Source organism: Phyllobates terribilis, unplaced genomic scaffold (genome assembly GCF_046119375.1).
Source record: "Phyllobates terribilis strain yellow unplaced genomic scaffold, ASM4611937v1 Scaffold_68__1_contigs__length_7421828, whole genome shotgun sequence".
In the NCBI taxonomy this organism is placed as follows: domain Eukaryota; kingdom Metazoa; phylum Chordata; class Amphibia; order Anura; family Dendrobatidae; genus Phyllobates; species Phyllobates terribilis.
Window position 1 is genome coordinate 4,201,585 of NW_027362828.1, and position 72,089 is coordinate 4,273,673.

A 72,089-nucleotide genomic window follows, 5' to 3' on the forward strand; every position below is an offset into this window, starting at 1 on the left:
AACATAAATAAAATTTAATAAAGCATAGGATAAAACAACATAAATACAATTTAATAAAGCATAAGATAAAACAACATAAATGCAATTTAATAAAGCATGGGTTAAAACAACATAAATGCAATTTAATAAAGCATAGGACAAAACAACATAAATACAATTTAATAAAGCATAAGATAAAACAACATAAATACAATTTAATGAAGCATGGGTTAAAACAACATAAATACAATTTAATAAAGCATAGGACAAAACAACATAAATAAAATTTAATAAAGCATAGGATAAAACAACATAAATACAATTTAATAAAGCATAGGATAAAACAGCATGAATATAATTTAATAAAGCATGGGTTAAAACAACATAAACACAATTTAATAAAGCATAGGATAAAACAACATAAATACAATTTAATAAAGCATAGGATAAAACAACATAAATACAATTTAATAAAGCATAGGATAAAACCACATAAATACAATTTAATAAAGCATGGGTTAAAACGACATAAATACAATTTAATAAAGCATAGGATAAAACAGCATAAACATAATTTAATAAATCATAGGATAAAACAACATAAATACAATTTAATAAAGCATACGATAAAACAACATAATACAATTTAATAAAGCATAGGATAAAACAACATAAATACAATTTAATAAAGCATAGGATAAAACAACATAAATACAATTTAATAAAGCAAACGTTAAACCAACATAAATACAATTTAATAAAGCATAGGATAAAACAACATAAATACAACTTAATAAAGCATAGGTTAAAACAACATAAATACAATTTAATAAAGCATAGGATAAAACAACATAAATACAATTTAATAAAGCATAGGATAAAACAAAATAAATACAATTTAATAAAGCATAGGATAAAACAACATAAATACAATTTAATAAAGCATAGGATAAAACAACATAAATACAATTTAATAAAGCATAGGATAAAACAACATAAATTCAATTTAATAAAGCATAGGATAAAACAACATAAATACAATTTAATGAAGCATAGGATAAAACAACATAAAAACAAATTAATAAAGCATGGTTAAAACAACATAAATACAATTTAATAAAGCATAGGACAAAACAACATAAATACAATTTAATAAAGCATAGGATAAAACAACATAAATACTATTTAATAAAGCATAAGATAAAACAACATAAATGCAATTTAATAAAGCATGGGTTAAAACAACATAAATACAATTTAATAAAGCATAGGACAAAACAACATAAATACAATTTCATAAAGCATAGGATAAAACAACATAAATACAATTTCATAAAGCATAGGATAAAACAACATAAATACAATTTAATAAAGCATAAGATAAAACAACATAAATACAATTTAATGAAGCATGGGTTAAAACAACATAAATACAATTTAATAAAGCATAGGACAAAACAACATAAATACAATTTAATAAAGCATAGGATAAAACAACATAAATACAATTTAATAAAGCATAGGATAAAACAACATAAATACAATTTAATAAAGCATAGGATAAAACAACATAAATACAATTTAATAAAGCATAGGATAAAACAACATAAATACAATTTAATAAAGCATAGGATAAAACAACATAAATACAATTTAATAAAGCATAGCATAAAACAACATAAATGCAGTTTAATAAAGCATAGGATAAAGCAACATAAATACAATTTAATAAAGCATAGGATAAAACAACATAAGTCCAATTTAATAAAGCATAAGATAAAACAACATAAATACAATTTAATAAAGCATAGGATAAAACAACATAAATACAATTTAATAAAGCATAGGATAAAACCACATAAATACAATTTAATAAAGCATGGGTTAAAACGACATAAATACAATTTAATAAAGCATAGGATAAAACAGCATAAACATAATTTAATAAATCATAGGATAAAACAACATAAATACAATTTAATAAAGCATACGATAAAACAACATAATACAATTTAATAAAGCATAGGATAAAACAACATAAATACAATTTAATAAAGCATAGGATAAAACAACATAAATACAATTTAATAAAGCAAACGTTAAACCAACATAAATACAATTTAATAAAGCATAGGATAAAACAACATAAATACAACTTAATAAAGCATAGGTTAAAACAACATAAATACAATTTAATAAAGCATAGGATAAAACAACATAAATACAATTTAATAAAGCATAGGATAAAACAAAATAAATACAATTTAATAAAGCATAGGATAAAACAACATAAATACAATTTAATAAAGCATAGGATAAAACAACATAAATACAATTTAATAAAGCATAGGATAAAACAACATAAATTCAATTTAATAAAGCATAGGATAAAACAACATAAATACAATTTAATGAAGCATAGGATAAAACAACATAAAAACAAATTAATAAAGCATGGTTAAAACAACATAAATACAATTTAATAAAGCATAGGACAAAACAACATAAATACAATTTAATAAAGCATAGGATAAAACAACATAAATACTATTTAATAAAGCATAAGATAAAACAACATAAATGCAATTTAATAAAGCATGGGTTAAAACAACATAAATACAATTTAATAAAGCATAGGACAAAACAACATAAATACAATTTCATAAAGCATAGGATAAAACAACATAAATACAATTTCATAAAGCATAGGATAAAACAACATAAATACAATTTAATAAAGCATAAGATAAAACAACATAAATACAATTTAATGAAGCATGGGTTAAAACAACATAAATACAATTTAATAAAGCATAGGACAAAACAACATAAATACAATTTAATAAAGCATAGGATAAAACAACATAAATACAATTTAATAAAGCATAGGATAAAACAACATAAATACAATTTAATAAAGCATAGGATAAAACAACATAAATACAATTTAATAAAGCATAGGATAAAACAACATAAATACAATTTAATAAAGCATAGGATAAAACAACATAAATACAATTTAATAAAGCATAGCATAAAACAACATAAATGCAGTTTAATAAAGCATAGGATAAAGCAACATAAATACAATTTAATAAAGCATAGGATAAAACAACATAAGTCCAATTTAATAAAGCATAAGATAAAACAACATAAATACAATTTAATAAAGCATAGGATAAAACAACATAAATACAATTTAATAAAGCATAGGATAAAACAACATAAATACAATTTAATAAAGCATAGGATAAAACAACATAAATACAATTTAATAAAGCATGGATTAAAACAACATAAATACAATTTAATAAAGCATAGGACAAAACAACATAAATACAATTTAATAAAGCATAGGATAAAACAACATAAATACAATTTATTAAAGCATAGGATAAAACAACATAAATACAATTTAATAAAGCATAGGATAAAACCACATAAATACAATTTAATAAAGCATGGGTTAAAACAACATAAATACAATTTAATAAAGCATAGGATAAAACAACATAAACACAATTTAATAAAGCATAGGATAAAACAACATAAATACAATTTAATAAAGCATACGATAAAACAACATAATACAATTTAATAAAGCATAGGATAAAACAACATAAATACAATTTAATAAAGTATAGGATAAAACAACATAAATACAATTTAATAAAGCATAGGTTAAAGCAACATAAATACAATTTAATAAAGCATAGGATAAAACAACATAAATACAATTTAATAAAGCATAGGATAAAACCACATAAATACAATTTAATAAATCATAGGATAAAACAACATAAATACAATTTAATAAAGCATAGGATAAAGCAACATAAATACAATTTAATAAAGCATAGGATAAAACAACATAAATACAATTTAATAAAGCATAGGATAAAACAACATAAATACAATTTCATAAAGCATAGGATAAAACAACATAAATGCAATTTAATAAAGCATAGGTTAAAGCAACATAAATACAATTTAATAAAGCATAGGATAAAACAACATAAATACAATTTAATAAAGCATAAGATAAAACAACATAAATACAATTTAATAAAGCATAGGATAAAACAACATAAATACAGTTTAATGAAGCATAGGATAAAACAACATAAAAACAATTTAATAAAGCATAGGATAAAACAACATAAATACAATTTAATAAAGCATGGGTTAAAACAACATAAATACAATCTATTAAAGCATAGTACAAAACAACATAAATACAATCTATTAAAGCATAGTACAAAACAACATAAATAAAATTTAATAAAGCATAGGATAAAACAACATAAATACAATTTAATAAAGCATAAGATAAAACAACATAAATGCAATTTAATAAAGCATGGGTTAAAACAACATAAATGCAATTTAATAAAGCATAGGACAAAACAACATAAATACAATTTAATAAAGCATAAGATAAAACAACATAAATACAATTTAATGAAGCATGGGTTAAAACAACATAAATACAATTTAATAAAGCATAGGACAAAACAACATAAATAAAATTTAATAAAGCATAGGATAAAACAACATAAATACAATTTAATAAAGCATAGGATAAAACAGCATGAATACAATTTAATAAAGCATGGGTTAAAACAACATAAACACAATTTAATAAAGCATAGGATAAAACAACATAAATACAATTTAATAAAGCATAGGATAAAACAACATAAATACAATTTAATAAAGCATAAGATAAAACAACATAAATACAATTTAATGAAGCATGGGTTAAAACAACATAAATACAATTTAATAAAGCATAGGATAAAACAACATAAATACAATTTAATAAAGCATAGGATAAAACAACATAAATACAATTTAATAAAGCATAGGATAAAACAACATAAATACAATTTAATAAAGCATAGGATAAAACAAAATAAATACAATTTAATAAAGCATAGGATAAAACAACATAAATACAATTTAATAAAGCATAGGATAAAACAACATAAATGCAGTTTAATAAAGCATAGGATAAAACAACATAAATACAATTTAATAAAGCATAGCATAAAACAACATAAATGCAGTTTAATAAAGCATAGGATAAAGCAACATAAATACAATTTAATAAAGCATAGGATAAAACAACATAAGTCCAATTTAATAAAGCATAAGATAAAACAACATAAATACAATTTAATAAAGCATAGGATAAAACAACATAAATACAATTTAATAAAGCATAGGATAAAACAACATAAATACAATTTAATAAAGCATAGGATAAAACAACATAAATACAATTTAATAAAGCATGGATTAAAACAACATAAATACAATTTAATAAAGCATAGGACAAAACAACATAAATACAATTTAATAAAGCATAGGATAAAACAACATAAATACAATTTAATAAAGCATAGGATAAAACAACATAAATACAATTTAATAAAGCATAGGATAAAACCACATAAATACAATTTAATAAAGCATGGGTTAAAACAACATAAATACAATTTAATAAAGCATAGGATAAAACAAAATAAACACAATTTAATAAAGCATAGGATAAAACAACATAAATACAATTTAATAAAGCATACGATAAAACAACATAATACAATTTAATAAAGCATAGGATAAAACAACATAAATACAATTTAATAAAGTATAGGATAAAACAACATAAATACAATTTAATAAAGCATAGGTTAAAGCAACATAAATACAATTTAATAAAGCATATGATAAAACAACATAAATACAATTTAATAAAGCATAGGATAAAACCACATAAATACAATTTAATAAATCATAGGATAAAACAACATAAATACAATTTAATAAAGTATAGGATAAAGCAACATAAATACAATTTAATAAAGCATAGGATAAAACAACATAAATACAATTTAATAAAGCATAGGATAAAACAACATAAATACAATTTAATAAAGCATAGGATAAAACAACATAAATGCAATTTAATAAAGCATAGGTTAAAGCAACATAAATACAATTTAATAAAGCATAGGGTAAAACAACATAAATACAATTTAATAAAGCATAAGATAAAACAACATAAATACAATTTAATAAAGCATAGGATAAAACAACATAAATACAGTTTAATAAAGCATAGGATAAAACAACATAAATACAATTTAATAAAGCATAGGATAAAACAACATAAATACAATTTAATAAAGCATGGGTTAAAACAACATAAATACAATCTATTAAAGCATAGTACAAAACAACATAAATACAATTTAATAAAGCATAGGATAAAACAACATAAATACAATTTAATAAAGCATAAGATAAAACAACATAAATGCAATTTAATAAAGCATGGGTTAAAACAACATAAATGCAATTTAATAAAGCATAGGACAAAACAACATAAATACAATTTAATAAAGCATAAGATAAAATAACATAAATACAATTTAATGAAGCATGGGTTAAAACAACATAAATACAATTTAATAAAGCATAGGACAAAACAACATAAATAAAATTTAATAAAGCATAGGATAAAACAACATAAATACAATTTAATGAAGCATAGGATAAAACAACATGAATACAATTTAATAAAACATGGGTTAAAACAACATAAATACAATTTAATAAAGCATAGGATAAAACAACATAAACACAATTTAATAAAGCATAGGATAAAACAACATAAATACAATTTAATAAAGCATACGATAAAACAACATAATACAATTTAATAAAGCATAGGATAAAACAACATAAATACAATTTAATAAAGCATAGGATAAAACAACATAAATACAATTTAATAAAGCATAAGATAAAACAACATAAATACAATTTAATGAAGCATGGGTTAAAACAACATAAATACAATTTAATAAAGCATAGGATAAAACAACATAAATACAATTTAATAAAGCATAGGATAAAACAACATAAATACAATTTAATAAAGCATAGGATAAAACAACATAAATACAATTTAATAAAGCATAGGATAAAACAAAATAAATACAATTTAATAAAGCATAGGATAAAACAACATAAATACAATTTAATAAAGCATAGGATAAAACAACATAAATGCAGTTTAATAAAGCATAGGATAAAGCAACATAAATACAATTTAATAAAGCATAGGATAAAACAACATAAGTACAATTTAATAAAGCATAGGATAAAACAACATAAATACAATTTAATAAAGCATAGGATAAAACATCATCAATACAATTTAATAAAGCATAGGATAAAACAACATAAACACAATTTAATAAAGCATAGGTTAAAACAACATAAATACAATTTAATAAAGCATAGGACAAAACAACATAAATACAATTTAATAAAGCATAGGATAAAACAACATAAATACAATTTAATAAAGCATAGGATAAAACAACATAAATGCAATTTAATAAAGCATAGGATAAAACCACATAAATACAATTTAATAAAGCATGGGTTAAAACGACATGAATACAATTTAATAAAGCATAGGATAAAACAACATAAATACAATTTAATAAAGCATAGGATAAAACCACATAAATACAATTTAATAAAGCATGGGTTAAAACGACATAAATACAATTTAATAAATCATAGGATAAAACAACATAAATACAATTTAATAAAGCATACGATAAAACAACATAATACAATTTAATAAATCATAGGATAAAACAACATAAATACAATTTAATAAAGCATATGATAAAACAACATAAATACAATTTAATAAAGCAAACATTAAACCAACATAAATACAATTTAATAAAGCATAGGATAAAACAACATAAATACAACTTAATAAAGCATAGGTTAAAACAACATAAATACAATTTAATAAAGCATAGGATAAAACAACATAAATACAATTTAATAAAGCATAGGATAAAACAACATAAATACAATTTAATAAAGCATAGGATAAAACAACATAAATACAATTTAATAAAGCATAGGATAAAACAACATAAATACAATTTAATAAAGCATAGGATAAAACAACATAAATTCAATTTAATAAAGCATAGGATAAAACAACATAAATACAATTTAATGAAGCACAGGATAAAACAACATAAAAACAAATTAATAAAGCATGGTTAAAACAACATAAATACAATTTAATAAAGCATAGGACAAAACAACATAAATACAATTTAATAAAGCATAGGATAAAACAACATAAATACAATTTAATAAAGCATAAGATAAAACAACATAAATGCAATTTAATAAAGCATGGGTTAAAACAACATAAATACAATTTAATAAAGCATAGGACAAAACAACATAAATACAATTTAATAAAGCATAAGATAAAACAACATAAATACAATTTAATGAAGCATGGGTTAAAACAACATAAATACAATTTAATAAAGCATAGGACAAAACAACATAAATAAAATTTAATAAAGCATAGGATAAAACAACATAAACACAATTTAATAAAGCATAGGATAAAACAACATAAATACAATTTAATAAAACATGGGTTAAAACAACATAAATACAATTTAATAAAGCATACGATAAAACAACATAATACAATTTAATAAAGCATAGGATAAAACAACATAAATACAATTTAATAAAGCATAGGATAAAACAACATAAATACAATTTAATAAAGCATAAGATAAAACAACATAAATACAATTTAATGAAGCATGGGTTAAAACAACATAAATACAATTTAATAAAGCATAGGACAAAACAACATAAATACAATTTAATAAAGCATAGGATAAAACAACATAAATACAATTTAATAAAGCATAGGATAAAACAACATAAATACAATTTAATAAATCATAGGATAAAACAACATAAATACAATTTAATAAATCATAGGATAAAACAACATAAATACAATTTAATAAAGCATAGGATAAAACAACATAAATACAATTTAATAAAGCATAGGATAAAACAACATAAATACAAGTTAATGAAGCATGGGTTAAAACAACATAAATACAATTTAATAAAGCATAGGACAAAACAACATAAATACAATTTAATAAAGCATAGGATAAAACAACATAAATACAATTTAATAAAGCATAGGATAAAACAACATAAATACAATTTAATAAATCATAGGATAAAACAACATAAATACAATTTAATAAATCATAGGATAAAACAACATAAATACAATTTAATAAAGCATAGGATAAAACAACATAAATACAATTTAATGAAGCATGGGTTAAAACAACATAAATACAATTTAATATAGCTTAGGACAAAACAACATAAATACAATTTAATAAAGCATAGGATAAAACAACATAAATACAATTTAATAAAGCATAGGATAAAACAACATAAATACAATTTAATAAAGCATAAGTTAAAACAATATAAATACAATTTAATAAAGCATAGGATAAAACAACATAAATACAATTTAATAAAGCATAGGATAAAACAACATAAATACAATTTAATAAAGCATAGGTTAAAGCAACATAAATACAATTTAATAAAACATGGGTTAAAACAACATAAATACAATTTAATAAAGCATAGGATAAAACCACATAAATACAATTTAATAAAGCATAGGATAAAACAACATAAATACAATTTAATAAAGCATAGGATAAAACCACATAAATACAATTTAATAAAGCAGAGGAGAAAACAACATAAATACAATTTAATAAAGCATAGGATAAAACCACATAAATACAATTTAATAAATCATAGGATAAAACAACATAAATACAATTTAATAAAGCATAGGATAAAACAACATAAATACAATTTAATAAAGCATAGGATAAAACCACATAAATACAATTTAATAAAGCAGAGGATAAAACAACATAAATACAATTTAATAAAGCATAGGATAAAACAATATAAATACAATTTAATAAAGCATATTATAAAACCACATAAATACAATTTAATAAAGCATGGGTTAAAACGACATAAATACAATTTAATAAAGCATAGGATAAAACAACATAAACACAATTTAATAAATCATAGGATAAAACAACATAAATACAATTGAATAAAGCATACGATAAAACAACATAATGCAATTTAATAAAGCATAGGATAAAACAACATAAATACAATTTAATAAAGCATAGGATAAAACAACATAAATACAATTTAATAAAGCAAAGGTTAAAGCAACAGAAATACCATTTAGTAAAGCATAGGATAAAACAACATAAATACAAATAATAAAGCATAGGTTAAAACAACATAAATACAATTTAATAAAGCATAGGTTAAAACAACATAAATACAATTTAGTTAATCATAGGATAAAACAACATAAATAAAATTTAATAAAGCATAGGATAAAACAACATAAATACAATTTAATAAAGCATAGGATAAAACAACATAAATACAATTTAATAAAGCATAGGTTAAAACAACATAAATACAATTTAATAAAGCATAGGATAAAACACCATGAATGCAGTTTAATAAAGCCTAGGATAAAACAATATAAATACAATTTAATAAAGCATAGGATAAAACAACATAAATACAATTTAATAAAGCATAGGATAAAACAACATAAACACAATTTAATAAAGCATAGGATAAAACAACATAAATACAATTTAATAAAGCATAGGATAAAACAACATAAATACAATTTAATAAAGCATAGGATAAAACAACATAAATACAATTTAATAAAGCATAGGATAAACAACATAAATACAATTTAATAAAGCATAGGATAAAACAACATAAATACAATTTAATAAAGCATAGCATAAAACAACATAAATGCAGTTTAATAAAGCATAGGATAAAGCAACATAAATACAATTTAATAAAGCATAGGATAAAACAACATAAGTCCAATTTAATAAAGCATAAGATAAAACAACATAAATACAATTTAATAAAGCATAGGATAAAACAACATAAATACAATTTAATAAAGCATAGGATAAAACAACATAAATACAATTTAATAAAGCATAGAATAAAACAACATAAATACAATTTAATAAAGCATGGATTAAAACAACATAAATACAATTTAATAAAGCATAGGACAAAACAACATAAATACAATTTAATAAAGCATAGGATAAAACAACATAAATGCAATTTAATAAAGCATAGGTTAAAGCAACATAAATACAATTTAATAAAGCATAGGATAAAACAACATAAATACAATTTAATAAAGCATAAGATAAAACAACATAAATACAATTTAATAAAGCATAGGATAAAACAACATAAATACAGTTTAATAAAGCATAGGATAAAACAACATAAATACAATTTAATAAAGCATAGGATAAAACAACATAAATACAATTTAATAAAGCATAGGATAAAACCACATAAATACAATTTAATAAATCATAGGATAAAACAACATAAATACCATTTAATAAAGCATAGGATAAAGCAACATAAATACAATTTAATAAAGCATAGGATAAAACAACATAAATACAATTTAATAAAGCATAGGATAAAACAACATAAATACAATTTAATAAAGCATAGGATAAAACAACATAAATGCAATTTAATAAAGCATAGGTTAAAGCAACATAAATACAATTTAATAAAGCATAGGATAAAACAACATAAATACAATTTAATAAAGCATAAGATAAAACAACGAAAATACAATTTAATAAAGCATAGGATAAAACATCATAAATACAGTTTAATAAAGCATAGGATAAAACAACATAAATACAATTTAATAAAGCATAGGATAAAACAACATAAATACAATTTAATAAAGCATAGGTTAAAGCAACATAAATACAATTTAATAAAGCATAGGATAAAACAACATAAATACAATTTAATAAAGCATAGGTTAAAACAACATAAATACAAATTAATAAAGCATAGGATAAAACAACATAAATACAATTTAATAAAGCATAGGATAAAACAACATAAATACAATTTAATAAAGCATAGGACAAAACAACATAAATGCAATTTAATAAAGCATAGGTTAAAGCAACATAAATACAATTTAATAAAGTATAGGATAAAACAACATAAATACAATTTAATAAAGCATAAGATAAAACAACATAAATACAATTTAATAAAGTATAGGATAAAACAACATAAATACAGTTTAATAAAGCATAGGATAAAACAACATAAATACAATTTAATAAAGCATAGGATAAAACAACATAAATACAATTTAATAGAGCAAGGGTTAAAACAACATAAATACAATCTATTAAAGCATAGTACAAAACAACATAAATACAATTTAATAAAGCATAGGATAAAACAACATAAATACAATTTAATGAAGCATAAGATAAAACAACATAAATGCAATTTAATAAAGCATGGGTTAGAACAACATAAATGCAATTTAATAAAGCATAGGACAAAACAACATAAATAAAATTTAATAAAGCATAAGATAAAACAACATAAATACAATTTAATGAAGCATGGGTTAAAACAACATAAATACAATTTAATAAAGCATAGGATAAAACAACATAAATACAATTTAATAAAGCAAAGGTTAAAGCAACAGAAATATCATTTAATAAAGCATAGGATAAAACAACATAAATACAAATAATAAAGCATAGGTTAAAACAACATAAATACAATTTAATAAAGCATAGGTTAAAACAACATAAATACAATTTAATAAAGCATAGGATAAAACAACATAAATACAATTTAATAAAGCATAGGATAAAACAACATAAATACAATTTAATAAAGCATAAGTTAAAACAATATAAATACAATTTAATAAAGCATAGGATAAAACCACATAAATACAATTTAATGAAGCATGGGTTAAAACAACATAAATACAATTTAATAAAGCATAGGATAAAACAACATAAATACAATTTAATAAAGCAAAGGTTAAAGCAACAGAAATATCATTTAATAAAGCATAGGATAAAACAACATAAATACAAATAATAAAGCATAGGTTAAAACAACATAAATACAATTTAATAAAGCATAGGTTAAAACAACATAAATACAATTTAATAAAGCATAGGATAAAACAACATAAATACAATTTAATAAAGCATAGGATAAAACAACATAAATACAATTTAATAAAGCATAAGTTAAAACAATATAAATACAATTTAATAAAGCATAGGATAAAACCACATAAATACAATTTAATAAAGCATAGGATAAAACAACATAAATACAATTTAATAAAGCATAGGATAAAACCACATAAATACAATTTAATAAAGCAGAGGAGAAAACAACATAAATACAATTTAATAAAGCATAGGATAAAACAACATAAATACAATTTAATAAAGCATAGGATAAAACAACATAAATTCAATTTAATAAAGCATAGGATAAAACAACATAAATACAATTTAATGAAGCACAGGATAAAACAACATAAAAACAAATTAATAAAGCATGGTTAAAACAACATAAATACAATTTAATAAAGCATAGGACAAAACAACATAAATACAATTTAATAAAGCATAGGATAAAACAACATAAATACAATTTAATAAAGCATAAGATAAAACAACATAAATGCAATTTAATAAAGCATGGGTTAAAACAACATAAATACAATTTAATAAAGCATAGGACAAAACAACATAAATACAATTTAATAAAGCATAAGATAAAACAACATAAATACAATTTAATGAAGCATGGGTTAAAACAACATAAATACAATTTAATAAAGCATAGGACAAAACAACATAAATAAAATTTAATAAAGCATAGGATAAAACAACATAAACACAATTTAATAAAGCATAGGATAAAACAACATAAATACAATTTAATAAAACATGGGTTAAAACAACATAAATACAATTTAGTAAAGCATAGGATTAAACAACATAAACACAATTTAATAAAACATAGGATAAAACAACATAAATACAATTTAATAAAGCATACGATAAAACAACATAATGCAATTTAATAAAGCATAGGATAAAACAACATAAATACAATTTAATAAAGCATAGGATAAAACAACATAAATACAATTTAATAAAGCATAAGATAAAACAACATAAATACAATTTAATGAAGCATGGGTTAAAACAACATAAATACAATTTAATAAAGCATAGGACAAAACAACATAAATACAATTTAATAAAGCATAGGATAAAACAACATAAATACAATTTAATAAAGCATAGGATAAAACAACATAAATACAATTTAATAAATCATAGGATAAAACAACATAAATACAATTTAATAAATCATAGGATAAAACAACATAAATACAATTTAATAAAGCATAGGATAAAACAACATAAATACAATTTAATGAAGCATGGGTTAAAACAACATAAATACAATTTAATATAGCATAGGACAAAACAACATAAATACAATTTAATAAAGCATAGGATAAAACAACATAAATACAATTTAATAAAGCATAGGATAAAACAACATAAATACAATTTAATAAAGCATAAGTTAAAACAATATAAATACAATTTAATAAAGCATAGGATAAAACAACATAAATACAATTTAATAAAGCATAGGATAAAACAACATAAATACAATTTAATAAAGCATAGGTTAAAGCAACATAAATAAAATTTAATAAAACATGGGTTAAAACAACATAAATACAATTTAATAAAGCATAGGATAAAACCACATAAATACAATTTAATAAAGCATAGGATAAAACAACATAAATACAATTTAATAAAGCATAGGATAAAACCACATAAATACAATTTAATAAAGCAGAGGAGAAAACAACATAAATACAATTTAATAAAGCATAGGATAAAACCACATAAATACAATTTAATAAATCATAGGATAAAACAACATAAATACAATTTAATAAAGCATAGGATAAAACAACATAAATACAATTTAATAAAGCATAGGATAAAACCACATAAATACAATTTAATAAAGCAGAGGATAAAACAACATAAATACAATTTAATAAAGCATAGGATAAAACAACATAAATACAATTTAATAAAGCATATTATAAAACCACATAAATACAATTTAATAAAGCATGGGTTAAAACGACATAAATACAATTTAATAAAGCATAGGATAAAACAACATAAACACAATTTAATAAATCATAGGATAAAACAACATAAATACAATTGAATAAAGCATACGATAAAACAACATAATGCAATTTAATAAAGCATAGGATAAAACAACATAAATACAATTTAATAAAGCATAGGATAAAACAACATAAATACAATTTAATAAAGCAAAGGTTAAAGCAACAGAAATACCATTTAGTAAAGCATAGGATAAAACAACATAAATACAAATAATAAAGCATAGGTTAAAACAACATAAATACAATTTAATAAAGCATAGGTTAAAACAACATAAATACAATTTAGTTAATCATAGGATAAAACAACATAAATACAATTTAATAAAGCATAGGATAAAACAACATAAATACAATTTAATAAAGCATAGGATAAAACAACATAAATACAATTTAATAAAGCATAGGTTAAAACAACATAAATACAATTTAATAAAGCATAGGATAAAACACCATGAATGCAGTTTAATAAAGCCTAGGATAAAACAATATAAATACAATTTAATAAAGCATAGGATAAAACAACATAAATACAATTTAATAAAGCATAGGATAAAACAACATAAACACAATTTAATAAAGCATAGGATAAAACAACATAAATACAATTTAATAAAGCATAGGATAAAACAACATAAATACAATTTAATAAAGCATAGGATAAAACAACATAAATACAACTTAATAAAGCATAGGATAAAACAACATAAATACAATTTAATAAAGCATAGGATAAAACAACATAAATACAATTTAATAAAGCATAGCATAAAACAACATAAATACAATTTAATAAATCATAGGATAAAACAACATAAATACAATTTAATAAAGCATAGGATAAAACAACATAAATACAATTTAGTGAAGCATGGGTTAAAACAACATAAATACAATTTAATATAGCATAGGACAAAACAACATAAATACAATTTAATAAAGCATAGGATAAAACAACATAAATACAATTTAATAAAGCATAGGATAAAACAACATAAATACAATTTAATAAAGCATAAGTTAAAACAATATAAATACAATTTAATAAAGCATAGGATAAAACAACATAAATACAATTTAATAAAGCATAGGATAAAACAACATAAATACAATTTAATAAAGCATAGGTTAAAGCAACATAAATACAATTTAATAAAACATGGGTTAAAACAACATAAATACAATTTAATAAAGCATAGGATAAAACCACATAAATACAATTTAATAAAGCATAGGATAAAACAACATAAATACAATTTAATAAAGCATAGGATAAAACCACATAAATACAATTTAATAAAGCAGAGGAGAAAACAACATAAATACAATTTAATAAAGCATAGGATAAAACCACATAAATACAATTTAATAAATCATAGGATAAAACAACATAAATACAATTTAATAAAGCATAGGATAAAACAACATAAATACAATTTAATAAAGCATAGGATAAAACCACATAAATACAATTTAATAAAGCAGAGGATAAAACAACATAAATACAATTTAATAAAGCATAGGATAAAACAACATAAATACAATTTAATAAAGCATATTATAAAACCACATAAATATAATTTAATAAAGCATGGGTTAAAACGACATAAATACAATTTAATAAAGCATAGGATAAAACAACATAAACACAATTTAATAAATCATAGGATAAAACAACATAAATACAATTTAATAAAGCATAGGATAAAACCACATAAATACAATTTAATAAAGCATAGGATAAAACAACATAAATACAATTTAATAAAGCATAGGATAAAACCACATAAATACAATTTAATAAATCATAGGATAAAACAACATAAATACAATTTAATAAAGCATAGGATAAAACAACATAAATACAATTTAATAAAGCATAGGATAAAACCACATAAATACAATTTAATAAAGCAGAGGATAAAACAACATAAATACAATTTAATAAAGCATAGGATAAAACCACATAAATACAATTTAATAAATCATAGGATAAAACAACATAAATACAATTTAATAAAGCATAGGATAAAACAACATAAATACAATTTAATAAAGCATAGGATAAAACCACATAAATACAATTTAATAAAGCAGAGGATAAAACAACATAAATACAATTTAATAAAGCATAGGATAAAACAACATAAATACAATTTAATAAAGCATATTATAAAACCACATAAATACAATTTAATAAAGCATGGGTTAAAACGACATAAATACAATTTAATAAAGCATAGGATAAAACAACATAAACACAATTTAATAAATCATAGGATAAAACAACATAAATACAATTTAATAAAGCATAGGATAAAACCACATAAATACAATTTAATAAAGCATAGGATAAAACAACATAAATACAATTTAATAAAGCATAGGATAAAACCACATAAATACAATTTAATAAAGCAGAGGAGAAAACAACATAAATACAATTTAATAAAGCATAGGATAAAACCACATAAATACAATTTAATAAATCATAGGATAAAACAACATAAATACAATTTAATAAAGCATAGGATAAAACAACATAAATACAATTTAATAAAGCATAGGATAAAACCACATAAATACAATTTAATAAAGCAGAGGATAAAACAACATAAATACAATTTAATAAAGCATAGGATAAAACAACATAAATACAATTTAATAAAGCATATTATAAAACCACATAAATACAATTTAATAAAGCATGGGTTAAAACGACATAAATACAATTTAATAAAGCATAGGATAAAACAACATAAACACAATTTAATAAATCATAGGATAAAACAACATAAATACAATTGAATAAAGCATACGATAAAACAACATAATGCAATTTAATAAAGCATAGGATAAAACAACATAAATACAATTTAATAAAGCAAAGGTTAAAGCAACAGAAATACCATTTAGTAAAGCATAGGATAAAACAACATAAATACAAATAATAAAGCATAGGTTAAAACAACATAAATACAATTTAATAAAGCATAGGTTAAAACAACATAAATACAATTTAGTTAATCATAGGATAAAACAACATAAATACAATTTAATAAAGCATAGGATAAAACAACATAAATACAATTTAATAAAGCATAGGATAAAACAACATAAATACAATTTAATAAAGCATAGGTTAAAACAACATAAATACAATTTAATAAAGCATAGGATAAAACACCATGAATGCAGTTTAATAAAGCCTAGGATAAAACAATATAAATACAATTTAATAAAGCATAGGATAAAACAACATAAATACAATTTAATAAAGCATAGGATAAAACAACATAAACACAATTTAATAAAGCATAGGATAAAACAACATAAATACAATTTAATAAAGCATAGGATAAAACAACATAAATACAATTTAATAAAGCATAGGATAAAACAACATAAATACAATTTAATAAAGCATAGGATAAAACAACATAAATACAATTTAATAAAGCATAGGATAAAACAACATAAATACAATTTAATAAAGCATAGCATAAAACAACATAAATGCAGTTTAATAAAGCATAGGATAAAGCAACATAAATACAATTTAATAAAGCATAGGATAAAACAACATAAGTCCAATTTAATAAAGCATAAGATAAAACAACATAAATACAATTTAATAAAGCATAGGATAAAACAACATAAATACAATTTAATAAAGCATAGGATAAAACAACATAAATACAATTTAATAAAGCATAGAATAAAACAACATAAATACAATTTAATAAAGCATGGATTAAAACAACATAAATACAATTTAATAAAGCATAGGACAAAACAACATAAATACAATTTAATAAAGCATAGGATAAAACAACATAAATGCAATTTAATAAAGCATAGGTTAAAGCAACATAAATACAATTTAATAAAGCATAGGATAAAACAACATAAATACAATTTAATAAAGCATAAGATAAAACAACATAAATACAATTTAATAAAGCATAGGATAAAACAACATAAATACAGTTTAATAAAGCATAGGATAAAACAACATAAATACAATTTAATAAAGCATAGGATAAAACAACATAAATACAATTTAATAAAGCATAGGATAAAACCACATAAATACAATTTAATAAATCATAGGATAAAACAACATAAATACCATTTAATAAAGCATAGGATAAAGCAACATAAATACAATTTAATAAAGCATAGGATAAAACAACATAAATACAATTTAATAAAGCATAGGATAAAACAACATAAATACAATTTAATAAAGCATAGGATAAAACAACATAAATGCAATTTAATAAAGCATAGGTTAAAGCAACATAAATACAATTTAATAAAGCATAGGATAAAACAACATAAATACAATTTAATAAAGCATAAGATAAAACAACGAAAATACAATTTAATAAAGCATAGGATAAAACATCATAAATACAGTTTAATAAAGCATAGGATAAAACAACATAAATACAATTTAATAAAGCATAGGATAAAACAACATAAATACAATTTAATAAAGCATAGGATAAAACAACATAAATACAATTTAATAAAGCATAGGTTAAAGCAACATAAATACAATTTAATAAAGCATAGGATAAAACAACATAAATACAATTTAATAAAGCATAGGTTAAAACAACATAAATACAAATTAATAAAGCATAGGATAAAACAACATAAATACAATTTAATAAAGCATAGGATAAAACAACATAAATACAATTTAATAAAGCATAGGACAAAACAACATAAATGCAATTTAATAAAGCATAGGTTAAAGCAACATAAATACAATTTAATAAAGCATAGGATAAAACAACATAAATACAATTTAATAAAGCATAAGATAAAACAACATAAATACAATTTAATAAAGTATAGGATAAAACAACATAAATACAGTTTAATAAAGCATAGGATAAAACAACATAAATACAATTTAATAAAGCATAGGATAAAACAACATAAATACAATTTAATAGAGCATGGGTTAAAACAACATAAATACAATCTATTAAAGCATAGTACAAAACAACATAAATACAATTTAATAAAGCATAGGATAAAACAACATAAATACAATTTAATGAAGCATAAGATAAAACAACATAAATGCAATGTAATAAAGCATGGGTTAAAACAACATAAATGCAATTTAATAAAGCATAGGACAAAACAACATAAATAAAATTTAATAAAGCATAAGATAAAACAACATAAATACAATTTAATGAAGCATGGGTTAAAACAACATAAATACAATTTAATAAAGCATAGGATAAAACAACATAAATACAATTTAATAAAGCAAAGGTTAAAGCAACAGAAATACCATTTAATAAAGCATAGGATAAAACAACATAAATACAAATAATAAAGCATAGGTTAAAACAACATAAATACAATTTAATAAAGCATAGGTTAAAACAACATAAATACAATTTAATAAAGCATAGGATAAAACAACATAAATACAATTTAATAAAGCATAGGATAAAACAACATAAATACAATTTAATAAAGCATAAGTTAAAACAATATAAATACAATTTAATAAAGCATAGGATAAAACAACATAAATACAATTTAATAAAGCATAGGATAAAACAACATAAATACAATTTAATAAAGCATAGGTTAAAGCAACATAAATACAATTTAATAAAACATGGGTTAAAACAACATAAATACAATTTAATAAAGCATAGGATAAAACCACATAAATACAATTTAATAAAGCATAGGATAAAACAACATAAATACAATTTAATAAAGCATAGGATAAAACCACATAAATACAATTTAATAAAGCAGAGGAGAAAACAACATAAATACAATTTAATAAAGCATAGGATAAAACCACATAAATACAATTTAATAAATCATAGGATAAAACAACATAAATACAATTTAATAAAGCATAGGATAAAACAACATAAATACAATTTAATAAAGCATAGGATAAAACCACATAAATACAATTTAATAAAGCAGAGGATAAAACAACATAAATATAATTTAATAAAGCATAGGATAAAACAACATAAATACAATTTAATAAAGCATATTATAAAACCACATAAATACAATTTAATAAAGCATGGGTTAAAACGACATAAATACAATTTAATAAAGCATAGGATAAAAGAACATAAACACAATTTAATAAATCATAGGATAAAACAACATAAATACAATTGAATAAAGCATACGATAAAACAACATAATACAATTTAATAAAGCATAGGATAAAACAACATAAATACAATTTAATAAAGCATAGGATAAAACAACATAAATACAATTTAATAAAGCAAAGGTTAAAGCAACAGAAATACCATTTAGTAAAGCATAGGATAAAACAACATAAATACAAATAATAAAGCATAGGTTAAAACAACATAAATACAATTTAATAAAGCATAGGTTAAAACAACATAAATACAATTTAATTAATCATAGGATAAAACAACATAAATAGAATTTAATAAAGCATAGGATAAAACAACATAAATACAATTTAATAAAGCATAGGATAAAACAACATAAATACAATTTAATAAAGCATAGGTTAAAACAACATAAATACAATTTAATAAAGCATAGGATAAAACACCATGAATGCAGTTTAATAAAGCCTAGGATAAAACAATATAAATACAATTTAATAAAGCATAGGATAAAACAACATAAATACAATTTAATAAAGCATAGGATAAAACAACATAAACACAATTTAATAAAGCATAGGATAAAACAACATAAATACAATTTAATAAAGCATAGGATAAAACAACATAAATACAATTTAATAAAGCATAGGATAAAACAACATAAATACAATTTAATAAAGCATAGGATAAAACAACATAAATACAATTTAATAAAGCATAGGATAAAACAACATAAATACAATTTAATAAAGCATAGCATAAAACAACATAAATGCAGTTTAATAAAGCATAGGATAAAGCAACATAAATACAATTTAATAAAGCATAGGATAAAACAACATAAGTCCAATTTAATAAAGCATAGGATAAAACAACATAAATACAATTTAATAAAGCATAGGATAAAACAACATAAATACAATTTAATAAAGCATAGGATAAAACAACATAAATACAATTTAATAAAGCATAGGATAAAACAACATAAATACAATTTAATAAAGCATGGATTAAAACAACATAAATACAATTTAATAAAGCATGGATTAAAACAACATAAATACAATTTAATAAAGCATAGGACAAAACAACATAAATACAATTTAATAAAGCATAGGATAAAACAACATAAATGCAATTTAATAAAGCATAGGTTAAAGCAACATAAATACAATTTAATAAAGCATAGGATAAAACAACATAAATACAATTTAATAAAGCATAAGATAAAACAACATAAATACAATTTAATAAAGCATAGGATAAAACAACATAAATACAGTTTAATAAAGCATAGGATAAAACAACATAAATACAATTTAAAAAAAGCATAAGATAAAACAACATAAATACAATTTAATAAAGCATAGGATAAAACAACATAAATACAGTTTAATAAAGCATAGGATAAAACAACATAAATACAATTTAATAAAGCATAGGATAAAACAACATAAATACAATTTAATAAAGCATAGGATAAAACAACATAAATACAATTTAATAAAGCATAGGTTAAAGCAACATAAATACAATTTAATAAAGCATAGGATAAAACAACATAAATACAATTTAATAAAGCATAGGTTAAAACAACATAAATACAAATTAATAAAGCATAGGATAAAACAACATAAATACAATTTAATAAAGCATAGGATAAAACAACATAAATACAATTTAATAAAGCATAGGATAAAACAACATAAATGCAATTTAATAAAGCATAGGTTAAAGCAACATAAATACAATTTAATAAAGCATAGGATAAAACAACATAAATACAATTTAATAAAGCATAAGATAAAACAACATAAATACAATTTAATAAAGTATAGGATAAAACAACATAAATACAGTTTAATAAAGCATAGGATAAAACAACATAAATACAATTTAATAAAGCATAGGATAAAACAACATAAATACAATTTAATAGAGCATGGGTTAAAACAACATAAATACAATCTATTAAAGCATAGTACAAAACAACATAAATACAATTTAATAAAGCATAGGATAAAACAACATAAATACAATTTAATGAAGCATAAGATAAAACAACATAAATGCAATTTAATAAAGCATGGGTTAAAACAACATAAATGCAATTTAATAAAGCATAGGACAAAACAACATAAATAAAATTTAATAAAGCATAAGATAAAACAACATAAATACAATTTAATGAAGCATGGGTTAAAACAACATAAATACAATTTAATAAAGCATAGGATAAAACAACATAAATACAATTTAATAAAGCAAAGTTTAAAGCAACAGAAATACCATTTAATAAAGCATAGGATAAAACAACATAAATACAAATAATAAAGCATAGGTTAAAACAACATAAATACAAATAATAAAGCATAGGTTAAAACAACATAAATACAATTTAATAAAGCATAGGACAAAACAACATAAATACAATTTAATAAAGTATAGGATAAAACAACATAAATACAATTTAATAAAGCATAGGATAAAACAACATAAATACAATTTAATAAAGCATAGGATAAAACAACATAAATACAATTTAATAAAGCATAGGTTAAAGCAACATAAATACAATTTAATAAAGCATAGGATAAAACAACATAAATACAATTTAATAAAGCATAGGTTAAAACAACATAAATACAAATTAATAAAGCATAGGATAAAACAACATAAATACAATTTAATAAAGCATAGGATAAAACAACATAAATACAATTTAATAAAGCATAGGATAAAACAACATAAGTACAATTTAATAAGGTATAGGTTAAAAAAACATAAATACAAATTAATAAAGCATAGGTTAAAACAACATAAATACAATTTAATAAAGCATAGGATAAAACAACATAAATACAATTTAATAAAGCATAGGATAAAACAACATAAATACAATTTATTAAAGCATAGGATAAAACAACATCAATACAATTGAATAAAGCATAGGTTAAAACAACATAAATATAATTTAATAAAGCATAGGATAAAATAACATATATACAATTTAATAAAGCATAGGATAAAACAACATAAATACAATTTAATAAAACATGGGTTAAAACAACATAAATACAATTTAATAAAGCATAGGATAAAACAACATAAACACAATTTAATAAAGCATAGGATAAAACAACATAAATACAATTTAATAAAGCATACGATAAAACAACATAAATACAATTTAATAAAGCATAGGATAAAACAACATAAATACAATTTAATAAAGCATAGGATAAAACAAAATAAATACAATTTAATAAAGCATAGGATAAAACAACATAAATACAATTTAATAAAGCATAGGATAAAACAACATAAATGCAGTTTAATAAAGCATAGGATAAAACAACATGAATACAATTTAATAAAGCATAGGATAAAACAACATAAATACAATTTAATAAAACATAGGATAAAACAACATAAACACAATTTAATAAAGCAAAGGATAAAACAACATAAATACAATTTAATAAAGCATATGATTAAACAACATAAATACAATTCAATAAAGCATAAGATAAAACAACATAAATACAATTTAATAAAGCATAGGATAAAACAACATGAATGCAATTTAATAAAGCATAGGATAAAACCACATAAATACAATTTAATAAATCATAGGATAAAACAACATAAATACAATTTAATAAAGCATAGGATAAAACAACATAGATGCAATTTAATAAAGCATAGGACAAAACAAGATAAATACAATTTAATAAAGCATAGGATAAAACAACATAAATACAATTTAATAAAACATGGGTTAAAACAACATAAATACAATTTAATAAAGCATAGGATAAAACAACATAAACACAATTTAATAAAGCATAGGATAAAACAACATAAATACAATTTAATAAAGCATAGGATAAAACAACATAAATACAATTTAATAAAGCATAGGATAAAACAACATAAATACAATTTAATAAAGCATAGGATAAAACAACATAAATACAATTTAATAAAGCATAGGATAAAACAACATGAATACAATTTAATAAAGCATAGCATAAAACAACATAAATGCAGTTTAATAAAGCATAGGATAAAGCAACATAAATACAATTTAATAAAGCATAGGATAAAACAACATAAGTACAATTTAATAAAGCATAGGATAAAACAACATAAATACAATTTAATAAAGCATAGGATAAAACATTATAAATACAATTTAATAAAGCATAGGATAAAACAACATAAATACAATTTAATAAAGCATGGGTTAAAACAACATAAATACAATTTAATAAAGCATAGGACAAAACAACATAAATACAATTTAATAAAGCATAGGATTAAACAACATAAATACAATTTAATAAAGCATAGGATAAAACAACATAAATACAATTTAATAAAGCATAGGATAAAACCACATAAATACAATTTAATAAAGCATGGGTTAAAACGACATGAATACAATTTAATAAAGCATAGGATAAAACAACATAAACACAATTTAATAAATCATAGGATAAAACAACATAAATACAATTTAATAAAGCATACGATAAAACAACATAATACAATTTAATAAAGCATAGGATAAAACAACATAAATACAATTTAATAAAGCTTAGGATAAAACAACATAAATACAATTTAATAAAGCAAAGGTTAAAGCAAAATAAATACAATTAAATAAAGCATAGTATAAAACAACATAAATACAATTTAATAAAGTATAGGTTAAAACAACATAAATACAATTTAATAAAGCATAGGTTAAAACAACATACATACAATTTAATAAAGCATAGGATAAAACAACATGAATACAATTTAATAAAGCATAGGATAAAACAACATAAATACAATTTAATAAAGCATAGGATAAAACAACATAAATACAATTTAATAAAGCATAGGATAAAACAACATAAATACAATTTAATAAAGCATAGGATAAAACAACATAAATACAATTTAATAAAGCATAGGATAAAACAACATAAATACAATTTAATAAAGCATAGGATAAAACAACATAAATACAATTTAATAAAGCATAAGATAAAACAACATAAATACAATTTAATAAATTATAGGATAAAACAACATAAATACAGTTTAATAAAGCATAGGATAAAACAACATAAATACAATTTAATAAAGCATAGGATAAAACAACATAAATACAATTTAATAGAGCATGGGTTAAAACAACATAAATACAATCTATTAAAGCATAGTACAAAACAACATAAATACAATTTAATAAAGCATAGGATAAAACAACATATATACAATTTAATAAAGCATAGGATAAAACAACATAAATACAATTTAATAAAACATGGGTTAAAACAACATAAATACAATGTAATTAAGCATAGGATAAAACAACATAAACACAATTTAATAAAGCATAGGATAAAACAACATACATACAATTTAATAAAGCATAGGATAAAACATCATAAATACAATTTAATAAAGCATAGGATAAAACAACATAAATACAATTTAATAAAGCATGGGTTAAAACAACATAAATACAATTTAATAAAGCATAGGACAAAACAACATAAATACAATTTAATAAAGCATAGGATAAAACTACATAAATACAATTTAATAAAGCATAGGATAAAACAACATAAATACAATTTCATAAAGCATAGGATAAAACAACATAAATACAATTTCATAAAGCATAGGATAAAACAACATAAATACAATTTAATAAAGCATAGGATAAAACAACATGAACAAAATATAATAAAGCATAGAATAAAACAACATAAATACAATTTAATAAAGCATACGATTAAACAACATAAATACAATTTAATAAAGCATAGGATAAAACAACATAAATACAATTTAATAAAGCATAGGATAAAACAACATAAATACATTTTAATAAAGCATAGGATAAAACAACATAAATACAATTTAATAAAGCATAGGATAAAACAACATAAATACAATTTAATAAATCATAGGATAAAACAACATAAGTACAATTTAATAAAGCATAGGATAAAACAACATAAATACAATTTAATAAAGCATAGGATAAAACAACATAAATACAATTTAATAAAGCATAGGATAAAACCACATAAATACAATTTAATAAAGCATGGGTTCAAACGACATAAATACAATTTAATAAAGCATAGGATAAAACAACATAAACACAATTTAATAAATCATAGGATAAAACAACATAAATACAATTTAATAAAGCATACGATAAAACAACATAATACAATTTAATAAAGCATAGGATAAAGCAACATAAATACAATTTAATAAAGCATAGGATAAAACAACATGAACAAAATTTAATAAAGCATAGGATAAAACAACATAAATACAATTTAATAAAGCATATGATTAAACAATATAAATACAATTTAATAAAGCATAGGATAAAACAACATAAATACAATTTAATAAAGCATAGGATAAAACAACATAAATACATTTTAATAAAGCATAGGATAAAACAACATAAATACAATTTAATAAAGCATAGGATAAAACAACATAAATACAATTTAATAAAGCATAGGATAAAACAACATAAGTACAATATAATAAAGCATAGGATAAAACAACATAAATACAATTTAATAAAGCATGGGTTAAAACAACATAAATACAATTTAATAAAGCATAGGACAAAACAACATAAATACAATTTATTAAAGCATAGGATAAAACAAAATAAATACATTTTAATAAAGCATAGGATAAAACAAGATAAATACAATTTAATAAAGCATAGGATCAAACAACATAAATACAATTTAATAAAGCACAGGATAAAACAACATAAATATAATTTAATAAAGCATGGGTTAAAACAACATAAATACAATTTAATAAAGCATAGGACAAAACAACATAAATACAATTTATTAAAGCATAGGATAAAACAAAATAAATACAATTTAATAAAGCATAGGATAAAACAACATAAATACAATTTAATAAAGCATGGGTTAAAACAACATAAATACAATTTAATAAAGCATACGACAAAACAACATAAATACAATTTAATAAAGCATAGGATAAAACAACATAAATACAATTTAATAAAGCATAGGATAAAACAACATAAATACAGTTTAATAAAGCATAGGATAAAACAACATAAATACAATTTAATAAAGCATAGGATAAAACAACATAAATACAATTTAATAAATCATAGGATAAAACAACATAAATACAATTTAATAAAGCATACGATAAAACAGCATGAATACAATTTAATAAAGCATAGCATAAAACAACATAAATGCAGTTTAATAAAGCATAGGATAAAACAACATAAGTACAATTTAATAAAGCATAGGATAAAACAACATAAATACAATTTAATAAAGCATAGGATAAAACATCATAAATACAATTTAATAAAGCATAGGATAAAACAACATAAATACAATTTAATAAAGCATGGGTTAAAACAACATAAATACAATTTAATAAAGCATAGGACAAAACAACATAAATACAATTTAATAAAGCATAGGATAAAACAACATAAATACAATTTAATAAAGCATAGGATAAAACAACATAAAAACAATTTAATAAAGCATAGGATAAAACCACATAAATACAATTTAATAAAGCATGGGTTAAAACGACATAAATACAATTTAATAAAGCATAGGATAAAACAACATAAACACAATTTAATAAATCATAGGATAAAACAACATAAATACAATTTAATAAAGCATACGATAAAACAACATAATACAATTTAATAAAGCATAGGATAAAACAACATAAATACAATTTAATAAAACATGGGTTAAAACAACATAAATACAATTTAATAAAGCATAGGATAAAACAACATAAATACAATTTCATAAAGCATAGGATAAAACAACATAAATACAATTTCATAAAGCATAGGATAAAACAACATAAATACAATTTAATAAAGCATAGGATAAATCAACATGAACAAAATTTAATAAAGCAAAGGTTAAAGCAAGATAAATACAATTAAATAAAGCATAGGATAAAACAACATAAATACAATTTAATAAAGTATAGGTTAAAACAACATAAATACAATTTAATAAAGCATAGGTTAAAACAACATAAATACAATTTAATAAAGCATAGGATAAAACAACATGAATACAATTTAATAAAGCATAGGATAAAACAACATAAATACAATTTAATAAAGCATAGGATAAAACAACATAAATACAATTTAATAAAGCATAGGATAAAACAACATAAATACAATTTAATAAAGCATAGGATAAAACAACATAAATACAATTTAATAAAGCATAGGATAAAACAACATAAATACAATTTAATAAAGCATAGGATAAAACAACATAAATACAATTTAATAAAGCATAGGTTAAAACAACATAAATATAATTTAATAAAGCATAGTACAAAACAAGATAAATACAATTTAATAAAGCATAGGATAAAACAACATATATACAATTTAATAAAGCAAAGGATAAAACAACATAAATACAATTTAATAAAACATGGGTTAAAACAACATAAATACAATTTAATAAAGCATAGGATAAAACAACATAAACACAATTTAATAAAGCATAGGATAAAACAACATAAATACAATTTAATAAAGCATAGGATAAAACAACATAAATACAATTTAATAAAGCATAGGATAAAACAACATAAATACAATTTAATAAATCATAGGATAAACAACATAAATACAATTTAATAAAGCATACGATAAAACAACATGAATACAATTTAATAAAGCATAGCATACAACAACATAAATGCAGTTTAATAAAGCATAGGATAAAACAACATAAGTACAATTTAATAAAGCATAGGATAAAACAACATAAATACAATTTAATAAAGCATAGGATAAAACATCATAAATACAATTTAATAAAGCATAGGATAAAACAACATAAATAAAATTTAATAAAGCATGGGTTAAAACAACATAAATACAATTTAATAAAGCATAGGACAAAACAACATAAATACAATTTAATAAAGCATAGGATAAACCAACATAAATACAATATAATAAAGCATAGGATAAAACAACATAAATACAATTTAATAAAGCATAGGATAAAACCACATAAATACAATTTAATAAAGCATGGGTTAAAACGACATAAATACAATTTAATAAAGCATAGGATAAAACAACATAAACACAATTTAATAAATCATAGGATAAAACAACATAAATACAATTTAATAAAGCATACGATAAAACAACATAATACAATTTAATAAAGCATAGGATAAAACAACATAAATACAATTTAATAAAACATGGGTTAAAACAACATAAATACAATTTAATAAAGCATAGGATAAAACAACATAAATACAATTTCATAAAGCATAGGATAAAACAACATAAATACAATTTCATAAAGCATAGGATAAAACAACATAAATACAATTTAATAAAGCATAGGATAAAACAACATGAACAAAATTTAATAAAGCATAGAATAAAACAACATAAATACAATTTAATAAAGCATATGATTAAACAACATAAATACAATTTAATAAAGCATAGGATAAAACAACATAAATACAATTTAATAAAGCATAGGATAAAACAACATAAATACATTTTAATAAAGCATAGGATAAAACAACATAAATACAATTTAATAAAGCATAGGATAAAACAACATAAATACAATTTAATAAATCATAGGATAAAACAACATAAGTACAATTTAATAAAGTATAGGATAAAACAACATAAATACAATTTAATAAAGCATAGGATAAAACAACATAAATACAATTTAATAAAGCATAGGATAAAACCACATAAATACAATTTAATAAAGCATGGGTTCAAACGACATAAATACAATTTAATAAAGCATAGGATAAAACAACATAAACACAATTTAATAAATCATAGGATAAAACAACATAAATACAATTTAATAAAGCATACGATAAAACAACATAATACAATTTAATAAAGCATAGGATAAAACAACATAAATACAATTTAATAAAACATGGGTTAAAACAACATAAATACAATTTAATAAAACATAGGATAAAACAACATAAATACAATTTCATAAAGCATAGGATAAAACAACATAAATACAATTTCATAAAGCATAGGATAAAACAACATAAATACAATTTAATAAAGCATAGGATAAAACAACATGAACAAAATTTAATAAAGCATAGAATAAAACAACATAAATACAATTTAATAAAGCATATAATTAAACAACATAAATACAATTTAATAAAGCATAGGATAAAACAACATAAATACAATTTAATAAAGCATAGGATAAAACAACATAAATACATTTTAATAAAGCATAGGATAAAACAACATAAATACAATTTAATAAAGCATAGGATAAAACAACATAAATACAATTTAATAAATCATAGGATAAAACAACATAAGTACAATTTAATAAAGCATAGGATAAAACAACATAAATACAATTTAATAAAGCATAGGATAAAACAACATAAATATAAATTAATAAAGCATAGGATAAAACCACATAAATACAATTTAATAAAGCATGGGTTCAAACGACATAAATACAATTTAATAAAGCATAGGATAAAACAACATAAACACAATTTAATAAATCATAGGATAAAACAACATAAATACAATTTAATAAAGCATACGATAAAACAACATAATACAATTTAATAAAGCATAGGATAAAACAACATAAATACAATTTAATAAAACATGGGTTAAAACAACATAAATACAATTTAATAAATCATAGGATAAAACAACATAAATACAATTTAATAAAGCATACGATAAAACAACATAATACAATTTAATAAAGCATAGGATAAAACAACATAAATACAATTTAATAAAACGTGGGTTAAAACAACATAAATACAATTTAATAAAGCATAGGATAAAACAACATAAATACAATTTCATAAAGCATAGGATAAAACAACATAAATACAATTTCATAAAGCATAGGATAAAACAACATAAATACAATTTAATAAAGCATAGGATAAAACAACATGAACAAAATTTAATAAAGCATAGAATAAAACAACATAAATACAATTTAATAAAGCATATGATTAAACAACATAAATACAATTTAATAAAGCATAGGATAAAACAACATAAATACAATTTAATAAAGCATAGGATAAAACAACATAAATACATTTTAATAAAGCATAGGATAAAACAACATAAATAAAATTTAATAAATCATAGGATAAAACAACATAAGTACAATTTAATAAAGCATAGGATAAAACAACATAAATACAATTTAATAAAGCATAGGATAAAACAACATAAATACAATTTAATAAAGCATAGGATAAAACCACATAAATACAATTTAATAAAGCATGGGTTCAAACGACATAAATACAATTTAATAAAGCATAGGATAAAACAACATAAACACAATTTAATAAATCATAGGATAAAACAACATAAATACAATTTAATAAAGCATAGGTTAAAACAACATAAATATAATTTAATAAAGCATAGTACAAAACAAGATAAATACAATTTAATAAAGCATAGGATAAAACAACATATATACAATTTAATAAAGCAAAGGATAAAACAACATAAATACAATTTAATAAAACATGGGTTAAAACAACATAAAAACAATTTAATAAAGCATAGGATAAAACAACATAAACACAATTTAATAAAGCATAGGATAAAACAACATAAATACAATTTAATAAAACATGGGTTAAAACAACATAAATACAATTTAATAAAGCATAGGATAAAACAACATAAATACAATTTCATAAAGCATAGGATAAAACAACATAAATACAATTTCATAAAGCATAGGATAAAACAACATAAATACAATTTAATAAAGCATAGGATAAAACAACATGAACAAAATTTAATAAAGCATAGGATAAAACAACACAAATACAATTTAATAAAGCATATGATTAAACAACATAAATACAATTTAATAAAGCATAGGATAAAACAACATAAATACAATTTAATAAAGCATAGGATAAAACAACATAAATACATTTTAATAAAGCATAGGATAAAACAACATAAATGCAATTTAATAAAGCATAGGATAAAACAACATAAATACAATTTAATAAAGCATAGGATAAAACAACATAAATACAATTTAATAAATCATAGGATAAAACAACATAAATACAATTTAATAAAGCATACGATAAAACAGCATGAATACAATTTAATAAAGCATAGCATAAAACAACATAAATGCAGTTTAATAAAGCATAGGATAAAACAACATAAGTACAATTTAATAAAGCATAGGATAAAACAACATAAATACAATTAAATAAAGCATAGGATAAAACAACATAAATACAATTTAATAAAGTATAGGTTAAAACAACATAAATACAATTTAATAAAGCATAGGTTAAAACAACATAAATACAATTTAATAAAGCATAGGATAAAACAACATGAATACAATTTAATAAAGCATAGGATAAAACAACATAAATACAATTTAATAAAGCATAGGATAAAACAACATAAATACAATTTAATAAAGCATAGGATAAAACAACATAAATACAATTTAATAAAGGATAGGATAAAACAACATAAATACAATTTAATAAAGCATAGGATAAAACAACATAAATACAATTTAATAAAGCATAGGATAAAACAACATAAATACAATTTAATAAAACATGGGTTAAAACAACATAAATACAATTTAATAAAGCATAGGATAAAACAACATAAACACAATTTAATAAAGCATAGGATAAAACAACATAAATACAATTTAATAAATCATAGGATAAACAACATAAATACAATTTAATAAAGCATACGATAAAACAACATGAATACAATTTAATAAAGCATAGCATACAACAACATAAATGCAGTTTAATAAAGCATAGGATAAAACAACATAAGTACAATTTAATAAAGCATAGGATAAAACAACATAAATACAATTTAATAAAGCATAGGATAAAACATCATAAATACAATTTAATAAAGCATAGGATAAAACAACATAAATAAAATTTAATAAAGCATGGGTTAAAACAACATAAATACAATTTAATAAAGCATAGGACAAAACAACATAAATACAATTTAATAAAGCATAGGATAAACCAACATAAATACAATATAATAAAGCATAGGATAAAACAACATAAATACAATTTAATAAAGCATAGGATAAAACCACATAAATACAATTTAATAAAGCATGGGTTAAAACGACATAAATACAATTTAATAAAGCATAGGATAAAACAACATAAACACAATTTAATAAATCATAGGATAAAACAACATAAATACAATTTAATAAAGCATACGATAAAACAACATAATACAATTTAATAAAGCATAGGATAAAACAACATAAATACAATTTAATAAAACATGGGTTAAAACAACATAAATACAATTTAATAAAGCATAGGATAAAACAACATAAATACAATTTCATAAAGCATAGGATAAAACAACATAAATACAATTTCATAAAGCATAGGATAAAACAACATAAATACAATTTAATAAAGCATAGGATAAAACAACATGAACAAAATTTAATAAAGCATAGAATAAAACAACATACATACAATTTAATAAAGCATATGATTAAACAACATAAATACAATTTAATAAAGCATAGGATAAAACAACATAAATACAATTTAATAAAGCATAGGATAAAACAACATAAATACATTTTAATAAAGCATAGGATAAAACAACATAAATACAATTTAATAAAGCATAGGATAAAACAACATAAATACAATTTAATAAATCATAGGATAAAACAACATAAGTACAATTTAATAAAGCATAGGATAAAACAACATAAATACAATTTAATAAAGCATAGGATAAAACAACATAAATACAATTTAATAAAGCATAGGATAAAACCACATAAATACAATTTAATAAAGCATGGGTTCAAACGACATAAATACAATTTAATAAAGCATAGGATAAAACAACATAAACACAATTTAATAAATCATAGGATAAAACAACATAAATACAATTTAATAAAGTATACGATAAAACAACATAATACAATTTAATAAAGCATAGGATAAAACAACATAAATACAATTTAATAAAACATGGGTTAAAACAACATAAATACAATTTAATAAAACATAGGATAAAACAACATAAATACAATTTCATAAAGCATAGGATAAAACAACATAAATACAATTTCATAAAGCATAGGATAAAACAACATAAATACAATTTAATAAAGCATAGGATAAAACAACATGAACAAAATTTAATAAAGCATAGAATAAAACAACATAAATACAATTTAATAAAGCATATAATTAAACAACATAAATACAATTTAATAAAGCATAGGATAAAACAACATAAATACAATTTAATAAAGCATAGGATAAAACAACATAAATACATTTTAATAAAGCATAGGATAAAACAACATAAATACAATTTAATAAAGCATAGGATAAAACAACATAAGTACAATTTAATAAAGCATGGGTTCAAACGACATAAATACAATTTAATAAAGCATAGGATAAAACAACATAAACACAATTTAATAAATCATAGGATAAAACAACATAAATACAATTTAATAAAGCATAGGTTAAAACAACATAAATATAATTTAATAAAGCATAGTACAAAACAAGATAAATACAATTTAATAAAGCATAGGATAAAACAACATATATACAATTTAATAAAGCAAAGGATAAAACAACATAAATACAATTTAATAAAACATGGGTTAAAACAACATAAAAACAATTTAATAAAGCATAGGATAAAACAACATAAACACAATTTAATAAAGCATAGGATAAAACAACATAAATACAATTTAATAAAACATGGGTTAAAACAACATAAATACAATTTAATAAAGCATAGGATAAAACAACATAAATACAATTTCATAAAGCATAGGATAAAACAACATAAATACAATTTCATAAAGCATAGGATAAAACAACATAAATACAATTTAATAAAGCATAGGATAAAACAACATGAACAAAATTTAATAAAGCATAGGATAAAACAACATAAATACAATTTAATAAAGCATATGATTAAACAACATAAATACAATTTAATAAAGCATAGGATAAAACAACATAAATACAATTTAATAAAGCATAGGATAAAACAACATAAATACATTTTAATAAAGCATAGGATAAAACAACATAAATGCAATTTAATAAAGCATAGGATAAAACAACATAAATACAATTTAATAAAGCATAGGATAAAACAACATAAATACAATTTAATAAATCATAGGATAAAACAACATAAATACAATTTAATAAAGCATACGATAAAACAGCATGAATACAATTTAATAAAGCATAGCATAAAACAACATAAATGCAGTTTAATAAAGCATAGGATAAAACAACATAAGTACAATTTAATAAAGCATAGGATAAAACAACATAAATACAATTAAATAAAGCATAGGATAAAACAACATAAATACAATTTAATAAAGTATAGGTTAAAACAACATAAATACAATTTAATAAAGCATAGGTTAAAACAACATAAATACAATTTAATAAAGCATAGGATAAAACAACATGAATACAATTTAATAAAGCATAGGATAAAACAACATAAATACAATTTAATAAAGCATAGGATAAAACAACATAAATACAATTTAATAAAGCATAGGATAAAACAACATAAATACAATTTAATAAAGGATAGGATAAAACAACATAAATACAATTTAATAAAGCATAGGATAAAACAACATAAATACAATTTAATAAAGCATAGGATAAAACAACATAAATACAATTTAATAAAGCATAGGTTAAAACAACATAAATATAATTTAATAAAGCATAGTACAAAACAAGATAAATACAATTTAATAAAGCATAGGATAAAACAACATATATACAATTTAATAAAGCAAAGGATAAAACAACATAAATACAATTTAATAAAACATGGGTTAAAACAACATAAATACAATTTAATAAAGCATAGGATAAAACAACATAAACACAATTTAATAAAGCATAGGATAAAACAACATAAATACAATTTAATAAAGCATAGGATAAAACAACATAAATACAATTTAATAAAGCATAGGATAAAACAACATAAATACAATTTAATAAATCATAGGATAAACAACATAAATACAATTTAATAAAGCATAGGATAAAACAACATAAATACAATTTAATAAAGGATAGGATAAAACAACATAAATACAATTTAATAAAGCATAGGATAAAACAACATAAATACAATTTAATAAAGCATAGGTTAAAACAACATAAATATAATTTAATAAAGCATAGTACAAAACAAGATAAATACAATTTAATAAAGCATAGGATAAAACAACATATATACAATTTAATAAAGCAAAGGATAAAACAACATAAATACAATTTAATAAAACATGGGTTAAAACAACATAAATACAATTTAATAAAGCATAGGATAAAACAACATAAACACAATTTAATAAAGCATAGGATAAAACAACATAAATACAATTTAATAAAACATGGGTTAAAACAACATAAATACAATTTAATAAAGCATAGGATAAAACAACATAAATACAATTTCATAAAGCATAGGATAAAACAACATAAATACAATTTCATAAAGCATAGGATAAAACAACATAAATACAATTTAATAAAGCATAGGATAAAACAACATGAACAAAATTTAATAAAGCATAGGATAAAACAACATAAATACAATTTAATAAAGCATATGATTAAACAACATAAATACAATTTAATAAAGCATAGGATAAAACAACATAAATACAATTTAATAAAGCATAGGATAAAACAACATAAATACATTTTAATAAAGCATAGGATAAAACAACATAAATGCAATTTAATAAAGCATAGGATAAAACAACATAAATACAATTTAATAAAGCATAGGATAAAACAACATAAATACAATTTAATAAATCATAGGATAAAACAACATAAATACAATTTAATAAAGCATACGATAAAACAGCATGAATACAATTTAATAAAGCATAGCATAAAACAACATAAATGCAGTTTAATAAAGCATAGGATAAAACAACATAAGTACAATTTAATAAAGCATAGGATAAAACAACATAAATACAATTAAATAAAGCATAGGATAAAACAACATAAATACAATTTAATAAAGTATAGGTTAAAACAACATAAATACAATTTAATAAAGCATAGGTTAAAACAACATAAATACAATTTAATAAAGCATAGGATAAAACAACATGAATACAATTTAATAAAGCATAGGATAAAACAACATAAATACAATTTAATAAAGCATAGGATAAAACAACATAAATACAATTTAATAAAGCATAGGATAAAACAACATAAATACAATTTAATAAAGGATAGGATAAAACAACATAAATACAATTTAATAAAGCATAGGATAAAACAACATAAATACAATTTAATAAAGCATAGGATAAAACAACATAAATACAATTTAATAAAGCATAGGTTAAAACAACATAAATATAATTTAATAAAGCATAGTACAAAACAAGATAAATACAATTTAATAAAGCATAGGATAAAACAACATATATACAATTTAATAAAGCAAAGGATAAAACAACATAAATACAATTTAATAAAACATGGGTTAAAACAACATAAATACAATTTAATAAAGCATAGGATAAAACAACATAAACACAATTTAATAAAGCATAGGATAAAACAACATAAATACAATTTAATAAAGCATAGGATAAAACAACATAAATACAATTTAATAAAGCATAGGATAAAACAACATAAATACAATTTAATAAATCATAGGATAAACAACATAAATACAATTTAATAAAGCATAGGATAAAACAACATAAATACAATTTAATAAAGGATAGGATAAAACAACATAAATACAATTTAATAAAGCATAGGATAAAACAACATAAATACAATTTAATAAAGCATAGGTTAAAACAACATAAATATAATTTAATAAAGCATAGTACAAAACAAGATAAATACAATTTAATAAAGCATAGGATAAAACAACATATATACAATTTAATAAAGCAAAGGATAAAACAACATAAATACAATTTAATAAAACATGGGTTAAAACAACATAAATACAATTTAATAAAGCATAGGATAAAACAACATAAACACAATTTAATAAAGCATAGGATAAAACAACATAAATACAATTTAATAAAGCATAGGATAAAACAACATAAATACAATTTAATAAAGCATAGGATAAAACAACATAAATACAATTTAATAAAGCATAGGATAAAACAACATAAATACAATTTAATAAAGCATAGGATAAAACAACATAAATAGAATTTAATAAAGCATAGGTTAAAGCAACATAAATACAATTTAATAAAGCATAGGATAAAACAACATAAATACAATTTAATAAAGCATAGGATAAAACAACATAAATACAGTTTAATAAAGCATAGGATAAAACAACATAAACACAATTTAATAAAGCATAGGATAAAACAACATAAATACAATTTAATAAAGCATAGGTTAAAACAACATAAATATAATTTAATAAAGCATAGGACAAAACAAGATAAATACAATTTAATAAAGCATAGGTTAAAACAACATAAATACAATTTAATAAAGCATAGGACAAAACAAGATAAATACAATTTAATAAAGCATAGGATAAAACAACATAAATACAATTTAATAAAGCATAGGATAAAACAACATAAATACAATTTAATAAAGCATAGGATAAAACAACATAAATACAATTTAATAAATCATAGGATAAAACAACATAAATACAATTTAATAAAGCATACGATAAAACAGCATGAATACAATTTAATAAAGCATAGCATAAAACAACATAAATGCAGTTTAATAAAGCATAGGATAAAACAACATACGTACAATTTAATAAAGCATAGGATAAAACAACATAAATACAATTTAATAAAGCATAGGATAAAACATCATAAATACAGTTTAATAAAGCATAGGATAAAACAACATAAATACAATTTAATAAAGCATGGGTTAAAACAACATAAATACAATTTAATAAAGCATAGGACAAAACAACATAAATACAATTTAATAAAGCATAGGATAAAACAACATAAATACAATTTAATAAAGCATAGGATAAAACAACATAAATACAATTTAATAAAGCATAGGATAAAACCACATAAATACAATTTAATAAAGCATGGGTTAAAACGACATAAATACAATTTAATAAAGCATAGGATAAAACAACATAAACACAATTTAATAAATCATAGGATAAAACAACATAAATACAATTTAATAAAGCATACGATAAAACAACATAATACAATTTAATAAAGCATAGGATAAAACAACATAAATACAATTTAATAAAACATGGGTTAAAACAACATAAATACAATTTAATAAAGCATAGGATAAAACAACATAAATACAATTTCATAAAGCATAGGATAAAACAACATAAATACAATTTAATAAAGCATAGGATAAAACATCATAAATACAATTTAATAAAGCATAGGATAAAACAACATAAATACAATTTAATAAAGCATGGGTTAAAACAACATAAATACAATTTAATAAAGCATAGGACAAAACAACATAAATACAATTTAATAAAGCATAGGATAAAACAACATAAATACAATTTAATAAAGCATAGGATAAAACAACATAAATACAATTTAATAAAGCATAGGATAAAACCACATAAATACAATTTAATAAAGCATGGGTTAAAACGACATAAATACAATTTAATAAAGCATAGGATAAAACAACATAAACACAATTTAATAAATCATAGGATAAAACAACATAAATACAATTTAATAAAGCATACGATAAAACAACATAATACAATTTAATAAAGCATAGGATAAAACAACATAAATACAATTTAATAAAACATGGGTTAAAACAACATAAATACAATTTAATAAAGCATAGGATAAAACAACATAAATACAATTTCATAAAGCATAGGATAAAACAACATAAATACAATTTCATAAAGCATAGGAAAAAACAACATAAATACAATTTAATAAAGCATAGGATAAATCAACATGAACAAAATTTAATAAAGCAAAGGTTAAAGCAAAATAAATACAATTAAATAAAGCATAGGATAAAACAACATAAATACAATTTAATAAAGTATAGGTTAAAACAACATAAATACAATTTAATAAAGCATAGGTTAAAACAACATAAGTACAATTTAATAAAGCATAGGATAAAACAACATGAATACAATTTAATAAAGCATAGGATAAAACAACATAAATACAATTTAATAAAGCATAGGATAAAACAACATAAATACAATTTAATAAAGCATAGGATAAAACAACATAAATACATTTTAATAAAGCATAGGATAAAACAACATAAATACAATTTAATAAAGCATAGGATAAAACAACATAAATACAATTTAATAAATCATAGGATAAAACAACATCAGTACAATTTAATAAAGCATAGGATAAAACAACATAAATACAATTTAATAAAGCATAGGATAAAACAACATAAATACAATTTAATAAAGCATAGGATAAAACCACATAAATACAATTTAATAAAGCATGGGTTCAAACGACATAAATACAATTTAATAAAGCATAGGATAAAACAACATAAACACAATTTAATAAATCATAGGATAAAACAACATAAATACAATTTAATAAAGCATACGATAAAACAGCATGAATACAATTTAATAAAGCATAGCATAAAACAACATAAATGCAGTTTAATAAAGCATAGGATAAAACAACATACGTACAATTTAATAAAGCATAGGATAAAACAACATAAATACAATTTAATAAAGCATAGGATAAAACATCATAAATACAATTTAATAAAGCATAGGATAAAACAACATAAATACAATTTAATAAAGCATGGGTTAAAACAACATAAATACAATTTAATAAAGCATAGGACAAAACAACATAAATACAATTTAATAAAGCATAGGATAAAACAACATAAATACAATTTAATAAAGCATAGGATAAAACAACATAAATACAATTTAATAAAGCATAGGATAAAACCACATAAATACAATTTAATAAAGCATGGGTTAAAACGACATAAATACAATTTAATAAAGCATAGGATAAAACAACATAAACACAATTTAATAAATCATAGGATAAAACAACATAAATACAATTTAATAAAGCATACGATAAAACAACATAATACAATTTAATAAAGCATAGGATAAAACAACATAAATACAATTTAATAAAACATGGGTTAAAACAACATAAATACAATTTAATAAAGCATAGGATAAAACAACATAAATACAATTTCATAAAGCATAGGATAAAACAACATAAATACAATTTAATAAAGCATAGGATAAAACATCATAAATACAATTTAATAAAGCATAGGATAAAACAACATAAATACAATTTAATAAAGCATGGGTTAAAACAACATAAATACAATTTAATAAAGCATAGGACAAAACAACATAAATACAATTTAATAAAGCATAGGATAAAACAACATAAATACAATTTAATAAAGCATAGGATAAAACAACATAAATACAATTTAATAAAGCATAGGATAAAACCACATAAATACAATTTAATAAAGCATGGGTTAAAACGACATAAATACAATTTAATAAAGCATAGGATAAAACAACATAAACACAATTTAATAAATCATAGGATAAAACAACATAAATACAATTTAATAAAGCATACGATAAAACAACATAATACAATTTAATAAAGCATAGGATAAAACAACATAAATACAATTTAATAAAACATGGGTTAAAACAACATAAATACAATTTAATAAAGCATAGGATAAAACAACATAAATACAATTTCATAAAGCATAGGATAAAACAACATAAATACAATTTCATAAAGCATAGGAAAAAACAACATAAATACAATTTAATAAAGCATAGGATAAATCAACATGAACAAAATTTAATAAAGCAAAGGTTAAAGCAAAATAAATACAATTAAATAAAGCATAGGATAAAACAACATAAATACAATTTAATAAAGTATAGGTTAAAACAACATAAATACAATTTAATAAAGCATAGGTTAAAACAACATAAGTACAATTTAATAAAGCATAGGATAAAACAACATGAATACAATTTAATAAAGCATAGGATAAAACAACATAAATACAATTTAATAAAGCATAGGATAAAACAACATAAATACAATTTAATAAAGCATAGGATAAAACAACATAAATACATTTTAATAAAGCATAGGATAAAACAACATAAATACAATTTAATAAAGCATAGGATAAAACAACATAAATACAATTTAATAAATCATAGGATAAAACAACATCAGTACAATTTAATAAAGCATAGGATAAAACAACATAAATACAATTTAATAAAGCATAGGATAAAACAACATAAATACAATTTAATAAAGCATAGGATAAAACCACATAAATACAATTTAATAAAGCATGGGTTCAAACGACATAAATACAATTTAATAAAGCATAGGATAAAACAACATAAACACAATTTAATAAATCATAGGATAAAACAACATAAATACAATTTAATAAAGCATACGATAAAACAGCATGAATACAATTTAATAAAGCATAGCATAAAACAACATAAATGCAGTTTAATAAAGCATAGGATAAAACAACATACGTACAATTTAATAAAGCATAGGATAAAACAACATAAATACAATTTAATAAAGCATAGGATAAAACATCATAAATACAATTTAATAAAGCATAGGATAAAACAACATAAATACAATTTAATAAAGCATGGGTTAAAACAACATAAATACAATTTAATAAAGCATAGGACAAAACAACATAAATACAATTTAATAAAGCATAGGATAAAACAACATAAATACAATTTAATAAAGCATAGGATAAAACAACATAAATACAATTTAATAAAGCATAGGATAAAACCACATAAATACAATTTAATAAAGCATGGGTTAAAACGACATAAATACAATTTAATAAAGCATAGGATAAAACAACATAAACACAATTTAATAAATCATAGGATAAAACAACATAAATACAATTTAATAAAGCATACGATAAAACAACATAATACAATTTAATAAAGCATAGGATAAAACAACATAAATACAATTTAATAAAACATGGGTTAAAACAACATAAATACAATTTAATAAAGCATAGGATAAAACAACATAAATACAATTTCATAAAGCATAGGATAAAACAACATAAATACAATTTAATAAAGCATAGGATAAAACATCATAAATACAATTTAATAAAGCATAGGATAAAACAACATAAATACAATTTAATAAAGCATGGGTTAAAACAACATAAATACAATTTAATAAAGCATAGGACAAAACAACATAAATACAATTTAATAAAGCATAGGATAAAACAACATAAATACAATTTAATAAAGCATAGGATAAAACAACATAAATACAATTTAATAAAGCATAGGATAAAACCACATAAATACAATTTAATAAAGCATGGGTTAAAACGACATAAATACAATTTAATAAAGCATAGGATAAAACAACATAAACACAATTTAATAAATCATAGGATAAAACAACATAAATACAATTTAATAAAGCATACGATAAAACAACATAATACAATTTAATAAAGCATAGGATAAAACAACATAAATACAATTTAATAAAACATGGGTTAAAACAACATAAATACAATTTAATAAAGCATAGGATAAAACAACATAAATACAATTTCATAAAGCATAGGATAAAACAACATAAATACAATTTCATAAAGCATAGGAAAAAACAACATAAATACAATTTAATAAAGCATAGGATAAATCAACATGAACAAAATTTAATAAAGCAAAGGTTAAAGCAAAATAAATACAATTAAATAAAGCATAGGATAAAACAACATAAATACAATTTAATAAAGTATAGGTTAAAACAACATAAATACAATTTAATAAAGCATAGGTTAAAACAACATAAGTACAATTTAATAAAGCATAGGATAAAACAACATGAATACAATTTAATAAAGCATAGGATAAAACAACATAAATACAATTTAATAAAGCATAGGATAAAACAACATAAATACAATTTAATAAAGCATAGGATAAAACAACATAAATACATTTTAATAAAGCATAGGATAAAACAACATAAATACAATTTAATAAAGCATAGGATAAAACAACATAAATACAATTTAATAAATCATAGGATAAAACAACATAAGTACAATTTAATAAAGCATAGGATAAAACAACATAAATACAATTTAATAAAGCATAGGATAAAACAACATAAATACAATTTAATAAAGCATAGGATAAAACCACATAAATACAATTTAATAAAGCATGGGTTCAAACGACATAAATACAATTTAATAAAGCATAGGATAAAACAACATAAACACAATTTAATAAATCATAGGATAAAACAACATAAATACAATTTAATAAAGCATACGATAAAACAACATAATACAATTTAATAAAGCATAGGATAAAACAACATAAATACAATTTAATAAAACATGGGTTAAAACAACATAAATACAATTTAATAAAGCATAGGATAAAACAACATAAATACAATTTCATAAAGCATAGGATAAAACAACATAAATACAATTTCATAAAGCATAGGATAAAACAACATAAATACAATTTAATAAAGCATAGGATAAAACAACATGAACAAAATTTAATAAAGCATAGAATAAAACAACATAAATACAATTTAATAAAGCATATAATTAAACAACATAAATACAATTTAATAAAGCATAGGATAAAACAACATAAATACAATTTAATAAAGCATAGGATAAAACAACATAAATACATTTTAATAAAGCATAGGATAAAACAACATAAATACAATTTAATAAAGCATAGGATAAAACAACATAAATACAATTTAATAAATCATAGGATAAAACAACATAAGTACAATTTAATAAAGCATAGGATAAAACAACATAAATACAATTTAATAAAGCATAGGATAAAACAACATAAATACAATTTAATAAAGCATAGGATAAAACCACATAAATACAATTTAATAAAGCATGGGTTCAAATGACATGAATACAATTTAATAAAGCATAGGATAAAACAACATAAACACAATTTAATAAATCATAGGATAAAACAACATAAATACAATTTAATAAAGCATACGATAAAACAACATAATACAATTTAATAAAGCATAGGATAAAACAACATAAATACAATTTAATAAAACATGGGTTAAAACAACATAAATACAATTTAATAAATCATAGGATAAAACAACATAAATACAATTTAATAAAGCATACGATAAAACAACATAATACAATTTAATAAAGCATAGGATAAAACAACATAAATACAATTTAATAAAACATGGGTTAAAACAACATAAATACAATTTAATAAAGCATAGGATAAAACAACATAAATACAATTTCATAAAGCATAGGATAAAACAACATAAATACAATTTCATAAAGCATAGGATAAAACAACATAAATACAATTTAATAAAGCATAGGATAAAACAACATGAACAAAATTTAATAAAGCATAGAATAAAACAACATAAATACAATTTAATAAAGCATAGGATAAAACAACATAAATACAATTTAATAAAGCATAGGATAAAACAACATGAACAAAATTTAATAAAGCATAGAATAAAACAACATAAATACAATTTAATAAAGCATAGGATAAAACAACATAAATACAATTTAATAAAGCATAGGATAAAACAACATAAATACATTTTAATAAAGCATAGGATAAAACAACATAAATACAATTTAATAAAGCATAGGATAAAACAACATAAATACAATTTAATAAAGCATAGGATAAAACCACATAAATACAATTTAATAAAGCATGGGTTAAAACGACATAAATACAATTTAATAAAGCATAGGATAAAACAACAAAAACACAATTTAATAAATCATAGGATAAAACAACATAAATACAATTTAATAAAGCATACGATAAAACAACATAATACAATTTAATAAAGCATAGGATAAAACAACATAAATACAATTTAATAAAACATGGGTTAAAACAACATAAATACAATTTAATAAAGCATAGGATAAAACAACATAAATACAATTTCATAAAGCATAGGATAAAACAACATAAATACAATTTCATAAAGCATAGGATAAAACAACATAAATACAATTTAATAAAGCATAGGATAAAACAACATGAACAAAATTTAATAAAGCATAGAATAAAACAACATAAATACAATTTAATAAAGCATATGATTAAACAACATAAATACAATTTAATAAAGCATAGGATAAAACAACATAAATACAATTTAATAAAGCATAGGATAAAACAACATAAATACATTTTAATAAAGCATAGGATAAAACAACATAAATACAATTTAATAAAGCATAGGATAAAACAACATAAATACAATTTAATAAATCATAGGATAAAACAACATAAGTACAATTTAATAAAGCATAGGATAAAACAACATAAATACAATTTAATAAAGCATAGGATAAAACAACATAAATACAATTTAATAAAGCATAGGATAAAACCACATAAATACAATTTAATAAAGCATGGGTTCAAACGACATAAATACAATTTAATAAAGCATAGGATAAAACAACATAAACACAATTTAATAAATCATAGGATAAAACAACATAAATACAATTTAATAAAGCATACGATAAAACAACATAATACAATTTAATAAAGCATAGGATAAAACAACATAAATACAATTTAATAAAACATGGGTTAAAACAACATAAATACAATTTAATAAAGCATAGGATAAAACAACATAAATACAATTTCATAAAGCATAGGATAAAACAACATAAATACAATTTCATAAAGCATAGGATAAAACAACATAAACACAATTTAATAAATCATAGGATAAAACAACATAAATACAATTTAATAAAGCATACGATAAAACAACATAATACAATTTAATAAAGCATAGGATAAAACAACATAAATACAATTTAATAAAACATGGGTTAAAACAACATAAATACAATTTAATAAATCATAGGATAAAACAACATGAATACAATTTAATAAAGCATACGATAAAACAACATAATACAATTTAATAAAGCATAGGATAAAACAACATAAATACAATTTAATAAAACATGGGTTAAAACAACATAAATACAATTTAATAAAGCATAGGATAAAACAACATGAACAAAATTTAATAAAGCATAGAATAAAACAACATAAATACAATTTAATAAAGCATATAATTAAACAACATAAATACAATTTAATAAAGCATAGGATAAAACAACATAAATACAATTTAATAAATCATAGGATAAAACAACATAAATACAATTTAATAAAGCATAGGATAAAACAACATAAACACAATTTAATAAATCATAGGATAAAACAACATAAATACAATTTAATAAAGCATACGATAAAACAACATAATACAATTTAATAAAGCATAGGATAAAACAACATAAATACAATTTAATAAAACATGGGTTAAAACAACATAAATACAATTTAATAAATCATAGGATAAAACAACATAAATACAATTTAATAAAGCATACGATAAAACAACATAATACAATTTAATAAAGCATAGGATAAAACAACATAAATACAATTTAATAAAACATGGGTTAAAACAACATAAATACAATTTAATAAAGCATAGGATAAAACAACATAAATACAATTTCATAAAGCATAGGATAAAACAACATAAATACAATTTCATAAAGCATAGGATAAAACAACATAAATACAATTTAATAAAGCATAGGATAAAACAACATGAACAAAATTTAATAAAGCATAGAATAAAACAACATAAATACAATTTAATAAAGCATAGGATAAAACAACATAAATACAATTTAATAAAGCATAGGATAAAACAACATGAACAAAATTTAATAAAGCATAGAATAAAACAACATAAATACAATTTAATAAAGCATAGGATAAAACAACATAAATACAATTTAATAAAGCATAGGATAAAACAACATAAATACATTTTAATAAAGCATAGGATAAAACAACATAAATACAATTTAATAAAGCATAGGATAAAACAACATAAATACAATTTAATAAAGCATAGGATAAAACCACATAAATACAATTTAATAAAGCATGGGTTAAAACGACATAAATACAATTTAATAAAGCATAGGATAAAACAACAAAAACACAATTTAATAAATCATAGGATAAAACAACATAAATACAATTTAATAAAGCATACGATAAAACAACATAATACAATTTAATAAAGCATAGGATAAAACAACATAAATACAATTTAATAAAACATGGGTTAAAACAACATAAATACAATTTAATAAAGCATAGGATAAAACAACATAAATACAATTTCATAAAGCATAGGATAAAACAACATAAATACAATTTCATAAAGCATAGGATAAAACAACATAAATACAATTTAATAAAGCATAGGATAAAACAACATGAACAAAATTTAATAAAGCATAGAATAAAACAACATAAATACAATTTAATAAAGCATATGATTAAACAACATAAATACAATTTAATAAAGCATAGGATAAAACAACATAAATACAATTTAATAAAGCATAGGATAAAACAACATAAATACATTTTAATAAAGCATAGGATAAAACAACATAAATACAATTTAATAAAGCATAGGATAAAACAACATAAATACAATTTAATAAATCATAGGATAAAACAACATAAGTACAATTTAATAAAGCATAGGATAAAACAACATAAATACAATTTAATAAAGCATAGGATAAAACAACATAAATACAATTTAATAAAGCATAGGATAAAACCACATAAATACAATTTAATAAAGCATGGGTTCAAACGACATAAATACAATTTAATAAAGCATAGGATAAAACAACATAAACACAATTTAATAAATCATAGGATAAAACAACATAAATACAATTTAATAAAGCATACGATAAAACAACATAATACAATTTAATAAAGCATAGGATAAAACAACATAAATACAATTTAATAAAACATGGGTTAAAACAACATAAATACAATTTAATAAAGCATAGGATAAAACAACATAAATACAATTTCATAAAGCATAGGATAAAACAACATAAATACAATTTCATAAAGCATAGGATAAAACAACATAAATACAATTTAATAAAGCATAGGATAAAACAACATGAACAAAATTTAATAAAGCATAGAATAAAACAACATAAATACAATTTAATAAAGCATATAATTAAACAACATAAATACAATTTAATAAAGCATAGGATAAAACAACATAAATACAATTTAATAAAGCATAGGATAAAACAACATAAATACATTTTAATAAAGCATAGGATAAAACAACATAAATACAATTTAATAAAGCATAGGATAAAACAACATAAATACAATTTAATAAATCATAGGATAAAACAACATAAGTACAATTTAATAAAGCATAGGATAAAACAACATAAATACAATTTAATAAAGCATAGGATAAAACAACATAAATACAATTTAATAAAGCATAGGATAAAACCACATAAATACAATTTAATAAAGCATGGGTTCAAACGACATAAATACAATTTAATAAAGCATAGTATAAAACAACATAAACACAATTTAATAAATCATAGGATAAAACAACATAAATACAATTTAATAAAGCATACGATAAAACAACATAATACAATTTAATAAAGCATAGGATAAAACAACATAAATACAATTTAATAAAACATGGGTTAAAACAACATAAATACAATTTAATAAAGCATAGGATAAAACAACATAAATACAATTTAATAAAGCATAGGATAAAACAACATAAATACATTTTAATAAAGCATAGGATAAAACAACATAAATACAATTTAATAAAGCATAGGATAAAACAACATAAATACAATTTAATAAATCATAGGATAAAACAACATCAGTACAATTTAATAAAGCATAGGATAAAACAACATAAATACAATTTAATAAAGCATAGGATAAAACAACATAAATACAATTTAATAAAGCATAGGATAAAACCACATAAATACAATTTAATAAAGCATGGGTTCAAACGACATAAATACAATTTAATAAAGCATAGGATAAAACAACATAAACACAATTTAATAAATCATAGGATAAAACAACATAAATACAATTTAATAAAGCATACGATAAAACAGCATGAATACAATTTAATAAAGCATAGCATAAAACAACATAAATGCAGTTTAATAAAGCATAGGATAAAACAACATACGTACAATTTAATAAAGCATAGGATAAAACAACATAAATACAATTTAATAAAGCATAGGATAAAACATCATAAATACAATTTAATAAAGCATAGGATAAAACAACATAAATACAATTTAATAAAGCATGGGTTAAAACAACATAAATACAATTTAATAAAGCATAGGACAAAACAACATAAATACAATTTAATAAAGCATAGGATAAAACAACATAAATACAATTTAATAAAGCATAGGATAAAACAACATAAATACAATTTAATAAAGCATAGGATAAAACCACATAAATACAATTTAATAAAGCATGGGTTAAAACGACATAAATACAATTTAATAAAGCATAGGATAAAACAACATAAACACAATTTAATAAATCATAGGATAAAACAACATAAATACAATTTAATAAAGCATACGATAAAACAACATAATACAATTTAATAAAGCATAGGATAAAACAACATAAATACAATTTAATAAAACATGGGTTAAAACAACATAAATACAATTTAATAAAGCATAGGATAAAACAACATAAATACAATTTCATAAAGCATAGGATAAAACAACATAAATACAATTTAATAAAGCATAGGATAAAACATCATAAATACAATTTAATAAAGCATAGGATAAAACAACATAAATACAATTTAATAAAGCATGGGTTAAAACAACATAAATACAATTTAATAAAGCATAGGACAAAACAACATAAATACAATTTAATAAAGCATAGGATAAAACAACATAAATACAATTTAATAAAGCATAGGATAAAACAACATAAATACAATTTAATAAAGCATAGGATAAAACCACATAAATACAATTTAATAAAGCATGGGTTAAAATGACATAAATACAATTTAATAAAGCATAGGATAAAACAACATAAACACAATTTAATAAATCATAGGATAAAACAACATAAATACAATTTAATAAAGCATACGATAAAACAACATAATACAATTTAATAAAGCATAGGATAAAACAACATAAATACAATTTAATAAAACATGGGTTAAAACAACATAAATACAATTTAATAAAGCATAGGATAAAACAACATAAATACAATTTCATAAAGCATAGGATAAAACAACATAAATACAATTTCATAAAGCATAGGAAAAAACAACATAAATACAATTTAATAAAGCATAGGATAAATCAACATGAACAAAATTTAATAAAGCAAAGGTTAAAGCAAAATAAATACAATTAAATAAAGCATAGGATAAAACAACATAAATACAATTTAATAAAGTATAGGTTAAAACAACATAAATACAATTTAATAAAGCATAGGTTAAAACAACATAAGTACAATTTAATAAAGCATAGGATAAAACAACATGAATACAATTTAATAAAGCATAGGATAAAACAACATAAATACAATTTAATAAAGCATAGGATAAAACAACATAAATACAATTTAATAAAGCATAGGATAAAACAACATAAATACATTTTAATAAAGCATAGGATAAAACAACATAAATACAATTTAATAAAGCATAGGATAAAACAACATAAATACAATTTAATAAATCATAGGATAAAACAACATCAGTACAATTTAATAAAGCATAGGATAAAACAACATAAATACAATTTAATAAAGCATAGGATAAAACAACATAAATACAATTTAATAAAGCATAGGATAAAACCACATAAATACAATTTAATAAAGCATGGGTTCAAACGACATAAATACAATTTAATAAAGCATAGGATAAAACAACATAAACACAATTTAATAAATCATAGGATAAAACAACATAAATACAATTTAATAAAGCATACGATAAAACAGCATGAATACAATTTAATAAAGCATAGCATAAAACAACATAAATGCAGTTTAATAAAGCATAGGATAAAACAACATACGTACAATTTAATAAAGCATAGGATAAAACAACATAAATACAATTTAATAAAGCATAGGATAAAACATCATAAATACAATTTAATAAAGCATAGGATAAAACAACATAAATACAATTTAATAAAGCATAGGACAAAACAACATAAATACAATTTAATAAAGCATAGGATAAAACAACATAAATACAATTTAATAAAGCATAGGATAAAACAACATAAATACAATTTAATAAAGCATAGGATAAAACCACATAAATACAATTTAATAAAGCATGGGTTAAAACGACATAAATACAATTTAATAAAGCATAGGATAAAACAACATAAACACAATTTAATAAATCATAGGATAAAACAACATAAATACAATTTAATAAAGCATACGATAAAACAACATAATACAATTTAATAAAGCATAGGATAAAACAACATAAATACAATTTAATAAAACATGGGTTAAAACAACATAAATACAATTTAATAAAGCATAGGATAAAACAACATAAATACAATTTCATAAAGCATAGGATAAAACAACATAAATACAATTTAATAAAGCATAGGATAAAACATCATAAATACAATTTAATAAAGCATAGGATAAAACAACATAAATACAATTTAATAAAGCATGGGTTAAAACAACATAAATACAATTTAATAAAGCATAGGACAAAACAACATAAATACAATTTAATAAAGCATAGGATAAAACAACATAAATACAATTTAATAAAGCATAGGATAAAACAACATAAATACAATTTAATAAAGCATAGGATAAAACCACATAAATACAATTTAATAAAGCATGGGTTAAAACGACATAAATACAATTTAATAAAGCATAGGATAAAACAACATAAACACAATTTAATAAATCATAGGATAAAACAACATAAATACAATTTAATAAAGCATACGATAAAACAACATAATACAATTTAATAAAGCATAGGATAAAACAACATAAATACAATTTAATAAAACATGGGTTAAAACAACATAAATACAATTTAATAAAGCATAGGATAAAACAACATAAATACAATTTCATAAAGCATAGGATAAAACAACATAAATACAATTTCATAAAGCATAGGAAAAAACAACATAAATACAATTTAATAAAGCATAGGATAAATCAACATGAACAAAATTTAATAAAGCAAAGGTTAAAGCAAAATAAATACAATTAAATAAAGCATAGGATAAAACAACATAAATACAATTTAATAAAGTATAGGTTAAAACAACATAAATACAATTTAATAAAGCATAGGTTAAAACAACATAAGTACAATTTAATAAAGCATAGGATAAAACAACATGAATACAATTTAATAAAGCATAGGATAAAACAACATAAATACAATTTAATAAAGCATAGGATAAAACAACATAAATACAATTTAATAAAGCATAGGATAAAACAACATAAATACATTTTAATAAAGCATAGGATAAAACAACATAAATACAATTTAATAAAGCATAGGATAAAACAACATAAATACAATTTAATAAATCATAGGATAAAACAACATAAGTACAATTTAATAAAGCATAGGATAAAACAACATAAATACAATTTAATAAAGCATAGGATAAAACAACATAAATACAATTTAATAAAGCATAGGATAAAACCACATAAATACAATTTAATAAAGCATGGGTTCAAACGACATAAATACAATTTAATAAAGCATAGGATAAAACAACATAAACACAATTTAATAAATCATAGGATAAAACAACATAAATACAATTTAATAAAGCATACGATAAAACAACATAATACAATTTAATAAAGCATAGGATAAAACAACATAAATACAATTTAATAAAACATGGGTTAAAACAACATAAATACAATTTAATAAAGCATAGGATAAAACAACATAAATACAATTTCATAAAGCATAGGATAAAACAACATAAATACAATTTCATAAAGCATAGGATAAAACAACATAAATACAATTTAATAAAGCATAGGATAAAACAACATGAACAAAATTTAATAAAGCATAGAATAAAACAACATAAATACAATTTAATAAAGCATATAATTAAACAACATAAATACAATTTAATAAAGCATAGGATAAAACAACATAAATACAATTTAATAAAGCATAGGATAAAACAACATAAATACATTTTAATAAAGCATAGGATAAAACAACATAAATACAATTTAATAAAGCATAGGATAAAACAACATAAATACAATTTAATAAATCATAGGATAAAACAACATAAGTACAATTTAATAAAGCATAGGATAAAACAACATAAATACAATCTAATAAAGCATAGGATAAAACAACATAAATACAATTTAATAAAGCATAGGATAAAACCACATAAATACAATTTAATAAAGCATGGGTTCAAACGACATGAATACAATTTAATAAAGCATAGGATAAAACAACATAAACACAATTTAATAAATCATAGGATAAAACAACATAAATACAATTTAATAAAGCATACGATAAAACAACATAATACAATTTAATAAAGCATAGGATAAAACAACATAAATACAATTTAATAAAACATGGGTTAAAACAACATAAATACAATTTAATAAAGCATAGGATAAAACAACATAAATACAATTTCATAAAGCATAGGATAAAACAACATAAATACAATTTCATAAAGCATAGGATAAAACAACATAAATACAATTTCATAAAGCATAGGATAAAACAACATAAATACAATTTAATAAAGCATAGGATAAAACAACATGAACAAAATTTAATAAAGCATAGGATAAAACAACATAAATACAATTTAATAAAACATGGGTTAAAACAACATAAATACAATTTAATAAATCATAGGATAAAACAACATAAATACAATTTAATAAAGCATACGATAAAACAACATAATACAATTTAATAAAGCATAGGATAAAACAACATAAATACAATTTAATAAAACATGGGTTAAAACAACATAAATACAATTTAATAAAGCATAGGATAAAACAACATAAATACAATTTCATAAAGCATAGGATAAAACAACATAAATACAATTTCATAAAGCATAGGATAAAACAACATAAATACAATTTAATAAAGCATAGGATAAAACAACATGAACAAAATTTAATAAAGCATAGAATAAAACAACATAAATACAATTTAATAAAGCATAGGATAAAACAACATAAATACAATTTAATAAAGCATAGGATAAAACAACATGAACAAAATTTAATAAAGCATAGAATAAAACAACATAAATACAATTTAATAAAGCATAGGATAAAACAACATAAATACAATTTAATAAAGCATAGGATAAAACAACATAAATACATTTTAATAAAGCATAGGATAAAACAACATAAATACAATTTAATAAAGCATAGGATAAAACAACATAAATACAATTTAATAAAGCATAGGATAAAACCACATAAATACAATTTAATAAAGCATGGGTTAAAACCACATAAATACAATTTAATAAAGCATAGGATAAAACAACAAAAACACAATTTAATAAATCATAGGATAAAACAACATAAATACAATTTAATAAAGCATACGATAAAACAACATAATACAATTTAATAAAGCATAGGATAAAACAACATAAATACAATTTAATAAAACATGGGTTAAAACAACATAAATACAATTTAATAAAGCATAGGATAAAACAACATAAATACAATTTCATAAAGCATAGGATAAAACAACATAAATACAATTTCATAAAGCATAGGATAAAACAACATAAATACAATTTAATAAAGCATAGGATAAAACAACATGAACAAAATTTAATAAAGCATAGAATAAAACAACATAAATACAATTTAATAAAGCATATGATTAAACAACATAAATACAATTTAATAAAGCATAGGATAAAACAACATAAATACAATTTAATAAAGCATAGGATAAAACAACATAAATACATTTTAATAAAGCATAGGATAAAACAACATAAATACAATTTAATAAAGCATAGGATAAAACAACATAAATACAATTTAATAAATCATAGGATAAAACAACATAAGTACAATTTAATAAAGCATAGGATAAAACAACATAAATACAATTTAATAAAGCATAGGATAAAACAACATAAATACAATTTAATAAAGCATAGGATAAAACCACATAAATACAATTTAATAAAGCATGGGTTCAAACGACATAAATACAATTTAATAAAGCATAGGATAAAACAACATAAACACAATTTAATAAATCATAGGATAAAACAACATAAATACAATTTATTAAAGCATACGATAAAACAACATAATACAATTTAATAAAGCATAGGATAAAACAACATAAATACAATTTAATAAAACATGGGTTAAAACAACATAAATACAATTTAATAAAGCATAGGATAAAACAACATAAATACAATTTCATAAAGCATAGGATAAAACAACATAAATACAATTTCATAAAGCATAGGATAAAACAACATAAACACAATTTAATAAATCATAGGATAAAACAACATAAATACAATTTAATAAAGCATACGATAAAACAACATAATACAATTTAATAAAGCATAGGATAAAACAACATAAATACAATTTAATAAAACATGGGTTAAAACAACATAAATACAATTTAATAAATCATAGGATAAAACAACATAAATACAATTTAATAAAGCATACGATAAAACAACATAATACAATTTAATAAAGCATAGGATAAAACAACATAAATACAATTTAATAAAACATGGGTTAAAACAACATAAATACAATTTAATAAAGCATAGGATAAAACAACATGAACAAAATTTAATAAAGCATAGAATAAAACAACATAAATACAATTTAATAAAGCATATAATTAAACAACATAAATACAATTTAATAAAGCATAGGATAAAACAACATAAATACAATTTAATAAATCATAGGATAAAACAACATAAATACAATTTAATAAAGCATAGGATAAAACAACATAAACACAATTTAATAAATCATAGGATAAAACAACATAAATACAATTTAATAAAGCATACGATAAAACAACATAATACAATTTAATAAAGCATAGGATAAAACAACATAAATACAATTTAATAAAACATGGGTTAAAACAACATAAATACAATTTAATAAATCATAGGATAAAACAACATAAATACAATTTAATAAAGCATACGATAAAACAACATAATACAATTTAATAAAGCATAGGATAAAACAACATAAATACAATTTAATAAAACATGGGTTAAAACAACATAAATACAATTTAATAAAGCATAGGATAAAACAACATAAATACAATTTCATAAAGCATAGGATAAAACAACATAAATACAATTTCATAAAGCATAGGATAAAACAACATAAATACAATTTAATAAAGCATAGGATAAAACAACATGAACAAAATTTAATAAAGCATAGAATAAAACAACATAAATACAATTTAATAAAGCATAGGATAAAACAACATAAATACAATTTAATAAAGCATAGGATAAAACAACATGAACAAAATTTAATAAAGCATAGAATAAAACAACATAAATACAATTTAATAAAGCATAGGATAAAACAACATAAATACAATTTAATAAAGCATAGGATAAAACAACATAAATACATTTTAATAAAGCATAGGATAAAACAACATAAATACAATTTAATAAAGCATAGGATAAAACAACATAAATACAATTTAATAAAGCATAGGATAAAACCACATAAATACAATTTAATAAAGCATGGGTTAAAACGACATAAATACAATTTAATAAAGCATAGGATAAAACAACAAAAACACAATTTAATAAATCATAGGATAAAACAACATAAATACAATTTAATAAAGCATACGATAAAACAACATAATACAATTTAATAAAGCATAGGATAAAACAACATAAATACAATTTAATAAAACATGGGTTAAAACAACATAAATACAATTTAATAAAGCATAGGATAAAACAACATAAATACAATTTCATAAAGCATAGGATAAAACAACATAAATACAATTTCATAAAGCATAGGATAAAACAACATAAATACAATTTAATAAAGCATAGGATAAAACATCATGAACAAAATTTAATAAAGCATAGAATAAAACAACATAAATACAATTTAATAAAGCATATGATTAAACAACATAAATACAATTTAATAAAGCATAGGATAAAACAACATAAATACAATTTAATAAAGCATAGGATAAAACAACATAAATACATTTTAATAAAGCATAGGATAAAACAACATAAATACAATTTAATAAAGCATAGGATAAAACAACATAAATACAATTTAATAAATCATAGGATAAAACAACATAAGTACAATTTAATAAAGCATAGGATAAAACAACATAAATACAATTTAATAAAGCATAGGATAAAACAACATAAATACAATTTAATAAAGCATAGGATAAAACCACATAAATACAATTTAATAAAGCATGGGTTCAAACGACATAAATACAATTTAATAAAGCATAGGATAAAACAACATAAACACAATTTAATAAATCATAGGATAAAACAACATAAATACAATTTAATAAAGCATACGATAAAACAACATAATACAATTTAATAAAGCATAGGATAAAACAACATAAATACAATTTAATAAAACATGGGTTAAAACAACATAAATACAATTTAATAAAGCATAGGATAAAACAACATAAATACAATTTCATAAAGCATAGGATAAAACAACATAAATACAATTTCATAAAGCATAGGATAAAACAACATAAATACAATTTAATAAAGCATAGGATAAAACAACATGAACAAAATTTAATAAAGCATAGAATAAAACAACATAAATACAATTTAATAAAGCATATAATTAAACAACATAAATACAATTTAATAAAGCATAGGATAAAACAACATAAATACAATTTAATAAAGCATAGGATAAAACAACATAAATACATTTTAATAAAGCATAGGATAAAACAACATAAATACAATTTAATAAAGCATAGGATAAAACAACATAAATACAATTTAATAAATCATAGGATAAAACAACATAAGTACAATTTAATAAAGCATAGGATAAAACAACTTAAATACAATTTAATAAAGCATAGGATAAAACAACATAAATACAATTTAATAAAGCATAGGATAAAACCACATAAATACAATTTAATAAAGCATGGGTTCAAACGACATAAATACAATTTAATAAAGCATAGTATAAAACAACATAAACACAATTTAATAAATCATAGGATAAAACAACATAAATACAATTTAATAAAGCATACGATAAAACAACATAATACAATTTAATAAAGCATAGGATAAAACAACATAAATACAATTTAATAAAACATGGGTTAAAACAACATAAATACAATTTAATAAATCATAGGATAAAACAACATAAATACAATTTAATAAAGCATACGATAAAACAACATAATACAATTTAATAAAGCATAGGATAAAACAACATAAATACAATTTAATAAAACATGGGTTAAAACAACATAAATACAATTTAATAAAGCATAGGATAAAACAACATAAATACAATTTCATAAAGCATAGGATAAAACAACATAAATACAATTTCATAAAGCATAGGATAAAACAACATAAATACAATTTAATAAAGCATAGGATAAAACAACATGAACAAAATTTAATAAAGCATACAATAAAACAACATAAATACAATTTAATAAAGCATATGATTAAACAACATAAATACAATTTAATAAAGCATAGGATAAAACAACATAAATACAATTTAATAAAGCATAGGATAAAACAACATAAATACATTTTAATAAAGCATAGGATAAAACAACATAAATACAATTTAATAAAGCATAGGATAAAACAACATAAATACAATTTAATAAAGCATAGGATAAAACCACATAAATACAATTTAATAAAGCATGGGTTCAAACGACATAAATACAATTTAATAAAGCATAGGATAAAACAACATAAACACAATTTAATAAATCATAGGATAAAACAACATAAATACAATTTAATAAAGCATACGATAAAACAACATAATACAATTTAATAAAGCATAGGATAAAACAACATAAATACAATTTAATAAAACATGGGTTAAAACAACATAAATACAATTTAATAAACCATAGGATAAAACAACATAAATACAATTTCATAAAGCATAGGATAAAACAACATAAATACAATTTCATAAAGCATAGGATAAAACAACATAAATACAATTTAATAAAGCATAGGATAAAACAACATAAATACAATTTCATAAAGCATAGGATAAAACAACATAAATACAATTTAATAAAGCATATGATTAAACAACATAAATACAATTTAATAAAGCATAGGATAAAACAACATAAATACAATTTAATAAAGCATAGGATAAAACAATATAAATACATTTTAATAAAGCATAGGATAAAACAACATAAATACAATTTAATAAAGCATAGGATAAAACAACATAAATACAATTTAATAAAGCATAGGATAAAACAACATAAGTACAATTTAATAAAGCATAGGATAAAACAACATAAATACAATTTAATAAAGCATGGGTTAAAACAACATAAATACAATTTAATAAAGCATAGGACAAAACAACATAAATACAATTTATTAAAGCATTGGATAAAACAAAATAAATACAATGTAATAAAGCATAGGATAAAACAACATAAATACAATTTAATAAAGCATAGGATAAAACAACATAAATACAATTTAATAAAGCACAGGATAAAACAACATAAATATAATTTAATAAAGCATGGGTTAAAACAACATAAATACAATTTAATAAAGCATAGGACAAAACAACATAAATACAATTTATTAAAGCATAGGATAAAACAACATAAATACAATTTAATAAAGCATAGGATAAAACAACATAAATACAATTTAATAAAGCATGGGTTAAAACAACATAAATACAATTTAATAAAGCATACGACAAAACAACATAAATACAATTTAATAAAGCATAGGATAAAACAACATAAATACAATTTAATAAAGCATAGGATAAAACAACATAAATACAATTTAATAAAGCATAGGATAAAACAACATAAATAGAATTTAATAAAGCATAGGTTAAAGCAACATAAATACAATTTAATAAAGCATAGGATAAAACAACATAAATACAATTTAATAAAGCATAGGATAAAACAACATAAATACAATTTAATAAAGCATAGGATAAAACAACATAAACACAATTTAATAAAGCATAGGATAAAACAACATAAATACAATTTAATAAAGCATAGGTTAAAACAACATAAATATAATTTAATAAAGCATAGGACAAAACAAGATAAATACAATTTAATAAAGCATAGGTTAAAACAACATAAATACAATTTAATAAAGCATAGGACAAAACAAGATAAATACAATTTAATAAAGCATAGGATAAAACAACATAAATGCAATTTAATAAAGCATAGGATAAAACAACATAAATACAATTTAATAAAGCATAGGATAAAACAACATAAATACAATTTAATAAATCATAGGATAAAACAACATAAATACAATTTAATAAAGCATACGATAAAACAGCATGAATACAATTTAATAAAGCATAGCATAAAACAACATAAATGCAGTTTAATAAAGCATAGGATAAAACAACATAAGTACAATTTAATAAAGCATAGGATAAAACAACATAAATACAAATAAATAAAGCATAGGATAAAACAACATAAATACAATTTAATAAAGTATAGGTTAAAACAACATAAATACAATTTAATAAAGCATAGGTTAAAACAACATAAATACAATTTAATAAAGCATAGGATAAAACAATATGAATACAATTTAATAAAGCATAGGATAAAACAACATAAATACAATTTAATAAAGCATAGGATAAAACAACATAAATACAATTTAATAAAGGATAGGATAAAACAACATAAATACAATTTAACAAAGCATAGGATAAAACAACATAAATACAATTTAATAAAGCATAGGATAAAACAACATAAATACAATTTAATAAAGCATAGGTTAAAACAACATAAATATAATTTAATAAAGCATAGTACAAAACAAGATAAATACAATTTAATAAAGCATAGGATAAAACAACATATATACAATTTAATAAAGCAAAGGATAAAACAACATAAATACAATTTAATAAAACATGGGTTAAAACAACATAAATACAATTTAATAAAGCATAGGATAAAACAACATAAATACAATTTAATAAAGCATAGGATAAAACAACATAAATACAATTTAATAAAGCATAGGATAAAACAACATAAATACAATTTAATAAATCATAGGATAAACAACATAAATACAATTTAATAAAGCATAGGATAAAACAACATAAATACAATTTAATAAAGGATAGGATAAAACAACATAAATACAATTTAATAAAGCATAGGATAAAACAACATAAATACAATTTAATAAAGCATAGGATAAAACAACATAAATACAATTTAATAAAGCATAGGTTAAAACAACATAAATATAATTTAATAAAGCATAGTACAAAACAAGATAAATACAATTTAATAAAGCATAGGATAAAACAACATATATACAATTTAATAAAGCAAAGGATAAAACAACATAAATACAATTTAATAAAACATGGGTTAAAACAACATAAATACAATTTAATAAAGCATAGGATAAAACAACATAAACACAATTTAATAAAGCATAGGATAAAACAACATAAATACAATTTAATAAAGCATAGGATAAAACAACATAAATACAATTTAATAAAGCATAGGATAAAACAACATAAATACAATTTAATAAAGCATAGGATAAAACAACATAAATACAATTTAATAAAGCATAGGATAAAACAACATAAATAGAATTTAATAAAGCATAGGTTAAAGCAACATAAATACAATTTAATAAAGCATAGGATAAAACAACATAAATACAATTTAATAAAGCATAGGATAAAACAACATAAATACAGTTTAATAAAGCATAGGATAAAACAACATAAACACAATTTAATAAAGCATAGGATAAAACAACATAAATACAATTTAATAAAGCATAGGATAAAACAACATAAACACAATTTAATAAATCATAGGATAAAACAACATAAATACAATTTAATAAAGCATACGATAAAACAACATAATACAATTTAATAAAGCATAGGATAAAACAACATAAATACAATTTAATAAAACATGGGTTAAAACAACATAAATACAATTTAATAAAGCATAGGATAAAACAACATAAATACAATTTCATAAAGCATAGGATAAAACAACATAAATACAATTTCATAAAGCATAGGATAAAACAACATAAATACAATTTAATAAAGCATAGGATAAATCAACATGAACAAAATTTAATAAAGCAAAGGTTAAAGCAAAATAAATACAATTAAATAAAGCATAGGATAAAACAACATAAATACAATTTAATAAAGTATAGGTTAAAACAACATAAATACAATTTAATAAAGCATAGGTTAAAACAACATAAATACAATTTAATAAAGCATAGGATAAAACAACATGAATACAATTTAATAAAGCATAGGATAAAACAACATAAATACAATTTAATAAAGCATAGGATAAAACAACATAAATACAATTTAATAAAGCATAGGATAAAACAACATAAATACAATTTAATAAAGCATAGGATAAAACAACATAAATACAATTTAATAAAGCATAGGATAAAACAACATAAATACAATTTAATAAAGCATAGGATAAAACAACATAAATACAATTTAATAAAGCATAGGTTAAAACAACATAAATATAATTTAATAAAGCATAGTACAAAACAAGATAAATACAATTTAATAAAGCATAGGATAAAACAACATATATACAATTTAATAAAGCAAAGGATAAAACAACATAAATACAATTTAATAAAACATGGGTTAAAACAACATAAATACAATTTAATAAAGCATAGGATAAAACAACATAAACACAATTTAATAAAGCATAGGATAAAACAACATAAATACAATTTAATAAAGCATAGGATAAAACAACATAAATACAATTTAATAAAGCATAGGATAAAACAACATAAATACAATTTAATAAATCATAGGATAAACAACATAAATACAATTTAATAAAGCATACGATAAAACAACATGAATACAATTTAATAAAGCATAGCATACAACAACATAAATGCAGTTTAATAAAGCATAGGATAAAACAACATAAGTACAATTTAATAAAGCATAGGATAAAACAACATAAATACAATTTAATAAAGCATAGGATAAAACATCATAAATACAATTTAATAAAGCATAGGACAAAACAACATAAATACAATTTAATAAAGCATAGGATAAAACAACATAAATACAATTTAATAAAGCATAGGATAAAACAACATAAATACAATTTAATAAAGCATAGGATAAAACCACATAAATACAATTTAATAAAGCATGGGTTAAAACGACATAAATACAATTTAATAAAGCATAGGATAAAACAACATAAACACAATTTAATAAATCATAGGATAAAACAACATAAATACAATTTAATAAAGCATACGATAAAACAACATAATACAATTTAATAAAGCATAGGATAAAACAACATAAATACAATTTAATAAAACATGGGTTAAAACAACATAAATACAATTTAATAAAGCATAGGATAAAACAACATAAATACAATTTCATAAAGCATAGGATAAAACAACATAAATACAATTTCATAAAGCATAGGATAAAACAACATAAATACAATTTAATAAAGCATAGGATAAAACAACATGAACAAAATTTAATAAAGCATAGAATAAAACAACATAAATACAATTTAATAAAGCATATGATTAAACAACATAAATACAATTTAATAAAGCATAGGATAAAACAACATAAATACAATTTAATAAAGCATAGGATAAAACAACATAAATACATTTTAATAAAGCATAGGATAAAACAACATAAATACAATTTAATAAAGCATAGGATAAAACAACATAAATACAATTTAATAAATCATAGGATAAAACAACATAAGTACAATTTAATAAAGCATAGGATAAAACAACATAAATACAATTTAATAAAGCATAGGATAAAACAACATAAATACAATTTAATAAAGCATAGGATAAAACCACATAAATACAATTTAATAAAGCATGGGTTCAAACGACATAAATACAATTTAATAAAGCATAGGATAAAACAACATAAACACAATTTAATAAATCATAGGATAAAACAACATAAATACAATTTAATAAAGCATACGATAAAACAACATAATACAATTTAATAAAGCATAGTATAAAACAACATAAATACAATTTAATAAAACATGGGTTAAAACAACATAAATACAATTTAATAAAGCATAGGATAAAACAACATAAAAACAATTTCATAAAGCATAGGATAAAACAACATAAATACAATTTCATAAAGCATAGGATAAAACAACATAAATACAATTTAATAAAGCATAGGATAAAACAACATGAACAAAATTTAATAAAGCATAGAATAAAACAACATAAATACAATTTAATAAAGCATATAATTAAACAACATAAATACAATTTAATAAAGCATAGGATAAAACAACATAAATACAATTTAATAAAGCATAGGATAAAACAACATAAATACATTTTAATAAAGCATAGGATAAAACAACATAAATACAATTTAATAAAGCATAGGATAAAACAACATAAATACAATTTAATAAATCATAGGATAAAACAACATAAGTACAATTTAATAAAGCATAGGATAAAACAACATAAATACAATTTAATAAAGCATAGGATAAAACAACATAAATACAATTTAATAAAGCATAGGATAAAACCACATAAATACAATTTAATAAAGCATGGGTTCAAACGACATAAATACAATTTAATAAAGCATAGGATAAAACAACATAAACACAATTTAATAAATCATAGGATAAAACAACATAAATACAATTTAATAAAGCATACGATAAAACAACATAATACAATTTAATAAAGCATAGGATAAAACAACATAAATACAATTTAATAAAACATGGGTTAAAACAACATAAATACAATTTAATAAATCATAGGATAAAACAACATAAATACAATTTCATAAAGCATAGGATAAAACAACATAATACAATTTAATAAAGCATAGGATAAAACAACATAAATACAATTTAATAAAACATGGGTTAAAACAACATAAATACAATTTAATAAAGCATAGGATAAAACAACATAAATACAATTTCATAAAGCATAGGATAAAACAACATAAATACAATTTCATAAAGCATAGGATAAAACAACATAAATACAATTTAATAAAGCATAGGATAAAACAACATGAACAAAATTTAATAAAGCATAGAATAAAACAACATAAATACAATTTAATAAAGCATATGATTAAACAACATAAATAGTATTTAATAAAGCATAGGATAAAACAACATAAATACAATTTAATAAAGCATAGGATAAAACAACATAAATATATTTTAATAAAGCATAGGATAAAACAACATAAATACAATTTAATAAAGCATAGGATAAAACAACATAAATACAATTTAATAAATCATAGGATAAAACAACATAAGTACAATTTAATAAAGCATAGGATAAAACAACATAAATACAATTTAATAAAGCATAGGATAAAACAACATAAATACAATTCAATAAAGCATAGGATAAAACCACATAAATACAATTTAATAAAGCATGGGTTCAAACGACATAAATACAATTTAATAAAGCATAGGATAAAACAACATAAACACAATTTAATAAATCATAGGATAAAACAACATAAATACAATTTAATAAAGCATACGATAAAACAACATAATACAATTTAATAAAGCATAGGATAAAACAACATAAATACAATTTAATAAAACATGGGTTAAAACAACATAAATACAATTTAATAAAGCATAGGATAAAACAACATAAATACAATTTCATAAAGCATAGGATAAAACAACATAAATACAATTTCATAAAGCATAGGATAAAACAACATAAATACAATTTAATAAAGCATAGGATAAAACAACATGAACAAAATTTAATAAAGCATAGGATAAAACAACATAAATACAATTTAATAAAGCATATGATTAAACAACATAAATACAATTTAATAAAGCATAGGATAAAACAACATAAATACAATTTAATAAAGCATAGGATAAAACAACATAAATACATTTTAATAAAGCATAGGATAAAACAACATAAATACAATTTAATAAAGCATAGGATAAAACAACATAAATACAATTTAATAAAGCATAGGATAAAACAACATAAGTACAATTTAATAAAGCATAGGATAAAACAACATAAATACAATTTAATAAAGCATGGGTTAAAACAACATAAATACAATTTAATAAAGCATAGGACAAAACAACATAAATACAATTTATTAAAGCATAGGATAAAACAAAATAAATACAATGTAATAAAGCATAGGATAAAACAACATAAATACAATTTAATAAAGCATAGGATAAAACAACATAAATACAATTTAATAAAGCACAGGATAAAACAACATAAATATAATTTAATAAAGCATGGGTTAAAACAACATAAATACAATTTAATAAAGCATAGGACAAAACAACATAAATACAATTTATTAAAGCATAGGATAAAACAACATAAATACAATTTAATAAAGCATAGGATAAAACAACATAAATACAATTTAATAAAGCATGGGTTAAAACAACATAAATACAATTTAATAAAGCATACGACAAAACAACATAAATACAATTTAATAAAGCATAGGATAAAACAACATAAATACAATTTAATAAAGCATAGGATAAAACAACATAAATACAATTTAATAAAGCATAGGATAAAACAACATAAATAGAATTTAATAAAGCATAGGTTAAAGCAACATAAATACAATTTAATAAAGCATAGGATAAAACAACATAAATACAATTTAATAAAGCATAGGATAAAACAACATAAATACAATTTAATAAAGCATAGGATAAAACAACATAAACACAATTTAATAAAGCATAGGATAAAACAACATAAATACAATTTAATAAAGCATAGGTTAAAACAACATAAATATAATTTAATAAAGCATAGGACAAAACAAGATAAATACAATTTAATAAAGCATAGGTTAAAACAACATAAATACAATTTAATAAAGCATAGGACAAAACAAGATAAATACAATTTAATAAAGCATAGGATAAAACAACATAAATGCAATTTAATAAAGCATAGGATAAAACAACATAAATACAATTTAATAAAGCATAGGATAAAACAACATAAATACAATTTAATAAATCATAGGATAAAACAACATAAATACAATTTAATAAAGCATACGATAAAACAGCATGAATACAATTTAATAAAGCATAGCATAAAACAACATAAATGCAGTTTAATAAAGCATAGGATAAAACAACATAAGTACAATTTAACCCCTTAAGCCCCGGAGCATTTTTCGTTTTTGCATTTTCGTTTTTGCTCCCCTTGTTCCCAGAGCCATAGCGTTTTTATTTTTTGGTCAATATGGCCATGTGAGGGCTTATTTTTTGCGGGACGAGTTGTACTTTTCAACGCCATTACTAGTTTTATCATATCCTGTACGGGAAAACAGGAAAAAAATTCCAAGTGCGGTAAAATTGCAAAAAAAGTGCAATACCCCAGTTGTTTTTTATTTATTTTTTTTACCATGTTCACTGAATGCTAAAACTGACCTGCCCTTCTTATTCTACAGGTCATTACGAGTTCATAGACACCAAACATGTATAGGTTCTTTTATATTTAAGTGGTGAAAAAAAATTCCAAAATTTGGTAAAAAAAAAAATAAAAAAATAGCGCCATATTCTAAGACCCGTAGCGTCTCCATTTTTCGTGATCTGGGGCTGGTTGATGGCTTATTTTTTGCGTGCCAGGCTGACGTTTTTATTGATAACATTTGGGGTAGATCTGATGTTTTGATCGCCCGTTATTGCATTTTATTGCAATTTTGCGGCGACCAAAAAACGTAATTCTGGCGTTTAGAATTTTTTTCTCGCTACGCCGTTTACCGATCGGAATAATTCTTTTTTTATTTTGATAGATCGGGCGATTCAGAACGCGGCGATACCAAATATGTGTATGTGGGTTTTTTTTTTATATATTTTATCTTGAATGGGGCGAAAGGGGGGTGATTTAAACTTTTATATTTTTTTATTTTTTTTTATATTTTTAAAAACTTTTTTTTTTTACTTTTTGCATGCTTCTATAGTCTCCATAGGAGCCTAGAAGCAGCAACTGTCCGATCGCCTCTGCTACATACAGGGGACCAGCAGATCCCCTGCATGCAGCAGAAATGGTCCTGTGCTATGAGCGCCGACCACTAGGTGGCGCTCATAGCGACAAGATCATGACAACCACAGGCGTCTGCTGCAGACCCTGGGTTGTCATGCACGCCCATCGGCGACCCGCGATCACGTGACGGGGTCGCCGGTGGGCGGGGCTTATGACGCGCTACCCAGAAGCGCGCGTTAAATGCTGCTGTCGGAGATTGACAGCAGCATTTAACTGGTTAACAGCCGCGGGTGGATCGCGATTCCACCAGCGGCTGTTGCGGGCACATGTCAGCTGTAAGAATCAGCTGACATGTGCTCGGTTCAGTGAGGGCTCAGCGCCGGAGCCCTCACTGAACCGGCGGTACACAGATATGCGTACTAATACGTCCCCGGTAAGTAAGGGGTTAATAAAGCATAGGATAAAACAACATAAATACAATTAAATAAAGCATAGGATAAAACAACATAAATACAATTTAATAAAGTATAGGTTAAAACAACATAAATACAATTTAATAAAGCATAGGTTAAAACAACATAAATACAATTTAATAAAGCATAGGATAAAACAACATGAATACAATTTAATAAAGCATAGGATAAAACAACATAAATACAATTTAATAAAGCATAGGATAAAACAACATAAATACAATTTAATAAAGCATAGGATAAAACAACATAAATACAATTTAATAAAGGATAGGATAAAACAACATAAATACAATTTAATAAAGCATAGGATAAAACAACATAAATACAATTTAATAAAGCATAGGATAAAACAACATAAATACAATTTAATAAAGCATAGGTTAAAACAACATAAATATAATTTAATAAAGCATAGTACAAAACAAGATAAATACAATTTAATAAAGCATAGGATAAAACAACATATATACAATTTAATAAAGCAAAGGATAAAACAACATAAATACAATTTAATAAAACATGGGTTAAAACAAC